Source organism: Taudactylus pleione, unplaced genomic scaffold (genome assembly GCF_031769625.1).
Source record: "Taudactylus pleione unplaced genomic scaffold, aTauple2 ptg000170l, whole genome shotgun sequence".
In the NCBI taxonomy this organism is placed as follows: Eukaryota; Metazoa; Chordata; class Amphibia; order Anura; family Myobatrachidae; genus Taudactylus; species Taudactylus pleione.
In genome coordinates, this window is record NW_028284572.1 from 8,587,335 (window position 1) to 8,659,423 (window position 72,089).

The window sequence follows — 72,089 nt, forward strand, 5'->3', positions numbered from 1 at the left end:
AAAATTGGGAGGCCGACTACCTCAGTCAACAAGACATTCACCTGGGAGAATGGATGCTCAATCCACAGGTCTTTCAACAACTGATTCAGCGTTGGGGTCTCCATTAGGTAGATCTCATGGCGTCGAGGTTGAACCATCAACTGCCACTTTACTGCTCATGGACAAGAGATCCACAGGTGGTGGCAGTGGATGCTCTAACTCCTCCTTGGCGGTTTCAGTTTGTTTACCTGTTTCCACCACTCCCACTTCTTCCTCATCTGCTTCAAAGAATCAAACGAGAAAGGGTAAAGGTTCTGTCGGTGGTTCCAGACTGGCCCAGATGGGTGTGGTATTCCAACCTATGTCTTCTACTGATAGATGACCCATGGCCTCTTCCTCTGCAAGAAGATCTACTGCAATAGGGTCCATTTATTTATCAGGACTTAAAGTGGCTTCGTTTGACGGAGTGGCTGTTGAAAGGGCTATCTTAAGAAGAAAGGGTATCCCTTCTAGGGTGATTCCTACTATGTTATGGGCTAGAAAGGAAGTTACCTCAAAGCACTATCATCGTATATGGAACTCGTATGTCTCTTGGTGTGAACGCAAGGGTGCGCCACCATCAGAATTCAACTTAGCCAGGCTGCTTCTTTTTCTATAGGCTAGTTTATCAGCAGGTCTTCGTCTGGGATCTTTGAAGGTTCAAATATTGGCTCTGTCAATTTTCTTTCAGAAGAAACTAGCATTATTGCCAGATGTCCAAACATTTCTACAAGGAGTTGTCAGGTTATAACCTTCATTTGTACCTTCAACGGCCCCATGGGATTTGGATTTGATCCTCTCTTTTCTCCAGTCTTCCCTATTTGAACCTTTACCTACTGTGGAATTAATATTTTTATCATGGAAAGTGGTTCTCCTTTTGGTGCTCGCCTCTGCTAGGCGTGTGTTGGAGCTAGGGGCGCTTTCTTGTTGTCCACCTTACCTAATTTTTCATGAGGATAGGGCTGAGTTACGTATGCAGTTATCTTTTTTGCCTAAGGTAGTGTCTGCGTTTCACATCAACCAACCGATTGTGGTTCCGGTGTTTAAAGAGGATTCTTCGGCTTCCAGATCCCTAGACGTTGTCCTCGCTCTTTGGATTTATGTTGATAGGACTGCATCCCTCCGGAAGTCGGATACGCTATTTGTTCGATATGATATGGCGCGTCCGGGCTGGCCGGCTTCTAAGGCAACTATTTCTAGATGGATTCATCTGACAATCAGACAAGCCTATATGGCTGCATCAAAACAACCTCCTACTTCAATCACAGCGCATTCTACGCGTTCGGTGGGTCCTTCGTGGGTGGCTGCCTGCGGTGTTTCCCTGACCCAGCTTTGTCGGGCGGCCACTTGGTCAGGCCAGCATACTTTTGCAAAGTTTTACCATTTTGACACGTTTGCGGCATCTGCTTCACAGTATGGCCGTGCTGTTTTGCAGGGTTCTCAGCACTCTCCAACCCGGGATGTGACCTCTGCGATGTCCCCACTGTACTGAGCCTCCAGTGTCCCCTAGTGGATGAAGTAGAAAACAGGATTTTGGTACTTACCGATAAATCCCTTTCTCCGATTCCACAGGGGACACTGGATACCCACCCGGCGCTGTTCCACCTGCATTGGTTATTGTTCTTCCTGATTTGGACAGTCATTTTTCTTCAAGGTCTGCTTGATTTGTTTGCATATTTGCTTGTTTGTTCATGTATGTTCTAGCTTCTCTTCTCCTCTATTATTCTATTTTCCAGCTATCCTCGGCCACAGTTTCTTAAGACTGATCTGTAGGGGGTATAGAGGGGGAGAAGCTAGCTACTAATCAGATTTATTAAAGTGCCAGTTCCCGATTATCCCACATCTATACCCCACTGTACTGAGACTCCAGTGTCCCCTGTGGAATCAGAGAAAGGGATTTATCGGTAAGTACCAAAATCCTGTTTTTATCAACAGAAGGGGGTTGTTGAGGTGTAGGCTCTGGTGAGGTGCGGTTCAGTTGCTGGTTGTTGTTTGTAACCACTTCTGTATTTTTATCCACAACCATGCCAGGATCTACTGTGATTAAGACGATGTCATGATCATCATCTTCCTCCTGACGATGGAGTTGGTGGATGTGGACGTGAAGGACCTAAAAAAAGGTAAGGATTATTTTTTTTTAATTGTTAAAGGGGGGGGGGTCTGGGGGTTGGTAGGGAAGGCTAGACAGTTTTATTGCTTCTGCATTGTTTGCAGATTGTGTCCACATGAGATTTTTCTAAAGTTATGTGTATTAAAATCTTAGGATAGTTTCCTCATTAAAGCTTTTGCTATTGTCCTATCTTGTCATTAAATGCTAATGTACATACTAATTTGTTGTGTTTCCAGTATTTCTATTTTAGCGCATACCTGCAGCATGATCTTCCACACGTGGACAAATCATTTTTGAAAAAGAATTCTTCCTCCCTGGAGCAACTGCAGAAAAATTCTCTGACATTATTTGCCCCATTACATGCAAAACTATATTGAGCAGTGTAAAAAGAAAAAAAAAATTTGAAAGAGTATATAGTGAAACTAAAATACTGGTTGTGGTTTCAAACATAACAGTGCAATGGGCCTTTCTGTGCTAGCTTATCTCACAAACATATTATTATTATTGTTGAAAAAAATTAAATAATGGACTTTATTAACATGGACTCTAAGGGGTAAATTTACTAAGATTCGTGTTGGTCCCAATTTGTCCCATTTTTCAACTCTGATAGGATTGATCAAAACTGGCAATTTTTTTTCACTTTAAAAATCGGGAATTTACCAAGCTCCCGGTTTTGACAGGATCATTTTGATTGATGGTGTATTTGGTCGATCCTGTCCATTTTGAAGTCCCGATTTCACCGCCCTGGAGACTCGGTAATAGGGTCTCCGGGCTGTGGCATTACAGCTCGGTCGGTTTGGGTCCGTTGCTGGTTTTAAATATAGGGGGACCCCTATGCATTTTTTTTCTCTATATTTAAAACCAGGACTGGCCCTGCAGCCTTGCGCTGGTTCTTAAATTATAGTGGAACCCTACTCATTTTGTTCCCCGTAAGTTTAGGAACCAGGACTGACTGACAAGTCCGGGGCTGGTTAGGCTTTTGGGGCGGCCCCTACATAATTTTTTGAAAAAAAATTAACCCTTACAACACACTTTCAATTCATAAACATACACAAATCACACTGATTTGTGTATGTTGGACTGCAACTTGCAGCTCTGGAGGTGGTGCATTTAAAACTTCTATTGAGTCCCCAATTTTAGTGCAAAACGGCCGAATTTAGCAAAACGAATAATGGTAAATTCCCGATTTAGGCAGAAATTACTAAAAGTACTTCCGATTTGAATTGATGGTGAATTCATTTCTAATTTTAAAAACGGCTGAATTTGCAGCATTGAATTGCCCGATTTTAACCCCAGAAGATGAACAAATCACCCGTCTTTAATGATAGTAAATTCTCAATTTGCAAAAAAGTTATATTATCACCCGAGAATGCAAATCGGGACCAACACGATTCTTAGTAAATTTGCCCACACACATGGCAATCTGCACACAATCAGCCGATTTGTGTACGATTTGTGTACGATTTCCCTTGAAACTCTCCCCAGCAGCTCAGCACACGATTTCCACACGATCTTCACACAATTTGGTATCCAATCTTCATACGATCTCTCCTGCAGTCAGACTTTCACAGTGCATCACTTCCTAGATTGTCAGATCTGCCCTACTGCACGATGCGATGTGCGACCAGTGGAGTCGCGCATCGCATCGTGATCATGAGTGCAGACTCACGATTTTCTCACGATTTGGCCATTTTTTACACGATCTGTCATTCCAATGTGTCGGAATCGGCCACATCGGGTAAAATATCGCTATGTGTGTGGCCACCAGTGCTGCAGCACAACACATCCCAGCATGCCCAAACATTGAAACTATTTTACTCTGTGCAATCTATGTCACAGCATACTTGTATGTGTAGTTCTACAGCAACAGCTTATTGTACAGTAATAGAGCAGTACTAACACCCAAGTAAATTATGCTAGTACAAATATGTAATATGAGTATTATTATGTTACTCACCAATAGGGACTGGGTTTGGAGATCTGTCTGTATCCTCAATCTGAGTTCCGGGTAGGATCTCTGGTGGAATTATCTATTTCAGCTCTTGTTCATAAGATGTGTAGTGTATGGGGATGTGACGCCCACCACCGTTCTTGCGAGACTGCTTAACTTCATCTGCCATTTTACCCTTTAACACACATTTAATATCATTGAAACGATTTTTAACATTAGAAACACCACGTCTGCAGCTACTGACAGCATTAACAGCTTCTGTGATGCCAACCAATATTTGTTTCTTTCTGGCCGGTGGGGTATAGTCTGCACGTTCTCTCAGGAGATGTGTGAACTCTGGTACAGTACCATCGCATGTACCAGTGCTGCATTTTCTTCATAGGTGAAGTGAATATTGTGTCCACAGCACATCTTCCCAGGCAAAGGATCATCAGCCTAAGCCTCCTCCTTCTCTTTATCCTCCCCCTCTTCATTTTCCACCTCCTTCACCTCCACCTGTGTGTCTTCATCCTCCTCCTGCGCTTCCTGGTCAGTCACTCAGCTCCTCACTCCCTATAGCAGCACAAAATGGTAGCTATGGGGTTTATATATAACATGTGTGATGTCATGGGACTTTGCCCTGCCAATGGGTGATTCTCTTTGTGTCAGTGTGCTTGCTGAAATGAATCTCGCATTCCGGTTGGTCTAAAATTTGCAGCTTCTCCTTGGAGTTTTCTCGCGAAACGTCACATGCGAACAGCGTATGTGGCTGAAATATCGCTGCCTATTACATACTCGATTTGAGAGTGATACTCGCAACTTTAAAACCTGTGATGAGGTGCGAATCCATATATGTATGTACATGTATGTAGGGAGACATTGGGGCTGATAGTGAAGAGGTTGTATTTGTCAGATTGCAGGGTATACAGTAATGTAATAAACAGTCATGTTCACAAAAATACTGTATATAAATTGTTTAAAAACATGCATTAGGCATTGTAAATCTCAAATTAGTTGTATTCAGGTCTTAACACAGTCTATCAGACTTGTATACAATAAGTAATGTGTGCACACATATAAAGTCAACAGGAAAGTGTTAACAATTTGCTTCAAATGTCCTGCATAGAGTGCAAATACTTACTCTTGGTAACATTTGTATCAGATGTAGAAGATGCTGTTTTCTTTTTATGGAGTAGGTACAGTATGTTGCAGCGGGTTCAAGAATTTTTGTGTGTGATTGTTAGTAAGTGGTACCCAGCAATGTGGGATTACAAGTCAAAATAATACTGTCATAAAGTCTCTTAATGGTAAGATAATTTTAAGGGGGGGGGGAAAGACTCACAGGTGAGTTCTGATTATGATGCTTCACTGGTGTTATCAGCAGGTACAGCTCAGGGCAGTGCAGCCTCTTGCTTCTCCTATTTTTGCCTGTTATTTTGCCCTACAGGGGGCACATGTTGCATGTAAGAAAAGACAACTATAAGCTGCAATTTTGCCCTGTATTTGGATGCTAAATGCAAATAAAGGCAGTATTTTCTCTGCAAACTAAGAAAAATAGCATTTTACCTCTCGTATTGCAACATTGCTTGATGGGGTAGAATTTGCTACAAACTCTATATGAGGCCAAAAAAAGTCCAACAAAGAAGTTCAACAAACAAAGGCTTCCTCAACTTTATATACCTATTAATTTATTTCTTGTAGGCAGGGCTGCTGAGGCAAACTGAGGGCCTGGCCATAACCAAATCTCGGGAGGCCCGGCCACGCTCCTTCATTAAAGAAACATGTTAAAAATACTATATGTGTTGCACCAACAAGAGCTGCAGAGGGGGACAATTCTCCTCCACCACAGCTCACTGGGGACCCCCTAGGCCACTCAGACAATGCTGGGCCTGGGTTATTAGTACCCACTCCTGCCTCTATCTCAGTGCTCCTGATTGTGGGAAAAGGTGAATAATCATCACCAATAAAAATGAAGAAATTAAGTACTTAGCTAATAATAATAATTTTTATACTCTAATAATTATTATTCTCTAATACACCTACTCAACAAAAGTAAACAAGTGTCTAATAAGAAGGCATCACTTAAGACACAATGTAGCTATAAAGTTGTTTACTGTATCTTAACTTAGAGAGCCTGATTGTGAGTAGGTCCACATTTAGGGATTTGTCACATACTGTGCATGCGTCCTGTGCTGCATGTGCATCTTTGAGAACATGTACATGCAGTTGCTGAGATACTATACCTCCCAACATGACCCTCTCCACGAGGGACACAATGCTCCTGTCCTGGACTTCCCTGGTCATTTAGGAGTGGTGGCGGCTCCAGAGGTGGGGCTGCAGCACAGCCCAAAATTCAAATAGGGGAGTCACACCAACTGCCAGTGAGTCCCAGCCAGTGATGTTTGGCAGTGTGTGAAATGGCAGTTGGTGTGGCTCCCCTATTTGATTTTTGAACTGCTCTGCAGCCCCACCTCTCAGCAGGGAAGTCCAGGACCAGAGCATTGTGTCCCTCCTGGAGAGGGTCATGTTGGGAGTTATGAGATACTGTACATATCTCGGCAACTGGACAGAAACAACGCACTAAGAGAACCATTTTGGGGGGGGTGCTGTGCACATGTAGCCAGAGTTACTCACAATTCTGAGTTGTACGCACGCATTCTGGGCACCACATTCAGAGGGATCGCCTACACCTAGCATGGGGTAGGTGTGATTACTTATGATAATGATGCTGGCTACTCTCATGTATGGAAAATGTGGGGCAGTGCAATGTGTGCATTTTGGGATGTGCATATAGTCATATTAGTAATCTGTTTGCACTCCATTCACATTCAGAATACGGCAGAATTCGGACCTGTGTGCGACTCTGGTCTGGAATTTGCAGTTCTAAATACACATGGTCCAACCCTTCAACCAGTGGCGTCTTTAGAGAGGAGGGGGTCTGTGTGCATTCCCCGTCACGGGCCCTCTCCTCTCACCCCGGTGTCAGGCAGCCGACTGGCGCGGCTGGCCAGCCACCTCAGAATCAGTAGACTCTGGGCACAAAGGCAATACTGAAATGTCTAATTTAATAAAAGGGATAGGAGGTTGGACTTTGCAGAGGTGTCTTATGAGCACAGATGAACTAAATTTCTTAAAATTCTTTACATATTGCCTTGTTCCGCATTTGGATGTATAATTGTGCATGTTTCTCCAACAGAATTTGACCATAAGTGTTGCCAGTCCTACCCTCATTGGGCTAGGTATGGGATGCCCGCTGTCAGGATCTCGGTGGTCAGAATCCCAACGCCGGCATCATGACACGGTTAGGGTACCGATACTTTTCAGTCAGACCCTCCTCCTCTGCTATTTTCCTGGTGACCTACGAATGCGCTATAGACTCTGGGCACACTGTCTTGCCCAGAATCTATCAGTGCGGCGCTAGCCGCGCTACGCTCAGTGTGCTGCTGGCCACCGGACTGAGAGGAGAGGGCCCATGATGGAGACTGCACATGGGCCCCCTCCTCTCTTGAAATGCCCTTGGTTGGTGGTACAGGACCAAATGAAATTAGCTATGATCAATGTGATAGACAAAATGTGATAGACAAAACCAGTGCTGGTGGGTGCCAATCATAAAATATGTGGACAAACACAAGCACAACCCTGTCTACCACTGCATAACTGAACCTAAAGATAACATACAGTATAAGCAAAATTTACTTCATTTAAGTATAAAATTAAAACGATCATTAGAGATAATTTAGAAGTAGGATCTTATATGGAAAATGGAAACTATGAGTTAGAAATGTATTTATACACATCCTAACAGTGATAGCAGGACCTTGCAGAATAAATCACATACTAATTGGTAATTCAAAACAACAAAGCTCATTTTAGATTTTTTTCTGTTAAAAACAGTAAAAATAACAGTAAAAATACAGATCTAATTACTGAGAAAATTAGATTACAAGATTGCATTATAAAGTGCTGCAGAATATTCTTGCACTATATCATTTTATTAATATTAATAATAACAATAATAATATCAGTTAGACCGATTACTTACAGACATGGCTTTGTGTAAAAAATGCAAATGCAGAGAACATGTGCAAATGAATATAAATGCTATTTATTTGCTCCTGCATGTAATATGTGGGACACATGTTGTAGACATGTGTTGGAACCATTTACGAATGTGTCTGGTTCAAGTGACACAGAGCTTTTTCCAAATAATTTCACAAACCTTTTCATTTCAGTGCTGTTTCAGTATGTAGAAAACCATTGAAATGAATGGGAGATGCTATATTATTATTATTATTGATTTTTAAAGTGTCATAGTGCTCCATAACTCTGTAGAGGGGGGAAACAGAGCATGCATACAATAATGATATACAAGGTAGACAAAATTCATGTAGATGTGAAACAAAGAGTAGAAAGCTCTGCTCATCTTGGAGCTTACAATCACTAGTAAATAAATAAATAATTAGAAAAAAAACAAACAGCCATTGTGGCCTCCAAAGTACCAGCACTTAGCAACCTAGGCTGGTTCACACCATAGGCATACGTGTGTGATAACACCCATGCGTAGACAAACCTGCTCCCCCTCCCAGGACATAGACTAGATATGGCCCCCACCCCCTCCAGGCATAGGATACTTACTTGTGGCTACTCCTGAGGATAAATTTACTAAGAATCGAGTCTGGTCGAGTTTGCCTTTTTTAACTCGATTAGCATCGCCGAAACTCAGGTGATTTGAGGCTCCTGAAACTCTCAAATTTACCAAGAAATGAGTTTACTGTAGCTAAGAGTGAGATGGTCGTTGGTGAAGCAGAACGAGATATCTCCCCCGAGTAGTACATTTTGCAGGAGATTACTCGCCCGAGATTGCAGTGTCTTCTCTCTGCAAAACTCTCCCGAACAAGCAGCCTGCATATATCAGTGAGATATGTGAAGGCTGCTTGTGTTGTAGCTGTAAAAAAAACGTGTTAAATGTTTGTAAAAAAAATAACATAGGGTCCTCTCCCCTAAAGCTTAACCAGCCCCACACTTGTCAGCCTGTCCTGGTACCTAAAATTACGTTGAACAAAACGAGTATGGTTCCACCGTAATTTAGGTACCAGCACCAGGCTGCAGGGCCAGTCCTGGTTTTGATTATAGGGGAAAAAAAATTGCATAGGGTCACCCTATAATTAAAACCAACACCGAACCCAAAATGGCCGGGCTGTAATGCCACAGGCCAGAGACTCTATTACCGTGGCTCCGTGGCCAAAGCATTATCAGCCCAAGCTGCTCAGACCAAGCCAGGGATCTCAGGGGAAGTGGGGACCCCCCCAAGAAGGGGTCCCCCCTCCCCAAAACCCCAGGCTTGGTCTGAAGCCCGAGGATCTTCCCCGCAACCCTGGGCTGTGGGTAATGGAGTAATAAAGTGATAAATATAAGTAAACTATTGTATTTTACAGTGGGACTACAGGAGCCAGCATGCCTGCCCTTTGGCACTTTGGCGGCCGGCACCCATACCCCCACTGTAAAATAAATAGTTTAACAAAGACAAAACACACACCGTGCCTAGTAAAACTTTATTTCATACCCCTACCCACTCCTGACAGTTCCCACATGCATTATCGGCCCACGTGGGAACTGTCAGGTGCAGGAGCCAATCAGCTCCCGTTCTACAGTTAGCGGCCGCTGATTGGTTAGTGGCTCCTGACTGTTCTCACTGTCCAGTCGGGAGCCGGTTACCGCTGTATGTGGTCACACACATATAGTGCTAACGTAAGTGTATGGAGCAGTGACGATGACTTCCCTGGATGTTGCGGAGAAAAGGTTCTCGAAATTAGCCAATGGTGAATTGGAGAGTGTTTGCTAACTCTCCAGTATTTTCCCGTAGCAAAGGAGATCTCTCTCCAGAGTTTAACATTACTAAATTTGCTATTGTAAAAAAATGCACAAACTCTCCAGAGATTGCAAACTCTCCCAAACTCGATTCTTAGTAAATTTACCCCCTGTAGTCTTCTCCCAGCAATACAGAAAACTTCCAGGGAAAAAGCAGTCTCATTTTGAATCCAAGATGACCAATGTGAAAGTGCTCTATTCAGATAAGCCACTTTCACATCAGCCATCTTCGGTTAGAAAAGAAACTGCCTCTTTCCTGTTACTCAGATGAGGTACAGGGAGGATTCGCTGTAGGTAGGGATCGGGGCTGCCTAATGGGTGTGAGGGCACATCCCTTGCACACCTGAGTTTGAAGTATAAATATGCCAGGAAAATCAATGGAAAAAAGACAGCAAAATGCTGTGTTAACCCAATAGTTATGCACTTAGCACATTACCATACCGAGGTCAAAGGACCTCAAGTAGGTTGATATGCTTTTGAAGCACTGAAATGTAGAAAGCTATGTCACCAAATCCTTACAAGAGCACAAACACATCCTATGCAAGTATGTAGGTAAATGGATATGGAAATGGGTAGGGGCTGATGCGGAGTGATTATTATGCCTGGTAGCATTTTGTAAAGCCTTGGAAAAAGATAAAGTGGATGGAGATAAAGTACCAACGATTCAGCTCCTGTCACTTTTCAAACAGAGGGGTCTATGTACGAAGCCTTGGAGAGGGATAACGTGGACAATATAAAGTACCAACCAATCAGCTGCTAACTGCCATTTTTCAAACACAGCCTGTAAAGAGACAGGAGCTGATTGGTTGGTACTTTATCTCCATCCACTTCATCTCTCTCCAAGGCTTAGTACATAGACCCCCTAAAGATTATTTTGAAGTAGGTTTATATCTGGAAAACATAAAATATATGCAGCGCAATGTGTATTTACAAATAAAGTGTGGGATCCATGGAATAATGAAGTAGCAATAGAATTATGAGACCGAAATGTTATACACACTGTGGGATATATTTACTAAAGTTCAGGTTTTTAGAAGTAGAGATGTTGCCCATAGCAGCCAATCAGATTCTACTTAATATTAATCTAGCACCTTCTGAAAAATGCTAAAATCTGTTTGGTTGCCATGGGCAACATCTCCACTTCTAAAAACCTGCACTTTAGTAAATATGCCCCTGTTAGTGCTATAATATGCTAAGATCTCACTCAAGAATACTGTAGGTGTCCACCTTGATGTGCAATAGGCATTAAAGTGAATGAGGCATTATGAAGTATTCAGCTATACATACTTGTCTACATTTCAACATTTCAGGGAGATTGTGAAAGCAGCACCTACAAGTGCGGCAGTAAAGTGGGCGTGTACTGTTACATCTGAAAGGCATGTCATAAAATGTACTTACATCCAGATGTGAACGAGCCCCAAAGCAGTTAGTATGATCTATTTGTTGATGAAAACACATTGATACTTATCAGAAAATGTATGTAACCATACAGATCATTGGGCCTGATTCAGAGCCGTTCGCTATTTGTGGTCGTTCGTTTAAAAACAAGGGGTGGCTATTCAAATGATCCGTACGCACATTGCAGTCTGTTCACACCTCTAAGTCTGAACGAGCGTGCAAAACATACGCTCGTTTATTTGTTAAAAACGCCCCCTGGCCGCTCGCACCATACGTCATGTCCGCTATTTATTAGATTAATCGAGTACATCGACCAGCGTATGAACTGCTCGCTATTCTTGTGGCTGGTGTTTGCTACCACAAATTTGCGAGCAGTTCTGGCTATAAAATAACCCAGTGACGTGGTCAATGACGCTGCTGTTTTAAATATGCACACCCATAAAACGCCCGTTTTGACCTTTAAGCACGCCTGCGTTCGGATCTCCACTCCCCATTTTCAAGCACCTTCCCCTGTTACCACCCACATACGCCTCATTCTGTCACTCAAAATAGCAGGCCCTCGCTATATTGCGTACCAACGATTTTCGGCCGCACTGACTGGTTCGCGCATGCGTACTAAAAACCGTACGCATGCGCAGATGTGCAAACATCGCTCGGAACGAGCGTACTGCCGCTAACGAGCGGCTCTGAATGAGGGCCATTGTGCCTTATAACCAATACAGGGTAAAAATACTGATGATCCCATTTGAATGTATATATTTCTGTATTTTTTATATATAACAGCTTCATAATGAGGGTGAGGTGTAATCAGGGAGATTGCTAGACTCTTCAGGGAGACAGGGAGATTGCTACTATTTCAGGGAGTCTCCCTGACAATCAGGGATAGTTGGTAAGAATGCTCTGCAGCTGACCACTGTCAACAACCAGCATTAAAACGTGTATTCTGTTATTAACTCTGTATCAGTATCCTGTATTTACAGTGTGTGCTGCTTCGTACTAGTTTCCAGCTGCCTGTATTAGCAGTATTCTCTGCATCTGCTTCAGTCCACATCCCACCAACAGGGCTGCCCTGCATTGCTCCTATATCAGCTGGCATCCTACCTACAGTACACCTGTGTCTACTATCTGTTCCTGGTGGTACACAGTATTCTATGTGCCTACACCTTCTACTGGCTGCCACAAGTACTACAGGCATTTTGTTACATATATTACCACTCAGGGACCTGCACTAATTAAAGACTGTATAAATCGTGCTTCTGGCACTCCATTCAGTACATCTACTGACTATACATGTGCTTGGTCTCTACCCTGGGTATCACTATATCCATATCTGTTTATTTGCTATATTCCACGCATACCATTGTACTGTGGCGTTGGTCCCTATATGTAAGAACTTAATCAAGGCCTCAAGCTTTGTGTACTCTCCTAAAAAGTTAACTCCGAGGGTCCCAATCTGAATCTAAAAAACCCCAGTAATGTGATATGCTTATAAATAAATGGTATTAGGGGATAAATATTGCAGATGGGTTTTGGTGCCTGCGAAGGATGTGTACTCTCATCTCCATTATTAATTTTGGCATTGGATTCACTTCTTCAAGTGTTTTAGAGTTAGTCCTTCCTTCAAGGAATATGCAAAGGACAATAACGGTATTTGCAGATGACCTTCTCTATATTAATAATCTGAATCCTCCCTATTACAAATCCTGACAAATTTTATAGTTAAAGCCAAATATCTGGATTTCATAGAAATGAATGAAAATCTATGGCTGTATGTTGGTTAATTCTCAATTAGCTCATCCCACTTGGGGATAGTTCAGGTCAGTGCTCGAAGTGAGAATATTGAAGTGGGGGTATGGTAGTTTCAGTTGAAATCGCCCCATTCCCCCATCACATCCTTCCCTCCACCCATCCCCTGCACATCACACTAAATACTTCCCTCTCTTACCCTCTGTACCTGTGCCATGTCCGGAGTCAGCGCTGACAATCTGGCTTCTCCTCCTGTCCCCCGACTGGCAGTAGAGCTCCGCGGCAGACCAGCATCCTCCTTCCAGGTTAGACTTGGTGCCGGCTGTAAACCAATCATGGCAAGGACCAGCAGCCAATCAGATGCAGCCGCGTGGCTGCTTCTGATTGGCTGCCGGTTCACAAGCCATGATTGGCTAGTGGCCAGCACCAAGCTAAAATGACCACGAGATGATTCTCGAGTCCTTAATTGGCCGCCGGTATGCGATTGGTTCACGACCGGTGATGTGTTTGTAGTACTGTGGCCGCTTCTTTCATGGTACCGGGATCCTCACCTCATGCTTGGTCAGGCCAGCGCTGTTTGGAGATGTGTCCCCAGCGGGATACATCTACACATTATGCTGCAGCTGCTCTTTAGCTCCCAGCTACAAGAATAAATTGGGACACTGGCTGAAGTAGCTGTATGGCATACCGCTCACTTCGAGCCTTGGTTCAGGTGCAATAGGCTCGGTAATGTATATGGGTTTCCAGCTCCCCCAGAAGATGGCAAATCTGTATGTTTAAATGGCAATTAAACGATTATCTGAGGAACTTCATGGTTAGAAACATCATCATCCCTAATCCTACTGTATTTATAGTAAGCCAAATGGATTAAGTTGATTTATTTTCCACGCCTGCTTCATATGGTACACACCTTAGTAATTATATGAACACATAAAGATGACCAAACAATCTTATCACAGATTCTACAATTCTGTGGGCAGGTGGCAGACCAAGAATAGCCATTTGGAAGTTATGGGCTGCACAGATGGTGTAATGTTTAGCATTACTGCCTCACAGCACTGAGGTTGTTGGTTCGATTCCCACTACGGCCCTAACTGTGTGGGGCTTGTATATACTCCCTGTGCTTGCGTGGGTTTCCTCTGGGTCCTCTGGTTTCCTCCCACACTCCAAAAATATACTGGTAGGTTAATTGGCCCACAACAAAAATTAACCCTAGTGTGTACAGTATGTGTGCATGTGGTAGGGAATATAGATTGTAAGATGCACTGGTGCAGGGACTGATGTGAATGGCCAAATATTCTCTGTAAAGCGCTGCGGAATATGTGTGCGCTATATAAATAACTGGTAATAAATAAATAATAAGTTATACAAACCTAAAAATAATGGTGGCATAAATGTTCCTACTATACTATAGCCAGATACAATCTTGCAGCAATATTTCAGTATCTTAGAGATTGGCTCCACAACCAGGATCACTAAGCCAGCCATTTTATAGGGCATACAGTAGTTTCCCTCCCAATTTGGATTTAATATATTCCCTCTACAACATAATCAGAAGATTTAAAATGAGGTGAAGGATAATCCTATATTGTGGTCCACAAGGAAAAGTTTTCATCTCTGTCATAAGCAAGGAATAAACCCCTCTAAATTTATACATTTACCATTCATACGTAACTTGGAGTTTCAAGATGACATGGCTTCTCATCCCTTTACTCTTTGGAGCTTAAAGGTTTCCTGTTAAACATTTGCAGAATTTATGTATTAGGAAATCACTCACATTCTCAGAGTCTGTTTAACTGTATCTAAACATATTATTATTATTATTATTATTATTATTATTATTATTATTATTATTATTATTATTATTATTTAGGTCAATGCTTACCATATTTTCCATCACATAGCCTGACAGAATCCTTTACTTTCAATCAATGCTGTCATCTCGTTAATGCTAGTACCTATACGGGGATTAATCCTAAATATCTTGGATCAGTCATATTTATCACCACATAGGAAGTTCTAGATGGAACAATTGCCACCTTCTGCATTTCCCAAGTGTTCCCAATTGGATGCAACTATTTTCCCCTGCCTCTGGGAGTGTCCCATTGTCAAGAGTTTTTGTTTATGAGTTCAAAAGCATGCTGAACAACATCCAATGAACTATGTAGCTGATTCAGACCCACTCGCTCGTAGCTGGCCGATATTTGCAATCTGCGAATGCATCTCGATGTGCATGTGCGATACACTGCTAAATATCGGTGCAGCACTTGCTCGCCCAACATAGACAGCCCAGCTGAATGAGTGACAGGAGAGGCCGTTTGTAGGTGGTGACAGGGGCAGGCCACTAGAAACGGGGGAGTGAAGTTGCGAACGCAGGTGTGTCTGAGTGTTTGAACGCCGTTTCAGAGGCGTGCATAACAAAGAGGCAGCGTCATAGTACACATCACTTGGTTGAATTTCACACTGAAGAGATCGCAGTGCTTGTGGCAGGGTATAGTCTACCTCAAGCGCTGCGAGCACATCCGATGATGCTCGATGTACAGTACCAATGGTTTCATGCACTTCCAGGAGATGACGTGCGCAAGTGGGCGTCTTATGAATGGCTGGTGGGTGTCTTCATACATAAAGAGATCGGTCGCCAAGACATGGGGCCTGTGGGCCTGCTAATGCTTTGCTGTGCGATCGCCTGCCTTGCTGGGCATTCGCTGGATTTGCATACCTTGGGAGCGAGCGAACGCATCTAGCGAGCGATCTGAATGAGCTCCTATGCCCCACTTACTCTGGAATGGGCAATCTTTGGGTTAACATAGTGTGGGCAAGTTATTTCCAAGGGCTGCCCTAAACATCTCCTAGCCATGACTTTTCATAAGTTTATGTACTACCTACTCATACTCCACTCATATTTGGGTTATACATGCATAAATCTGCCACGTGTTTGGCATGATTTCGGTGGACATTATGTTTTAAACCAAAAGAAAAAACTGGATCATTTATGAGACATTGGAAAGTTACATTATTATAATCCTTAAAATCTTGCTAACTGAAATTTATCAATGTCTGAGACATACCACTTGGTATGGGTTATATAAGTTGGATAGAGATCCCCAGATTCAATTGTGAGAGAACAGTTGCTCTCAATATCTAAATATATATTACTATTGTACTTACAATGCAATGTATTATAGATGAAATTTTATATTATCTTGGAGCATTTTAAATATTTTGAGTTTATATGCGAGCACTCTAACTATTGATTGTATGTCCAGGCCCATTTACTTAGTGCCATACCGGTCTCAGCCTGGCTACCTAGTGCCATATAGGTCCCAGCCAATTTACCTATTGCCATACCGGTCGTAGCCTGGTTACCTAGAGCCATACCGGTCGCAGCCTGGTTACCTATTGCCATACTGGTCCCAGCCCAGTTACTGTACCTAGTGCCATACTGGTACCTGCCAGGTTATTTAGTGCCATATCAGTTACAGTCTGGTTACCTAGTGCCATACCAGTCACAGCCTGGTTACCAGTACCTGTTGCTATACTGGTTTCAGCCCAGATATCATTACCTGTTGCTATACCGGTCCTAGTCTGGATACCTGTTCCTGTTGCTATACCGGTCCTAGCTCGGTTGCCAGTTCCTGTTGCTATACCAGTCCCATTCTGGTTACCAGATGTCATACCAGTCCCAGTCTGGTTACTCTTGTCTTAGGCCCATTTAGTGTATCTTCTGGGATACTCTCTCCTCATCTCAGTCCGTTCTCCATGCAAAGGAACTTAATCAAGCCACCTAGTTTTCTACACATAACCTCCAGATCAGCTATTACTGTAACCAGGGCCTGCTCCAGGGGTCAGAGCACCCTGTGCCGGCCCATCACATGGCGCCATCTCATCGCGCGTCGAAGCCACGCGCGACCGAATTTGTGGGCGTGGCCTAATTACCATAGGCCACACCCCCTATGTGACATTATTTGGAGGTGTGCCCACATGGCACGCCTCCAAATAACGTCAGGCTGGGGGTAAAGCCCTGCAATCCGTCACTGGCTGGGCTTCCCCCAGCCCTCTTCCATCAGTAAATGGATGCCGCGCATGCGCGCGGCATCCATTCACACTCCTTGGGTCCGTCACCGCTGCACAGCTGCGGCGGTGGGGGTCCCCAACCTCCCAATTAGACCATCCGCGGGCCACTTCGGCCCGCGGATGGAGCAGCGGGACAGTACTGTCCCGCTGAAATCGGGATGCTGGGGAAGGGTGCCGCCCTCTAGGGGTGGCGCCCTTGTGCGACCGCACTGGTCGAACACCCCTAGAGCCGGCCCTGACTGTAACCTCCAGTTCAGGTACAGAAGAATCCTTAGTTCTGCCAGTAGAGAAAACCCCAGTCCTGACAAATACTAAACTGGATCCAGTTAATAATCTCAAGGTCAGGACAGTCAGTGGGCAAGGCAAAGTTCAAATAAAAAAGAGAGGTAAAAGTGACCCCAAAACAGAGGTAATGATAGAGACAGTGTTATTTTTGCTTTTATAATCTTTTTTTTTTTCTCTGTACTGAGGTTGCTAGGCAACTGCTTTTCATCCTGCAGTTCTTTATTATTATTATTATTATTATTATTATTATTATTATTATTATTATTATTATTATTATCCTATATTTTTACTGCTTAGCAGTTCTTAGTTACCTGGCCAGATTAGCCATTTAACTAGCGAATATATTTTTAAATAAATGTCTAAAGGTGCATACACACACAACGATTTTTTGAATGATTATAATTAACGATATCGTTTATCGTTCAATCGTTGAAAAAATCGTTCACTTTCTAAGTTAAAACGATGAACGATTATCGTTCATGCGCGTTCACGTTTGTAGTTTGTAGTTCAGTCAGACTGACCAACTCAACGATTTTCATTAAGGGAATATGAAAAAATCGTTTGTAGTTACAAAAAAATCGTTCATTACATTTAGTAAATGAATGATTTTAGTAAACGATTTTCGTAAATTTTTCCCGAAAATCGTTTACTAAAATCATTCCTTTACAAAATCGTTGTGTGTGTATGCAGCTATAGAAATTGTCAGGTTTTGTAAATGATGTAATTAGGTAAATAATATTTATTTAAAAGCATATTTAATAATATTTTTTAAATAAATACCCCAAGTGTGTGTCTGGCACAACCTGATGTGCATGTCTAGAAGGCCTGGTTATAGAATTCTTATTAACAATGACACTCCTATAGCATCCTCACCCCTCCCACTGTAATGTTGATACCCCCAGATATTATCTCCCCATCCATGGGGCATATTCTTGTTCTCCCCAATAGTATAACACACACTGCAAAGAGCAGTGCAGGAAGCAACACTCAGAGTGGCTGACAATCACACAGCAGCCTTCTCTGAGTGCCTTCAGCGATCCAGTGTTTAGAGAAGGGAAGTTCCCCGCTACACTCTTTTACAGTGCTGGGAACTCTGGACCTGATTCAGAGCCGGACGCTCTGACCAGAGCGCTCGCTCTGAATCAGGGCCCTCCTACATGAAAATGGAGCGGCCTTATGGACGCTCGCATAGCTGTGAGTTTCCACCCACAGCTATAGCGAGCGTCCATGATGATGGTCGCGATGGTCAAGACCATCGCGACCATCAGGCTTGCGATGGAGACCCTGCGGTAGGGTCTCGCTGCCGCAAGCCCTGGAGTGATTTTGGCTCTATCAGAGCCAAAATCACTCCCACTGACATCACTAGTGATGTCAGTGGGGCCGGCTTCAGACGGTAGGCGTTCCCATGGGAACGCCTCCATCTGGCAGCCACGCCCCCGGCACGCCCACCAAAGGGGGCGTGCTGTCAATCAACATCGACAGCATGCCCCCTTTGGTGCGAGACCCGGAGCGACGGAGAGCCCGTCGCTAGCCGGGTCTCGCGCATGCGCAGTGGGGCAACATCGACCCGCTTGAGAGCGTCCTGCGCTCGCGAGCGGGTCTGAATGACCCCCTCTGCCTCCAGAATGCAGATTGCAAGGCATTCTATTCCAGAGCACAGAAACTACATGTGATGTTGGCAGTCAGACCATTGACATCACAGTCCGACCTCTCACTGGAAAGGAAAGGATTTCCTCTCATACACAGTAGGAAATCAGGTGCCGGCCAGGAGCATAAATACAGTAGGCCAGCAGGGCCTGCGGTTGCATGGGATCCGACTGTGGCAAGGAAAGTCCACCTGTTTGTAGTCACATCCCATGCGATCATTCCAGGCAAGTGGTTAAACTCCTCTCAGAGCTGGTTCCAATCTTCTGAGGAATTCCAGCCCTGGGCTGACCTGTTTGGGGCTGGTTGCTATTATGTCAGTGGAACCCCACCAGGGCCATCTCTTCCATTAGGCTTGTTGGGCAGTTGCCCAAGGTCCCGAAGCTGATCTAACCCCCCCAAGGGTGACGAGTACTAACCTCAGTCCCAGTTTCACTTCATCCGCTGGCTTTAGACCAGTCAGACAGAGTCTCTCTGCATGTGTTGGAGGTCATGCAAGAGGGTTTAATTTTATTGACCATTTAAATTTTTTTTCCATGAATGGGTGGGTAGGGGCCCCAGTGCATTGCTTTGCCCAGGACCCACACTGCTGTTAAGACAACCCTGAACACCACCCTATGTGTCCTCCTCCTAGCTCCAGCCTCCCGTATGGGTCAGCCTGGTGCTGGTTATAGGAAAATAGGGGGAATCCCACACCATATTTTCCCCCTATTTCCTATACCAGCCCACACTGAGAGGTCCGGGCTGGTCAAGGATTTGAAGGGGACCCTATGCATTTTTTTTATATTTGAACTCTTTCTAACCTTTTAAACCTAGCAAAGTCTGGACAGTTCATAGTGATTTGTGCAGTTCTTCTCCCAAAAACGCCTGCTATAGGGAAGCCCTTTGTTTGGGAGGGTTTCCCTTTATTTTTCAGTCATTTTTAAGTCTATTTGCTGTCAGTTTTAATCAGAAAGGTCAAAACTGACAGAATTTAGATGGACTTCGACGTCGAGTGGACTCGTCAGAATCCCAGCACTGGCACCTAGACCACCGGAATCCCGAAGGTAAGTAGCAGGGTTAGGGGGAGGGTTAGCGTTAGGGTTAGGTACTAGGGGGAGGGTTAGGGTTGGGCACAAAGGGTGAGTGTTAGGTTTATGGTGCGGGGAGGCGGAGGTTAGGTTCAGGAACTAGGGGGGAGGTTATGTTCAGGCACTGGGAGGGGAGGGTTAGAGTAGGGAGAGGGGGAGGGTTAGGTTACCTTCCGACATCCTAACCTTGTCGGGATGCCAGAGTCGGGATTCTGACCTCCGGGATTGTGAGCGCCGACATCCCATACCCATCCCCTGTTCTACTGCTGCTCCACCAAAAATTTTAATGTATTGCTTGCTGGTACTTTGGAGCAAATTATAGCTCACCGCTAGATGACAATTGGAAGGTTCTTGTCTTAACCCAGAGGTTCCCAAATGCGGTCCTCAAGGCTCCCCAACACTTCAGGTTTTAGAGATATCCATGGTTGAGCACCTGTGGAGCCTGTGTATAGTCACTTCCTTGTGAACTCCCCAGAGGACTCCCCCCAACTGCACGGTACCACTTGCATGTGGATTACTTCGGATGCACTAGTTGCAATACTGGCAGCCGAATATTGCTCTGCATAGCGGCACCACAAGGAGGTGACTACACAAGTACATTCAGCGGGTCAGCAGACCCCAAGGGAGACATAACGATTGCTGATGCAATGTCAGCCCAGCTCTGATACCAGCTTACCTTAACTGGGGAAGCCGTCTTCAATCACACACCGCAGCGCTGCACAGCCTAATATCGGCTATGGACAGGTATACCATATTTACAGTGGCACGCAATATCGATATAAACTGTTCATGTAATTCCTATGAAGTAAGCATTCAAGTGGTTTTTCTAGTGTAGACATTAATGCACAATCGAGTTTTACTGTTTCAATGTATTTAATTTTTTGTCAATTGAGTGATAATAATTTGATACAGCTTGATATTTAATTATCTATATAATAAAGAATAGTATATATTTTTAATAGTTTGGAGCCATGACTGGTTTATGCATGCATGTGAATTCTGCTGTCTCACATAAAAATCTATATTAGCACAGTCTGAGATCAACTCATTTTTTACAAATCATAGTAGGCCTTTTGTGGGTCTCCAGACAGGAAGGGTGCCACAAGACATGCCCTATGTTTGATGGACCAACTCTCCCTTTCTGCAGTTCTCTCAAAGGCCGTAAGATACGCTCCCACATCATCACTATCGGTCATCTTTTGCAGAAAGTGACTAGCCCGTATGGAGCGAGTGTTGTTTGGAAGTCCAGCGGAAGCATCTCCAGACCAGACTACTAGCTGTTGTACCACGTCTTTTAAGGCCTGGCGGGTTTCCCCTATGGCGACTTGCTGAGTCCTGTTTATTTCCTGCTGAGCTTTGATAGCTTCTTGCAGAGTTTTTTTAGATTGGAGCAAGGCCTTAACAATGTCCTCCATGTTGTCTTTAGGTGTAGGTTTGTAGCAACACCTGGCTTCTCTAAGCATCTGTCGATGCCACCTTCATGGACTTCACAGAACACAAGTTGATATCCTACACAACAAGTTGGTGTCTGTCACTTTAAATTTTAAATGTAGAACTTTTCCTCTTGCTGCAATTTCCAGTGTGCATTGCCCTCATTCTCCACCAATTGTGATATGATCGGGGTAGGGTTCCCTCTCCTGGGGTAGACGGATGCCTCCTTACACACAGCAGCCAGAAAACAGCAATAGTCGTGGGTTTTAGTGCAAGTTGGTCGGCACCAGTTTTTATTGTGTGACACCAATAATCAAACAAATAAAACATAAAAATAAACCCTAGCCCATCTGGGCTCTAACTAGACAGGTAACTCCCTCTCTACATGTGGCAGGGCCTACTGCCTTACCACAAACTTAGTACATACCAATGTCTCAGTGTCTCAGAACAAAACCTCAATGTCTGTTCTCCCCAGGGTGTGTGAGACACTGCATCAAAACTCTACACAGCTCTTATGAGCCACTTCCAGGTGTAATCATTAATTAGCCTGGTTTCAGGCTGAAAAGTCCAACACCTGAAGCGGCCCTGTGGATGAAGCCCTCCCTTGTCTCTCACACTCACACCCCCAGGACCCATTATCCGGCTTATACTAAAATCCGACACTCAAATCTGCTTGGTAAAACAGACTTTTCCTGGGGGTTTAAAATACATATGACAGGAATCTGGGACATACATATATGCCATCCCTAACTTCTCCAGTGCTTCTATCACAATATATATATATATATATATATATATATATACAGATCTGCTGCATCAATGAAGGGTGATGATAATCAATCGCAGGCCTCATACTGCAGCTATGTTGGCCTCCTGCTACAGCCGCAGTCTCAGTGTGCCCGTGATGGCACGCTGGTTGCACTGCACACAGTATGGGGGGAGTGAATGACAGGGGAGGTAGGAGGGCGCAGGGCTGTGCTGTATTACACATATAGGGCCTGATTGATGGTCAGACGTAGATGAGGGATACCATGCAGTTTTCCAATTACCGGAAAACTGCACGTGTGCAGGACAGAATCTGCGATATCGCTCTCAGATCCTCCAAGCCGCAGCATGATTGACATGCTGCGGTGGGTGGAGCGTGGGAATGCCTGGGCAGCGTTGCCGGAAATGGTGGTGTGTCGTCCCTGTTTTCCAGGAGTACTGAGGCCATGGTCTGTGCCTGTGGATGCAGATTTTCTGGCCTCGCAGGCTGCCAGCCTGAATAAACTGGAGCTCACTTAGTCACTTAGTCTGGCCGGTGCTGCCACCATCGAGACCGATAGTCGCAATGGGGATCCGAGGCAGCGTTTTACAGACACTGCACTCGGATCGCTCATGCTGTCAGGAGACGTCTGCTTCCTATAGATACCTACTGCAGTATATAAATATTTGCTATACAGTAGGGGTGTGCACTGGCCACTTTTCATGTTTTGGTTTTGGATTTGGATCTTTCTTCGTGTTTTGGATCTGGATTGGTTTTGCCAAAACCACCCTTCCGTGTTTTGGGTTCTGGGTTTTGTGTTTTGGATCTGTATTTTTTTTTTAAAAAGTATAAAAACAGCTAAAATCACAGAATATGTTGGTTTTTCTGCTCCTATGCTATTATTAACCTCAATAACCTTAATTTCCACTAATTTCCAGTCTATTCTGAACACCTCACAATAGTGTTTTTATGTCCAAAAGGTTGCACCGAGGTAGCTGGATGACTATGCTAAGCGACACGAATGGGCGGCACAAACACGTGGCCCATCTAGGAGGCAGACAGGATGGCAGTTTGAAAAACTAGGCCCCAAACAGTACATAATGCAAAGAAAAAAAAGAGGTGCAAGATGGAATTGTCCTTGGACCCTCCCACCCACCCTTATGTTGTATAAACAGGACATGCACACTTTAACAAACCAATCATTTCAGCGCCAGGGTCTGCCACATGACTGTGGCTGAAATGATTGGTTGGTTTGGGCCCCCACAAAACAAGCTGGCAATTAATCTGTCCCTGCACAAACTGGCTCTACGGAGGCAAGATGTCATCCTCATCCTCCTCATCCACCGATTCCTCACCCTCTTCAGTGTTGTGTACATCCTCACGGAGTATTAATTCGTCCCCACTGGAATCCATCACCACAGGTCCCTCTGTACGTTCTGGAGGTTGGTCTCCCTGGAAGAGTTGATAATTCATTTTTATGAACATCATCTTCTCCACATTTTGTGGAAGCAACCTCCTACACCTTTCGCTGACAAGGTTCCCGGCTGCACTAAACACTCTTTCGGAGTACACACTGGAAGGGGGGCAACTCAGGTAAAATAGAGCCAGTTTGTACAGGGGACTCCAAATTGCCTCTTTTTCCTGCCAGTACAGGTACGACTGTCTGACATGCCTACTTGGATGCTGTCACCGATGTAATCCTTTAACAGACAGACGCACGCTTGTCGCTGCTGCTTTGAGGATGCAGGTGCAGCTACAGCCCACACAATTCACAAAGAGAAAAAAAAAGAAGAATTTTTTATTTTTTGTGGAGCGCACTTTGAGGGTTACAGCACCCTTTAACGGACAAGCCAGCCGGCCCTTTTCTTATGGGATACAGGCGTATGCTTGGCGCTGCTCCTTTGTTGATGCACATGCAGCCACAGTGCACACAATTCACAAACACAGAAAATATTTTTTTATTTGGTTTGGAGTGCACTTTGGGGGTTACAGCACCCTTTAATGGTCAAGCCAGCTGGCCTTTTACTTATGACACAGGCGCATGCTTGGCGCTACTTTGTTGATGCACGTGCGGCTACGGCGCACACAATTCACAAACACAAAAAAATATATTTTTTTATTTTTTTTGGAGTGCATTTTGGGGGTTATAGCACCCTTTAACGGACAAGCCAGCTGGCCCTTTACTTATGGCCCACAGGCGCACGCTTGGCGCTGCTCCTTTGTTGATGCACGTGCAGCCACAGTGCACACAATTTACAAACACAGAAAATATATTTTTATTTTGTTTGGAGTGCACTTTGGGGGTTACAGCACCCTTTAACGGTCAAGCCAGCCGGCCCTTTACTTATGACACAGGCGCATGCTTGGCGCTACTTTGTTGATGCACGTGCGGCTACTGCGCACACAGTTCTCAAACACAGGAAAAATTATTTTTTTTTGCACTTAGGGGGAGCACCCCTGATGGACAGAGCACCCCCTGGACAACACTACAGCACCCCTTTAGGACTGGGACACTGCACAGGACTTTGGAGTGGACACAGCCCCTATGGACAACTGACTGCACAACACAGTCCCGCCAGCCCCTATGGACTTTGGAGGAGTGGGTACAGCACCTATGGACAACAGCAGCACAGCACAACACAGCCAGCCTCTATGGACTTTGGAGGAGTGGACAGCCCCTATGGACAACAGCAGCACAGCACAACACAGCCAGCCCCTATGGACTTTGGAGGAGTGGACACAGCCCCTATGGACAACAGCAGCACAGCACAACACAGCCATCCCCTATGGACTTTGGAGGAGTGGACACAGCCCCTATGGACAACAGCAGCACAGCGCAGCACAGCACAACACTGCACTACACTACACAGCCCAGCCAGCCCTAACTCCCACCCTCCCTCTTCACTGTCCACAGCCAAGTGAGAAAATTGCGCCGACACGGGTACCTTATATAGAATCCAAAACCCGCGAGACCTGGAAGGCGGGATGATGACGTTTTGCCTCAATTTCAGATCCGAGTCAGGCGGGAAAAGTCGAGCCTGACTCGGATCGGCCTCGGATCGGGGGGGGTTCGGATTTCAGAAATCCGAACCCGCTCACCCCTACTATACAGTATTGCACAGCCGCTTCCTTGCAGGTGCCCATTACCGTCTGACCATGATCAGGCCCATACATCTGCCAGCAGCTTGCTATCTAATTTATCCCATTTCAGAGGCCATAGTCTGTGGGTGTGATGTCCCCTGTATTTTGCGGTGGTCTTTGGAGTTCTCTGTAGTATATGGCACTATTTGCAGTGTTCTTTTTTAGTGTATGGTGGCCACTTGGATGCTTAGTGTATTATACTGTATGGTGGGCACTGATGATCTATATGATGGTCTGTATTATACGGCACTCACTACGATGCTCCCTGTATTATACGGCACTCACTGCGATGCTCTCTGTATTATACGGCACTCACTGCGATGCTTTCTGTATTATACAGCACTCACTGCAATGCTCTCTGTATTATACGGCACTCACTGCAATGCTCTCTGTATTGTACGGCACTCACTGCGATGCTCTCTGTATTATATGGCATGCCCTCTGTATATTATTGCAGTGTATTGCACTCTATAATATATGGAAGTCCCTGTGATGCTCTCTCTATCTCTCTCTCTCTCTCTCTCTCTTTTCTAATAAATAGATTACATAACTGGTACTGCATGATAGAAAATTTGTATTTTCCAACCCCTTCCGGCAGGAGATATTTTTATGGACCACCACATCACCATTATTTTGACTGCTTCTGTAACAAGGTAATAACCACAAATCTACCAAGTTGTTACCTTGCTACAGGCGCGGAAAAAGTTAACCATTGCTGCCATGGTCCAGCATTGCCATTATTATTTTTAAAACAGCAGCAAAAAAAAAATATTTATTAATTTACTGCAGTGGTTAGGGATGTGGGATGGACACTAATAGAAATATGCCAAAATCAATTTTGGATTGTTTTCCTTATGAACTATTTTGGATTGTTTTTGTAAAGGAAAGGCAAACCATAGAGTTCTCACGCATAGGGCGGAATTCAATTGTTTTCAGCCCCCTTCGCACCCGACGGAGCTATTCAATTGTTGCTCCTGTTGGGCGCGATCAGCTGCCAGCGCTCCATTTCAGCTCACAGCCCCAGTGGGCTGCGAACTGATATGGGCAAAAAGTAGTAACAATTGAATAGCGGCCCGTGATCTCCCGTAACTTTAGACTTGAGATCCAGACCGTGAAAACAACTAAATACCACCCATATTTTTTTCTTGTTATAACTCCACTATAAAGTGGTTGAAGGTAGATGTCACATATGCCCTCCATGGAGATAGCCACACATTCTGTGTAGACCACACCCACACACTAGGCATGCCTTTATGTCACGAGTCACATCACCACATCAAACTCCCCTGCGGTGGCACATGATAGGCCCTTAATAAATTTCAGCTCCAGGCCCATGTGGACCTTAATCTGGCACTGGTAGCCTCAGTAGGGCAGTAGGGTGTACTGTGGTGGCTTTACCTGGGTACACCAAGATGGCTGCCTTTTGCGGGCATTATCGGCGGGGCAACCCTGCAATGGCAGCGGGCGTAAGCAGTGGCGGTAACCCGGCGGCGGTGCAGTAGTTACTTACCGAGGACCCGGAGGCGGTGGATCTGGGTGTCAGCGGCGGCAGTGGAGTGTGTGGAGGCAGCATTGGTACGGGCTACAGCGGTGGTGGTGCGGGCTGCGAGACCCGGAGGAAGTGGGACCCGCTGTATCTGGGGATGTTGGTGGCGGGCCCTGCCAGCCATTCTGCCGAGTTCAGCAGTGGAGCCCATTTAAAAAATTGTGCCTCATCGCAATTATTAAAATTCAAAGATGGCTGCTGCGAGCCAATCACGGCTCACGATGTCATCGTCCCACCCCCTCAGCTTACTTATATAAGCTAACTTGAGGCGGCATGGTAGTCCGGCGGTGGAGAGGGAGCGGTCAAGAGGTCCTGAAGTAAAAAGACCCCGGAAATCCTAGTGGATGGCAGCCATGAAAAAGAGCTTACACAGGCTGCTGCCCACTAGGTGAAGAGGACACCAGAAGCCCTAGGGAGGTGGCAGCCATGCAAAAGAGCTAATTGGCTGCCACCCTCTAGGTGAAGTTGCCAAAACCCTCGTGGGTTGGTGTCCGCTAGGCATAGACGCCAAAGCCCTGGTGGGTTGGTGCCCACCAGGCGAAGACAAATCCCTGGTGGGTTGGCGCCCACCAGGCAAAGGCGACAAAATCCTGGGGTGGCGGCGGTCATGTAAAAGAGCTTAAAGGGCAACGTCCCCCAGGCAAATGATGCCAAAGATCTGGTGGGATGGTGCCTGCTATGCAAAGACACCGAAGCCCTGGTGGGTTTGGTCGCCCGCCAGGCAAAGATGACAAAGTCCTGGGGTGGCAGCATCCACATAAAAGAGCTTAAAGGCCGCCACGCCCAGGCAAAAATGATGAAGCCCTGGTGGGTTGGCGCCCACCAGTCACAGACGACGAAGTTCTGGGGTGGCGATGGCCCAAAAAAAAAGCTTAAAGGCCGCCGGCTCCCAAATGAAGGTGCAGAGTAAATAAATAATTTTTAAAAAATTGGTGTAGTCTGTTTTTTTTTATATTTTTTTTACAGATACCAGTGGGCCCTAAATACCATTGCTGCTACTTGTGGTTCTCCAAGTACCAGCATGCAGGGGAGGCTTGCTGGGACCTATAGTTTACCCGCAAAAGACAATATTCTTTCAAATGCACCACATTACACAATCAACCTGGCACCCACCGCCCAGGGTTGCCGGGAATAGCCCCTTTATTGTAAGGGTCCCCAGCTCCCCAGGGATCCCCGACCTGGGCTGACTAGCGGTCAGCATTGATGTTTTGGCTGGGAGACCTGGTGAAAGGGTTCCCCTGGCTATGGCATTAGCCCCCCACTAGAAAAAGTCTGGAACTGGTTCTGGATAATACAGGGGGACCCTACACATTTTTTCCCCTGTATTTCCAGAACCAGGACCATTTCAGAGCCCAGTGCTGGTTGCACTGAATATAAGCGACCCCTATGTCGTTTGTAGCTTGTATTTTGGCAACCAGGACTGGTTCTGAATAGACTGTGCTGGTTGTATTAAATACAGGGGACTGCTATGTATTTGTCCCCTGTATTTTCACAACCAGGACTGGCAGGGAAGGTCCCAGGGCTGGTTGTGCTTTAGGGGGAGGGGTCACTTTACACAATCAACCTGGCACCCACCGCCCAGGGGTGCAAGGGTTAGCCCCAGGCCAAGGCTTGGGGTGCTCTGGAGTGGGACCCCTTTTTTGGAGGGGTCTTCTGTTCCCCAGGGATCCCCAGCCTGGGCTGACTAGCGGTCAGGGTTAATGCTTCAGCCAGGGGACCCAGTGAAAGGGTTTCCATGGCTGAGGTATTATCCCCCTGCTAGAAAGAGCTTGGTGCTGGTTATGGAAAATACAGGGGACCCCCATGCTTTTTGTTCCCTGTATCTCCAAAATCAGGATCGGCTCGGCTGAGCCCAGTGTTGGTTGTGCTAAATACAGGGGACCCCTATGTCTTTTGTCCCCTGTATTTTGACAACCAGGATTGGCTCTAAAAAGCCCTGTGCTGGTTGTGCTAAATGCAGGGGACCTCTATGCTTTTTGTCCCCTGTATTTTCACAACCAGGACTGGCAGTGAAAGCCTGTCTGTGCTTTGGGTGGGGGAAGGTAGGCTATGTCCTTTCTTAAAATTATTTTACACATATTCAATTTTTAACATAGATGCATATATGGATCTCACTGATACATCCATGCATCTGTGTCTTATTGATTTTATTTTTTCAGATACATGGCCAGCGCCAGTGAGCCCCTGTCACCTGCACTGCCCCACTGCTGCCACTGTTCCGCATCCTGCTGCCCCGCACTCCAGCAGCCTGCCCCCACAGCTGTCTCTCCCTGTGCACCCCCAAAACACCTCCTGTGTGTCGGCCTTCTTCCACCTACACTAATGTACTTTTTTATTGCCCTTCTCCCTTGCAGGTGGACTCGTTTGCTAATACATTTAAAAAGCAATAAATTCCATTTGACAAAATACCTTACATGGCATTCACATGTTCCATTAACACTTCTTAGAATTGATCTAAAATTTCATAAAACCTATTGAATTTCTGCCACTCAAACTTAAAAAAGCAATGATCATTAAGTCTGATGCCTTAATGGATGTGTTCCTTGCACATTACAGATATGCCATCACACCCTGTGGTTAACTGCAGATTCAGCATTCAGATTGCTGTCACTCACAAAATGGTGGAGCTGCTAATTCACAGAATTGTTTGCTCATTGGAATACATACATGCAGTCTATGCAACTGAAGTCTGAGCAGAACATAGAGATGCTCAGATGGGATAAGAGTGGGGTGGATGGGGGGATGAGACAGATCGGTGTGGATGGGGCAGACAGAAAGGCTTGGAGAGGGGAGAAGTTTAAGCAGCACAGATGGGGAGAGCCAAAGTGATGCAGATGGGTGGAAAACAGTGGTACAGATGGGGGCGAGACAGAGTGGCATGGTTTGAGGGGACAGAGCGACATGAATGGGGGATACAGAGTGGCATGGACGCAGGAAGACAGTGCAGTGCAGATGGGTAAAGACAGATTGGTGTGGATGAGGAATACAGACTAGCACAATGGGAAAACACAACAATTGGGGAAGACAAATTGTTGTGGATTGGTGGGAAGACAGAGTGGTGTGGGTGGGAGGGGAAGACAGAGTGGCACAGTTAGGGTGGACATAGTGGTGCAGATGGAGGAAGAAAGAGTGGCACAGATGATGGGAAGACAGAGTGGCATGGATGGGGAGAATGCAGTGGTACAGATGGAAGGAAACAGAATGGCACGGATGCAGGAGGACAGGGCGTGCAGATGGGGAAAGACATATTGGTGTGGATGAGGGCATGCAGACTAGCAGAGTTGGCAGACCACACAGCAGTAGGATTGGGAAATATATAACAGCATGAAGGCGTATAGGGGAAATAAGTGTACATGCATAGACAGAATATGATAGTTTTAGCAATTAGGGAGCTGAATGTATATTTTGAATAAGATTGATGTATTGAGTGAGAAGGATGTTAGAACCCAATGGGATTGTTGTGGTGACTGAATGGGAAGATTATAGGCATTGAGTGGGATGTGTGTGCCACTGCCCAGACCTCAGTTGCATAGACTGCATGTGTGTATTCCAATGAGCACACAATTTTGTGAATTAGCAGCTCCACCATTTTGTGAGTGACAGCACTCTCACTCTGTGAGAGTGCTGAATCTGCAGTTAACCACAGGGTGCGATGACCATACCATATCTGTATTGTGCAAGGACCACGTCCATTAAGGTGTCAGCCTTAATGATCGGAAATTCATTGCTTTTTTAAGTTTGAGTGGCAGAAATTCAATAGGTTTTGTGAAATTTCAGATCATGTCTAAGAAGCCTTAATGGGACATGTGAAACCGTAAGGTTTTTTGTCTATAGAATATTGATGTTAGGTAGTTTTCTTTTTCTTTTCCATTAAGCAGTATGCCCATTCTGCACTGTGTCTGACGTAGGACTGAGAACACCTAAGGTAAACTTATGCTAGTGAAATTTGCACACTTTCACAAATATAAAAAGAGGTTAACATTTGTGGAACAATATAAAAATTTTACATGAACTTGCATTTAGACAGATGTTACAAGCAAGTCATTGAATGAATGCATTGTATTACATAGCCTAAGCAATCTGTACAATCCATGGATTGTTTTTAGTCAAAGTATCAAATAGACTTGTATGTAAAAATGTATGAAATTTGTAATCACTGTATCATACACCATGTGTACGCTCCCAAACTCCCCCTCCACTGTATCCTAAGTAGACAGACAAAGTTCTCCCAAATGAAGATGTTTGTAATTAAAAATCAAATTGTTTAATAAAGTCATTAGGGTTAGAGTTATCATTAGGGCTTTACTAAGAACCCAAAACAAAACCCCTACCCTAACTTTACCATAATCTTATGCCTCAACCCCAAACCAACTCCTGTCTAAACAAAGTCCAAGATAAAAGCCTTATATCTTTGCCTGGCCTAACCTCAAGCCACTGTGTAACAAACTTCTTTTTACCAGAATATGTATATATTTCATAGTTTCCCTTCAACAATCCAAGAAGTGCCAGACTGTAAACTGTGCAACATGACCTAAAATTATTGTCCACCTAATCTTGCATGTTACTGGTATTTTAGATTGAGATAGCAAATCTCCATGAAATTACTAATATATTATCAGGTGGATTCAGTGTACTGTATTACGTCAACATTGACCATGTCAACGTTCATATTGTTGAAATTCACAAAGTCGACACTGATTAAATATCAACATGACCTTAATGTTGACAATCCATTTTTAAGGTATGCCAAACCCTAATGCTAACCACTAACCCTATTCTTAACTCTAACCCTAACCCCTAATATCGACATTTGCACATGGCATATGTCAACATGTTGCCTATGTCTACATTTTCCAGTTGACATGTTAGATGTTGACATTTTAACCATATTGACATCTTAATTGTAGACATTCTGGTGTCGACATTTTGAATGTTGATATAGTTATTGTTGACATACTAACTGCATACCCGTCAGGTAGTTGTAGTTACTTAGTTGTGCTTTGCAATAGACGTGAAAAGGAATTCAAAGCTGATTAACATTCAGAAATTTGATTAACATTCTCATAAGAAATAGTAGAGACAAGAATGGCTTTCAGCTGTAAATCTATACAATCATCATAGAGACTTTATTAAATAAATAAACAAACAAAAAATTAAGGATCTTTTTATCGAATATGGTCTCAGGAAATAACTTATGCAGAAACCACAAAAGTCTCCAAAAAAGCCATTTAGTGCCATTTGTGGGTGGTAACAGGGGAAGGTGCTTGTGAACGGGGGAGTGGTGCTGCAAACGCAAGCGTGTCTGGCCATCAAAAACAGCGTCTTATGGGTGTGCATAATTAGCAAAGTAGCGACATTGTACACATCACTTGGTTGTATTTCAGCCTGCAGTGATCGCAGTTCTTGCGGCAGGGTAAGGTCAACCTCATGCGTGCAGCTCCGATGGCTCTCGATGGTTCCGATTAATCATACACTTCCTGGAGATGACGTGTGTTAAGTGAGAAAAGTGGGTGTCTTTATACCGGCGTGCGTTCGCTCTGCCATCACTCTCTAAGACATAGAGGGCATCCTTACAACAGACAGTGATATTGCATAATTTGCATACCCCACCCCTTTTAGCTGCGAGAGAGCGCAGCTTAGCGACCGGGTCTGAATGAGCTCCCAAGTTCCGGAATGCTTCGCAGTCCAGTCTCTTGGTAAATCTGACAGCATCGCATCCCCATAGAAACCTATGTAGGTTGCGGTGCTGGCAGATATGGAAGGACCGCAGCAGATATCGGAAATATTTGTTGCGATCCCTCCATAATACATTCAGGGGATAATATAGTTTTGCAGTTATCCCCCGAAAACGGGTGTTATACGGGAATAAGCAGCAAATATTTAATGACAAATGGTCCCCAAAGCCTTGTTGATTTCTTTATTTCTTTAGTATGCATTCTTTTTTTTAAATGAAGCAATCCTTACATTCATAATATTTAAGGAAAAAATATGTTTTTTATTGTCGTCGGTGCTCAAAAGATCTTTTTCAGTGTGACATGTTGGATTATTGATTATTTAAGGCTTTGCTGACCAGCTACAATTTATAGTTCTATCGTGTTTCACTCCATTAACTTTCCAAATATCGAAATCACTAAGATGAGCAGTGACTAATGTTGTGCTCCAGGCAGAAATACATTTTTAATATTTAACAGCTTAAATCTAGCATTGAAGCAATGTCTATTTATTTCAAACATAATAATTATTAATAGAAATGTGGAATTTGGAACTTCAGCATAACTTTTATGGAATACATGGATTGGTTTAATACAATTAAGATAGATTTTAGCCATGCATAATACAGTTTACAAGTTTGATTAATTTTAGGTCAAATTGCAATGGTAAATTGTTAACACAGGCTCTCTCATAATGAAGTCTGGCTGTACTAATGTTTTATATGTACATATCTCACAGATCTCTTATCGCAGAAAAAGGACATTGCATTGGTGTTACCTGGTCTGAAGTTATCCCGGGCAACATTGACACATTGAACTACAACACTAAAGGTACTAGCGGGACGCTGCACTTTACCTACGACAGACTATTGAAAAAAATCAGCATTCTAACCCACAGGTTGGATAGCAAGGAAACTACCAGCACTGATAGGAAGTGTTACACTTTCATCCACATCAGTCCCTCTTAGGGAAAACAATCAGAGACACTATCTCAACCATCCAATATGCATGTTTTTATTCCATGTTTTTATTTCATGGTTCAACTACCTGTCACTCACTCATTCTTATTCAGGGATTGTGCGCTGAGTTAATTTTGTGTTTATACTATATTGATACCAAGGAAGGTCTGACACCCTCCATACCCAGCAGCACGTCCCACCACAAAAGTGAAGCCCCAGTGCGCAGTGTCAACCTTGTATCATATTTGTTGTTACACATGTTTTGCAAATATTATAATTCAAGATATAACAATATATACAGCACAACATTCTCATTCCCTCTTCATTGAGAATAATTTATTATTTCCCATAATGGAATGCAAATGCTAATTAACACAGTTATTTCAAGTACATAATTGCTTTTCAGATGCTAATGTCAAGTAAATAGGATTGTGATTTGCATCTGTTTAATCATATTAGTGTGTGCGTGCGTGTTGTGTGCATGTGTGTGTGTTTGTGTGCATGTGTGTGTGTTTTGGTTTGAGAAAATGAGTAACAGTACAAATGTAAATCACAGTAAACAGATTTTACAAATAAATAATTAGATTACTAATTACCTGCCTAATTCCCAACATGTTATCCTTATTACCAATAATAAAAGGGAGGCTGCATTCCCATGTACAATTTGTCCGGGGACAAATTGCCCCTAACCAGAGCCATATTAAGACTCCATGGGGCCCTAGGCAAGCTATTACTTTGAGAGCTATGTTTCCTCAGCACAGTTCCTGCAAAATCCCATTATGATACAAACTGGCAGCCCCCTTGAAACTACTTAAGAAATGTGCTGGGCATTCCCCCAACATGATGAGAAAGGGGGTGAATGAGCTCAACTACGCTCCCAACGTTACGCGCAATTACTAATTCCAATAGTTGGGAGGTATGTATTATTTTCATCACACACATATTTGCCTGCTCGCATCTCTTCTCATATACACCTTTCCTGATACCTACACATTCACATCTCTGCCACAGATCTCTGCTCTATTCACATACAATTCTACTGTCCCATACATCTGTAAGCTGACCTCTACCCTTCCTTTATGCAAAAAGATGCCTCTGCTTCTCCAAACACATTGTACCTCTCATTGTACCCTCTTTGCATCATCCTACACACGCAGGGCAGGAGGGAAGTAGGAGTAGAAAGGGAGAACAGAAGACAGAAAGGAAGAAGCGGCTTGGAAAATATAACAGCTAATTAGTAGCTGTACCCAGAGGAGGGGGAAGGTAAGGTCTCCTGTCCGGACCCCTCCCCTGGGCTCAGCCACCAATCAGCTGGTTCTTTTCCAGGAGAGGCCACTGGGAATCACACTAATGACAAGGCTGACCCCTTTAGATACCCGGTTACAGCAGGAACCTCTCAGGCCAGGGCCCTGGGTCACAGAAATCCAAATCTGATGCCCCACTCAGTGAAGTTCTCAAGAAGATATTAAAAAACAAAAACATACAGGTCTCAGTTGGCAGCCAGATGGGCCACCAAGCTCTAGGAGGATGCCCATATCAGCTAACAAGTGATCCAGCCCTACCTTTAACTTACATTAGAGTTTGGTAAATTCAGAAAAATGCACTCACAGTACCCAAATACAATACAATTTGGACATAAAGTTTGATTGCATTTTTTCTAAAATATCATATGTATAATATATGCAAACAAATCTAATTAATAGTATATACTCAGATTGGATTTTCATGCAAATACTGTTGCTATTGTACAGTTCATCCCAGCATTGCACTTCTTATATGTGTGAGGAATCTTGCATTCAATGATTTAATTTATGATGAGATCTCTTAAAAATTCTACAATCAAACATTATGGGTATATTTACTAAAGTGAGCGTTTTTAGAAGTGGAGATGTTGCCCATAGCAACCAATCAGATTCTAGCTATTATCGTGTAGAATGTGCTAGATAAATGTCGAGTAGAATCATATTGGTTGCTATGGGCAACATCTCCACTTCTAAAAACCTGAACTTTAGTAAATATACCCCAATGACTTGCTTGTTAAAAACTGCACTATGTGTGTGGTCAGGGCTAACATGAATCATTGACATGGGGAAAATGAGATGTAGTCAGCGAGCCAACGAGCGAAATACCAGTGCCAAAATCCAGACAGCGTTGGGTTTCAGGCACCAGAATCCCAACCACCAGCATCCCAAAGGTAAGTAAGTTAGGGGGAGGGTTAGGGTGCGGGTTAAGGCATTAGGAGGAGGGTTAGGTGTGAGGGTTAGGTTTAGGGAGCGGGTAGGGGGAGGTTAGGTTTAGGCACCGGGGAGGGAGTGTTAGGTTTACATTGCGTGGAGGGGAAGGTTAGGTTTAGGCACTAGGGGGGGAGGTTAGGTTTAGGCACTAGTGGGGAGATTAGGTTTAGGCACCGGGGAGGGAGTGTTAGGTTTAGGGTGCGGGGAGGAGGAGGTTAGAGTTAGGCACTAGAGGGGGAGGTTAGGGTTAAGCACCGGGGATGGAGGGGTAGGGGTAAGGGTTAGTCTTACCTTTTTTCCTTATGGGTGTTGGGGTTCTGGGTGTCAGGATTCTGACTGTCGGTATTCTGACCAGTGGCATCCCGACCGCTGGGATCTCATACCCAACCCGGGCAAACCATAGGCACAGCTCTTCATGCAAACTCTGTGCTCACAATCCCTTGATCGACAGCTACATCTTATTAGAAATTAATGTAAGTATAAAAGCTCTGATGCTTTGATGAACTAATGTCAGTTTGCTAAACCTTAGTTGTAGAATTTTGAATGTACACATAGGGCACAGAAGAATAGGTGCCTATGCAGATTTGTGCTTATTATTTGGCAATTGCATATCATTACTATTGGAAAAGACTTGAGGTAGGGAATGCAAGTGTAGGCCAAGTAAAGTATAGGCATGTTCATGCAAATGTGGCTAATGCATACCTGCACAGACACGTGTATGCCCCTGTCAGTAGGTGGATCTTTTGCATCTGCCACAGAGTAGGTGCAAATACACGCTGATGAAGATGACTTGGCATAAACCAGGTACATATTATGATGTGATACTCTGCAATCACAAGGTATCACTTTCTTTTGTCCGGGAGCCGAACTGCTGCTGAAGACTACTGCCCCCACAATCTTCTGGGGTGCATAAAAACAAACATTTGGGGGTATATTGACTAAGTGCAGGTTTTAAGAAGTGGAGATATTGCCAATGGCAACCAATCAGATTCTACTTATCATTTATCTAGTACCTTTTAGAAGATAATAGATAGAATTTATTGGTTGCTATGGGCAACATTTCCACTTTTAAAAACCTGCACTTTAGTAAATATACCCCTCGGAGAGAGGACAGATGGGTGGCAGTAGCTGTCAGTAGGCCTAGGAGAAGCTCTCTGATACTGAAATGGCAGTTGCCTGAAGCAGCAGTTAAAACCAGATGAGCGTTAGGACTGTTGGAGCTGCAGTGCCATCTTGTAAAGAGCAGAGGTGTGGATTGAAAAGCAGCACTTGAGTGAGTGACATCTTGAGGACTAGTGCAGAGAATAAACACTCTGCTAGTGGTGAACATTTTAACTGTTGCTCAGAAGGGTTGTTAAACGTTGCATGTTATTTGCAAATTGTAATTAACTGTTGGACATTATTATGTTAACATTAAATTGGTATACGTTAGAGAACGTTATACTAGTTAGCTCTCACCTGTCCCACTGGTTAAAATGTATATGTCTATGCACATTTGTCATGCAAACATATATGTTCTGGTGCTATACTAATGATGTAATGCATACCGCTTATCCAGCGACAGCTTTGGAACATACTTGCCAACTCTCCCTCATTGTCAGGAAGACTCCCTGAAATAGTAGCAATCTCCCTGTCTCCCTATAGAGTCTGTCAATCTCCCTGATTGTGCCTTACCCCCATTATGAAGCTGTTACATAAATAAAAACACAGATATATACATTCAAATGGGATCATTAGTATCACTTCCCTGCATTGGTTAAGTATAAGGCACAATGGTCCCTATGGCTACATGCATTTTCGGAAAAGTATTAGTGTGTTTTCATTAACAAATATATTTTATTAACTGCTTTTGGGCTTGTTTACATTTGGATATAAGTAAAATTTATGACACGACTCTCAGATGTAGCAGTGCACGTTCGCTGTAATGCACGCTCATAGGTGTTGCTTTCATAATCTCCCTTAAATGCTTTTTCAAAAGTAGGCAAGCAGGCTTTGGAATGCATTAAATATTATAAATAAGTAACCATGCTATATACATATATAAAAATACATGCCTCCATCCATGGCCAGATTGTCCATCTGGCACTTCTGGCAAATGCCAGAAGGGGTGAAGGCTAGATGGGCCGGTCCGGTGTTAAACTCTAGCCGAGCAACTCCGCCTCCCGGTACTCTGCATGGCTGGGATACGGAAAGATGGGGGCGTACCGTGAGGCCAGGCCCACATAACTTGCGGAACGCCCCGTGTGGCATAACCACACCCCTTTGTGATGAGGCAAGGCCCCTTTTGTGGACCTGCTAGGGTTGATCACCAGCCCAGTCCATCCCTGCATGCCTCTATTGCAATAACATAGCCAGGTAAATTAATAATATAAAAAACTGTATATGCGATGAACACAAAGCAGTATTTATTAAAATGCAAAATGTATGTTACACATTAATTGTAGCTCAGCTGTGTTAAAAAAATCTCAACAAGACGGGGAGGGATGGACACAGAGGGGAAAGAGATGCAACATTCAGAGGTCAGGGTCAGGAATCAGGATAGTAGCAGTGTCTCAAATAATTCCTTCCCTTTGTCTTGCTGTCCTATTAAAAGTACCAGTTATGAAAGTCAATGACTCACGGCTCTGCAGTAGCCGTGGTGAATTCTGAGGCTAATTACTACTCCTGCTCGGGTCCTGCTCTTGAACCCCGCTGATGATAGATACAGGTCTTGTGTTTTTTATATATACATATAGCACGACATGGTTACTTACAGTATTTCAATTATTTCATGCATTCCAAGGCGGTCACTGGATAAGTGGTATGCTTTACATCATTAGTATAGCACCAGAACATATATGTGTGCATGACAGATGTGCATAGACATATACATTGAACCAGTGGAGCAGATGAGCGCTAACTACTGTAGTATAACGTTTTCTAACATATACCAATATAATTCAACTGGAGGAGTTTGGTTACCGCACTAATTTAGCAGCTCACATCCTTCAAGATCTGCACCTGATTAAGCGCGCCTTACATATAAGATTACTTTAACATTATATTATTGAATGTCAGTTTGTCCTCTTAACCTATTTATTTATTGAATCCACCTTGCACCTTTATATTAGACAGCACTGCTATTTTTAAGCTGTATTCTTACACTTATGCTAGCCAATCTTTACTCTGCACCAACCATTCACAATGTGCACTTTTATGTTCTATAGGGGGGAGACTATTATTCAGGCATAAATATTGTTTATTTGCTATTTTTGTGTAGGATTTTATTGCAATTTAGTTGATCTTGTTTTCCTGTATAGTGTGAGCTGCAGTACTTGCAGAGTTTTGAGAAAGCTTGGAAATCACAGTAGTGTGTGCTGTAATCTGCTGCTTCAAAAAACAATAATATAGATTTACTTAGTGCAGTATCTTTAAATGTACAAGTGTATTACTTTGTTATAGATATGGTCAAAATGTATATTGTGTATATTTGAGAAACTAGACCTTGTTGAAACAAAGGGTCAAATGTAATAGGGTGAGAGATTAGAAAATGTGAGAGATTAGCAGTAAACTCTCACACTGGGCCAATGTAATAGAGTCCGAGAACATACAAAACTCACATGTTTTTAGACTAAAAAAACTCTCACGAATTAAACTCTCATCCAGATGTTTTCCCATTTTGAAGATAAAGCTTGACTAATGTGAGAGTTTACTGCTAAACTCTCACATTTTCTAAACTCTCTCGCACTTGGCCTAATATTTTAAGTGTAAGATATGTGAGTAAATATTTTATTTTTATGTGCACTTTTGTTAGTCATTTGCGTCCATTTTGCAAACAAAAGTCTATAAACTTCGCTTAATGGCCTCTGTGCTTGCTCATAAAGATCAATAACATCTGGCCACTAAGGACCCTGTGTATTAACAGTACCTAAGTGAAAAAGACCATTATTTCCGGCAGGGGTGTATGAACGCTAGAGGTATTCAGGAAGATTGCACATGCGCACAAGAGAGCAAGAGGCTGTAGCACAGAGTCTTTGCTTTCACTGCGTGGCGCCATCTTCCCAAAGATGTCACTGAGAAGATGGCTCTTTTTGGAGGAGGAGGAACCCGTTTGCCGGCACAAGGTAAGTATACTATGGTACAAGGTGTGCGGTGCGGTGCCTTCCTGGACCCAGGGGCTAGTGTGCACACACCCTACACCCATTATAAATATGCTTGTAGTTTCAGTGTGTATATTATTCCAAAACTCTATGTAGCACGAGGACCACAGTTAGCATAATGTGCCCCATGTACACATCATCAGTGTCAGACTGGGACATGAAGAGCCTACTGGGGGAATGTAGTGGTAGGGGCTCATGCTAAAGGGGTGTGACCAGTCACCACGAGGGGGTGTGGCCTGCCACCACAGGGGCTTGGCTAACCATTAGAGAGTGCAAGGTGAGGGCCCATTTATAAATATATATAGTGGTAAATACTGATTTGTGATAAAGTACAAGATTGATAACAACGATGCATTCTAGTAAATACACCATGATCCTGGGAATGAAGTATAATGTAACATATGCACAGACTGGAACCTGAACCCTAGAGAAGGGGGTGGTACCCTCGGGCAGTGGGCCCACCAAGGATTTCCCCTGTACCCCTGTGGGCCAGTCCGACCCTGTACATCATGCCACTATTTAGTGCCATAGACAAACTTTGTTCAATAGATGGTTGCTAAAGTATGCAACATATCTGACATGTATGATCTTACAGAGAAACAAACTGATCTACAATTTGAAAACACACATGGGAAACATGTCAGAAATAATATTGCCAGTCCACAATGCTGTCAATCAAGGGCAGCAAATACTGTTTGTCACGCAGCATAGGGTAAGACAAAAAAGGCAAATGCTAACAACAGTTCTAATAAATCAATGAATACAAACTACAAAAGCACCAATGTCAGTGGTGCATATGGCAAACTTTGTGTACGTGTACACAGAAGATACATGCTTTGCAGAACGCACATGCAAACAAGGCATTTGCTTTGTAAATGTCACAATTTACTTAAAGTGCAATAGGGCCAAATTATGTTTTTATTATTTCAAACATAAACATGTAACTATATATACAAATGTATATAGAAAGAATATAAGCCAAACTCTTTCCAGATATAGTGGGAATTAATACAATGTGTCAGTGCAAAACAATATTATACAATCCTTACTTGTCACATTTACCATCCAAAAGCCAGGAGAATTCAAAGCAAGCAATTGTGACATACAGTACATCATTCATTGTGCTCAAACAACAAAGCAACAGATTTAAAGTTATCGTTCTTTCAAACAAAAGGCTTAGCATGATCTGGGATTGTATGCCTGCTATTTTAAAGGATTTCCATTAAGAGAATGATATCACATAACATGCTACTGTATTTTAAGACTGTCCATGAAGGGTATGAAGAACAGTCTGCAAAGATCTCTATGGTATGCGAGACACTTCAGTGTCTCTTCCAACTTATTTGCCTTCATTATGACTGTAACCTTGGTTATCACTATTCAGGAAAAGGACAATGAGTAAATACTTAATATCATATGCTGAAGACTTGCATTAAATCCTTATACCACTTTTATCTTCTACATTGATCAGACGGCCTTGTGAACTACACAAACGTCTCTTGTTAGAGATCATGATCTTTACATACAGTTTACTTCCATTTCTTCCATCTTCTTCTGTTAAATTCAAAATTGGAATGCGAGTAAGTATCCCCGTGTGTACACATCTTTCAATGGAAATAATGTGAAATAGCCATGTCACATCGAAGGGTCATACAGATTTGTATTTGCTCTGTGATGTCTGCTATTTAATATGGCCTTTGTTCACTTATTTTTTTCGGGATTACAGTGCATGACTATTTGTTTTAAACTATTTAGTATGAAATGTTTTTTATGTTACTGTGAAGCCAAATGCAATATTTTCTGGATGAATCTCTAGAACAAGGCTAGTCTTCACATATGGTAGTAGCCCCCTTTCCCTTAGAGCTGAATGTGCCCATCAATATTTGGTAGTCCCCAGGTCTTTGTACGTGTAGTAATAGAGGTTTATATTGTGATTGGCACTAACAATAAAAAAAAGCAGACTATACACTTAAGAGACTTACAGAAACCACTTCTAAAGTTTTTGGAAGACTTTGATTCTTTGAGCAGTCAATTTTAGTATTTTATTAAGCACTATACATGTTTTTATATGTTGACTTTTTATGTAACAATCAATCTATATGAAACATAATGTGCAGTAAAATGATGTACTTTCCCCATAGACTTAAAATTGTAGCAAAACCTTGTATGTCATATTTCTGAGCATCAATTCCCTCTATGACACTTTTATTAGCAGATCCACATTCAGAAGACTTCACATTATTACAAGTTTTCCTTTATATATCCAGAAAGATTGTTTTTATACAACTCTATAATAATTCACACCAAGTTGTAACCTGAAAACAAGGGAAAGCAGGAGGAAAAATAAAATCTAACAAAAATAAATGGATTATTTATATACTTTTTCCTTTAGGGCAGCTGGAAGCGTGCATAAATACACAGAAACTCTGTCACCCATAAAGAACAATAGAAGCTCTCCAAGGTGCTGTTTCCAAAGCAGTGGACACAATGCAAGTTACTGCTACCCTTTACGTTTGCTCATAAAGAAAATAAACAGTATAAAGACATACACCTAAAGCTGCAAACACAAGTACATAAAAAGAAATTACATGTCTGACAAAAATCCCATGTACAATATATATTCATCACCATTCAGAGTATCAGAAATTAAATATATAATGTAGAAAATAACACACAACTACAAAAGATATAAAGAAATGAGATTACAAGATCATTTGTGTGTGTGTGTGTCTGTGTGCTTGTATGTACACACATGTATGTGTATTGCATATAGGGCCTGATTCAGTGCCGTTATTTACGCAGCTCAGTAATGTTTTGCTACTGCGCATGTGCTAAAAGTCTCAACCAACCTTACTGCACACGCGTGAACCAATGTGAGAGATACCGTTCGCAGGTGCATATGGAATCGCTAACACTTAAGAAGGGGTACGCTATCCCTGGACGTTTCAGGGTGGAGACTGGGAGGTGACCTAACTTGATTGCAAAAAGGAGCCGTTTCATATGTGTTAAATGGAAGTGTCACAGGCCTGTCTGAGAACGTAGCTGTGTTCCCAATGGCAAATACAATGCTTTAGAGACCATGTTTAGTTGGCTTAAAGGACAGTAGCTAGGGATGCGGTCAATATCCGAACACTTGTCAGAATCCTGGCGACGGCATCCCGACCGCCGGAATCCCGAAGGTAAGTAGCAGGGTTGGGGGGAGGGTTAGGGTTAGGGGTTAGGCACTAGGGGGAGGGTTAGTGTTAGGGTTAGGGGTTAGGCACTAGGGGGAGGGTTAGCATTAGGGTTAGGCACTAGGGGGAGAGTTATGGTTAGTCTCTAAGAGGGGAGGGTTAGGTTTAGGGTGCAGTGAGTGGGAGGTTAGATTTAGGCACCGGGAAGGGAGGGTTAGGGTAGGGAGAGGGGGGGTTAAAATACTGGCCAACATGTGTCGGTATTCTGACCCTGTCAGGATGCCGGCATCAGGATTCTGACCACTGGGATCCCGAGCTCCAGCATCCCGTATCCATCCTGAGTAACTAGAGTAGACTCTAGGCTGCTGCAAAAGTCGATGGTGTGACTGATGTTTATGGTGTGTATACAATCTCGTTTGCAAATGCAAATACCACACAGCCTGAAAGTAGGCGTCTCACCTCTCGTACACTCCATCGCACCATCCTCCATAACAGGAAAGATGAGTTTAGCATTTGCTATTCCCACAACTGCTATTGCGAGAATGGCTGAGACAGCGGCTGCATTACCAACCATCTCTAAATCAGCCTATAGTTAATAATATTAGTGTATTAGTGTATGTTATAAAGCATTAACTTAATGGTGTACTCATTTGCAGTACACCACACCACAGCAAGCTTATTACATTTACAGTCATTAAATAATTTCACCTTTTAAGATATCTGTCCAATATGATGTTTATAGAAGGAATGGAGTAAGAGCACAAATATTTCTTCCCTGTAAGAATGCTGCTAAGTAGCTGTCTAGTTATGTCAGCTTTATGTCTATCACACACTTCTGGAATAATCACTTGGGAATATTAATAGAAGGGTTATTAACAAAGCAATCAGGTTGCTGTGCATAAAGTCATTAGTTTTTGCTTTGTGAGGACTCATACTGTACAGTGGGCCTGATTCAGCTTTCTGAATAGAGTAAATAAAAGCAAGTAACTATGGGCCTGATTCAGACCTGCTTGCGAGCGCTGAGCACTCGCAAGCAGGTCGATGTTGGCCCAGTGCGCATGCGTACGACGGACCCGGCTCCGTCGTGCGCATGCGTGAGACCAGCATAGCGACGGGCAAGCCGTTACTATGGGTCTCGCTACAAAGGGGGCGTGCTGTCGATGGTGAGTGACAGCACGCCCCTTTTGGTGGGCGTGCCAGGGGCGTGGCTGGCCAGATGGAGGCGTTCCCATGGCTACGCCTACCGTCTGGGTCCGGCCCTGCTGACATCATAAGTGATGTCAGTGGGAGTGCTTTCGGCTCTGATAGAGGCAATGAGGGCTTGCGGCAATGAGACCCTACCACAAGGGTCTCGTCGCAAGCACGATGGTGGCTGCTCGCTATAGCTGTGGGTGGTCACCAGGAGGCCGCTCTAAAAATTCAGAAGGACAGTCCTGATTCAGAGCGAGCACTCTGTCAGAGCGTCCGGCTTTGAATCAGGGCCTATGTACCTGGACAAACCATGTTGCAATGCAAGGGGTGCAGATACATAAAAAAAATTGCATGTAGGGTAAATCATAGTTGCCTACCTTTGGCTTGTAGTTGGGCTATGATGGGGCGGGGCCTGAGGGTTTGCGCCATGCAACCCTGAGAATCGCATCATTAAGCCCCGCCCCCTACACAGAGACCCGCAATCGACGCGGAAATTCTCCCCATTCTGCCCACTTCACTAGGAAGTGGGCAGAATGCGAGATAAGTGCCTACCCTTCTGGGGGTGCAGGAGCCTCCCACGATAACCGGGAAGGTAGGCATGTATGGGGTAAATACTGGCTGCTTTTGCATGTAGCCCACAAATACTGGACAGCTTTATTATCACACTGCAATTTATATGTCAGTTTGGACACACCCCTCCCAAATCTAAATCTCTCTGCACATTTTAAATCTGCCCCACCTGCAGCACAGCATGGTTTTACCAAGATGCTCAGTTACTTGCTATTTCTTACTCTATTCTCAGAGCTGAATCAGGTCCAGTATACAGTACTGTACAGATCACTGTGGCAATTGAGCTCAGACACCACTGAGTGCATAGATTTTATCATCATGATGGATGAAGCTGGTCAGACATGGGCCACTTGATCAAGGTTCATTTTCTTTAGTGCAAATCTGCATATTTTCAAAAGGATCAAACAGTTGCAGTGATTGATTTAATTTAATTTATTTGATTTGTTTATGCATTTGGTGAGGAAATATTATTTTTCTGGCAGCTTTGATTTGTCTCTGGATCAGCACACATCTAAATTTACCAAAAAGTTTAACTTGATGGATTTGTGTGCTTTCCAAGCCTTCTAAGTATGTAACGATGATTGTTCTTCATTGCAGATGTTCACCTTAAGACGATATTCATGAAAGCTTGGAGAGAGATACAATTGTGAGAGATAAAAGTACCAACCATTCTGCTCGTAACTGTCACTTTACAGGCTGTGTTTGAAAAATGACAGGAGCAGATTGGTTGGTACTTTATCTCACTCAAAGCTTTCATGTAAACCACCTTAAATCCTAATTACCACCTAATATATGTTCATTTGGTAATGGGTATATTTTTGTTGACATTCATAATACTGACATAAAAATGTCGAGAAGGTAGTAATGTCAACATGCAGTATATCGACATGCCAAGCATGTTACACTGATGAAATGTGTACATGATTAGAATGTCGACAAAACGTTCTTGTTTACCAGTGATCACTTAACTTGTTCAGCGGGCTCGGCAGCTCTAGCTGTGTGACAGTGAGTACCGGCTGATTGACAGTACCAGCTATTCCTAACCCTAACCCTCCCCATGCAGCCTAACATTCTTTCCCGCAACCTAACTCTATCCAACCCTCCCACAGCCTAACCCTAACTGTTGGCATTGTGAGAATGTTGGCACTTCACATGTCAACATTTCAAATGTCGACATTTCACATGACAACATTTCGGGTGTCAACATGTGAAGTGATATCGTCATTGTAAACATGTTGATGTTATGCAGATGTCAGCTTGTTCCATGTTGACATTTCAACAATATCGAAATCATAACTGTTGACATTGGGCCTGATTCAGACCCACTCGCAAGCGGCTGTCCGCTCGCAAGTGGGTCGATGTTGTGCACTGCGCATGCGCACGACGGCGGGAGCTCCGTCGTGCGCATGCACCAGACGCGACGAGCGAAGGACTTTCCTTCGCTCGTTGTGTCTGATCAAAGGGGGCGTGCTGTCGATGTTGATTGACAGCACGCGTGCCTCCCAGACGGGGGCGTTCCCAAGGGAACGCCTACCGTCAGAAGCCGGTCCACTGACATCACTAGTGATGTCAGTGGGAGTGATTTTGGCTCTGATAGAGCCAAAATCACTCGGGCCTTGCGGTTGAAAAACTCAACCGCAGGCTCCGGCTCGCAGTGGCGATGGTCGCGATGGTCAAGACCATCGCGGCCATCAAACTGCACGCTCGTATAGGCTGTTGGTTGGTGACCTACAGCTATACGAGTTATGGAGGGCGGCCCTCATTCAGAGCATGCGCTCTGCTCAGAGCGTACGGCTCTGAATGAGGGCCATTGTGTTGTACACATTATGATTGCCGACATTGTAAATGTTGACATGGTGACTGCATCCGGTCCATTTGACACTATGAAATGGCTGTTAGGAGGCGAGTTGCTGTATCAAAAGCAGCAATTTCTATGAATGAGGCTACTGATTGGTCCTACTGCTCGCACCCCTTTTCATAGCATGACACAGTGCTAGTTATTGTGCAGGGCAGAGAGAATAACCAACCTTGGCCCAGGGGCTGCTTCCTTCACCTGTTTTCCCAGGGCTCCACAGGGGAGAAGGACTAGATGAGTCGTAGGCGGTATGGCAGCTTTTGTCAATGTTAGAATCAAGTTGAATTAATTGATCAGTGGTACAAATGTTAGTGTATGTCTAAAAGGAGGCATGTAGGCAGAACTTACAGATGGCTGCACTTTAGGTCAGGTCTGTTCTCTACCTCCATGTAATCATCTTGACATAAATGAAAAGTAGCTAAGAAAGTTGTAAAGACAGTGGGAAATTGGGGGCGTGGCCTGGACGGGCATGGTGTTGGAGGCTAACTACACGGAAGAGTATAAAACCTGGAAGTGATGTGAGTGAGGGCGAAAGTGGAGGTTTCTGCCAACACTTTCCAGGAAAACAAGAAATTCGGCCCCTTGTGGGCTCACTTCGCTCGCCACGCTGCGGGCACGGTGGCTCACTTGCTTGCCTCAAGTATATATTCCCCCTCTATGCCCACTTGGATGGTAGGGAATGATGTTGGATACTGGCTGATGACCTCATCATACAGAAACAGAACTGGATCTCATTCCCTAACTGCACAGCTCTCTGGCCCATATATCCATTTTCTGCCATCCTGTGTCATTTGCCCGAATACTGGAACCGGTATTTTGCTCTGTACTTACCTCTCCCCACTCTGGACCTCATCCAGACCCACTCGCAAGCGCTGAACGCTCACAAGCGGGTCGATGTTTAGGCCCTGCACACTCGCAGCGGCCGGGGCTCGCTACAAAAGGGGCGGCTGTTGATCGACAGCTCGACCTGTTTTGTAGGCTTTTCACAAATGGAGGCGTTCCTTAAGGGCGGCCGCACTGACATCAGCAGTAATGTCAGTGGGGAGCTTCCTGCTTGATCAGAGCAGGAAGCTCCCTGGGGCTTGCGGTTGTCGAGACCCAACCTCAAGGGTCTCATCGCAAACACCCCGATGGTCACGGTGGTCTTGACCATCGCGACCATTAACCTGGTTGCTTGCTAAAGCTTAGCTAGTGACCAGGAGGCCGCACTTCAAAAGACAAGCGGCCGCCCTCATTCAGAGCAAGCACTTGCCTGAATGAGGGCCTCTGGGCCTGATTCAGACCCGCTCGCGAGCGCTGAACGCTCGCAAGTGGGTCGATGTTGGCCCAGTGCGCATGCACATGATAGAGCCGGCTCCATCATGCGCGTGCGCGAGACCCGGATAGCGACGCGACCATCAACCTGGTTGCTCACTAAAGCTTAGCTAGTGACCAGGAGGCCGCACTTCAAAAGACAAGTGGCCATCCTCATTCAGAGCGAGCACTCGCCTGAATGAGGGCCTCTGGGCCTGATTCAGACTCACTCGTGAGCGCTGAACGCTCACAAGTGGGTCGATGTTGGCCCAGTGTGCATGCTCACGACGGAGCCGGCTCCATCATGCGCATGCGCGAGACCTGGATAGCGATGGCCAAACCCATGGGAACGCCTACCGTCTGGGGCCGGCCCCACTGACATCACAAGTGATGTCAGTGGGAGTGCTTTCGGCTCTGTTTGAGCCGAAAGCACTCTTGGGCTTGCGGCAACGAGACCCTACCACAAGGGTCAAGACCATCGCGACCATCTTCCTGGCTGCTCACTATAGCTGTGGGTGGTCACCCACTACTATACGAGTGGCCAGGAAGCCGCTCTAAAAATCAGGAAGGAATCTGGGCCTGATTCAGAGTCAGACGCTCTAACAGAGCACTCACTCTGAATCAGGGCCGGCCCTCTGGGTTTTTTAGCGGCCTCCTGGCCGCTCGCATAGGTGTGGATGACCATCCACAGCTATTGCGAGCGACCAGGAAGATGCTCGTGATGGTCAAGACCATCGCGACCATCGGGCTTGCGACGAGACCCTTGTGATAGAGTCTCGTTGCCGCAAGCCCTAGAGTGCTTTCGGCTCTATCAGAGTCGAAAGCACTCCCACAGACATCACATGTGATGTCAGTGGGGCCGGCCCCAGATGGTAGGCGTTCCCATGGGAACGCCTCCATCTGGCCAGCCACGCCCAGCACGCCCCCTTTGGTATGAGACCCGGAGCGACGGCTTGCATGTTGCTATCCGGGTCTCGCGCATGCGCACGACAGAGCCAGCTCCGTCATGCGCACTGGGCCAACATCGACCCGCTTGCGAGTGCTCAGCGCTCGCGAGCAGGTCTGAATCAGGCCCTCTGTCTCCATTGGCTGTGGTGTTGCTGCTGCTGATTGTTACTGCTGCTGCATCACAGAGTCGTGGAAGCCTTCTTGTATTTCAGCCTCGGCTTCTATTACAGCTCCAGGCTCCAGTGTTTGCTCCCTGCATCTTCCACTGTGTACACTGCCTCTGTGGGGTGCTGGATGACCCTGTCGTCAATCAAAAACAGCATCCACAGACCCGCAATTCACAGAACCAGCCTCCATCTTGGTTTTACAGCTTTGATGCTGTGAGAGCTCCTGCACTTAGGGACTTGTTTCCAGATGCCCTTCAGCATTTCCTGATGTGAAAGAAAAGTGAGGGGGCTGTGTCTGCATATAATACAGTTGGCATCCTCTCCACGACTCCTACTCACTGTACCACTCTCTGCACCTTAGAATCCCTGCAGTTTTTTACTTTCCATGCCTGCTGTGTGTCCTGCTAGATCAGCGGTTTTCAACCGCTTTGCTGTGGCACACTAGTGTGCTGCGAGCGGTTGTGAAGTGTGCCGCCTGACCGCTGGACACATTATACAAGAGCGTGGCCCAGGCTGCCTCTGAGCTCCTCTGGGAGCCTCAGTCGTGCCCGGGCCATGAACTGCCTAGACACGGCGGCGTGATATCACATGTCACGCATGCCGCGTTGCCCGCCCGTTCTGCCAGTGATCCAGCCAGCTCTGCCCGCCCCGCCAGTGGCCCAGCCAGTTCTGCCTGCCCCGCCAGTGGCCCAGCAGTTACCCAGCCAGCTCTTCCCGAGGGCCAGTGACCCAGCCAGCCCATCCTTCTCGCAGCCAGCCAGCCGTGTGGGGTAAGCCAATCTGCTTTTTATTTTTCTTTCTGTGGAGAGCAATGTTTTTTTTCTCTGTGGGGACCAATGTGTTTTTTCTTTGTGGAGAGCAATGTGGGTTTTTTATGTGGGTGCCAATGTGATGGTTTTTTTGTTTTTTTCTGTGAGGCCAGTAAATCTGATTTGTTTTATACCTCTGGGGCCAATGTAGTGTGGTTTGTTCCTGCAGTGGCCAATGTAGTGTGTTTTGTTCCTGCAGGGGCCAATGTAGTGTGTTTTGTTCCTGCAGGTTTTTGTTCTTTCATAGGTCGTGCACCCCGCATCGCTGGATGGCGTGCCTTGGCAATCTTAAAATTTTGCATAGTGAACCTCGACTTGAAAAAGGTTGAAAATCACTGAGCTAGACTGTGGTACAGGTGTTTGTCTGGGATCTCCCTATCTTTGTCTTTTGTAGCCTTTGTCCACCACAGAATACCCTGTTGACATCTCCTGTAACTGACAATTGCTTAATCCTTACACTATCTGCATTGTGAGAGGTGATAGTGGGTGCAGTAGGACCTCCCTAACTCTCCTATGACTTGCTGCTTCCTACCTCTTGACCTAGTCTTGGGGTTGACTCTCCTAACATTCAAAGATTTATTGGTGGTCTCTGCAATTTTTGCTGACCTTTGGACATTCCTTCATCTACTGTACCATCCACTGTGGATGCTGAGCCTTAGTGGTTACTTCCCTGGAAACAGTGCTGTGAGAAAAAACCCCACATAGTGATCGGTACACTTTCAGTGGAAGAATTGCCTTCTTCATTGTGTTGCACACTGTCCTATCACTCCATCCTTCCACTTGCAACCATTCCAACCCACCCACTCCCTTGTGGACCTGATTGCGGAGGGGGCCAGGTTCTTTTCTCTACATGAAGACACCTTGCTATTGAATGTTATCTTTGTCGCCTAATTTAGACCTGCTATTTCTACCGTAATGCCTAAATCCCACAAGTCTGCTCATCCTGCAGATTTATTTTATCTTTAAAATGCAACCCCTATCTCCAACACAGGCTTCTAACTCCCATGCAGCTACAGTCTCAGATGCAGAGGAGATTTAGACCTCAGGTGATTCAATAAAAGATAGCATATTCTTTCCAAAATTAAATCTCTCAAGAAAGCATTCCACTCTGAAATTCAAAAGGCGGTGTCAGGGCTAAAGGTGGAGGTGTCGGAGTTGGGGTCCTGCACAGATGAAGTTGAACATAAGATGGATGAGGTTATCCAATTTCAGCAGGATTTGGAACACTCCCTCTCGGCTATACAGGCTGATATTCACCTTCTTCTAGAAGAGCTGGAGAAAATAACCCAGTGTAATAATCTCCGCATTAAGAACATCCCTGAATCTATTGAGCTGGTGCAATTAGAAGCTTCCTGATTCGTTTCTTCCAGCATCTCCTTCCTAACACTCCACCAGAGTTGCTGGTCTTGGATAAGGCACACTGGGCCTGATTTAGACCCGCTCGCGAGTGCACAGCGCTCGCAAGTGGGTTGATGGACTCCCACTGTGCATGCGCACGCCAGAGCCGGCTCCATCATGCGCATGCGCGAGACCCGGCCAGCGACGAGCGCTCCGTCGCTACAGGTCTCGCACCAAAACAGGGCAGCTGTCAATTATGATTGACAGCTCGCCCAGTTTTGGAGCCGGGCACGGGGGTTGGCTACACAAACGGAGGCATTCCCGAAGGAACACCTGCCGTTTGTGGGAGGCACCACTGACATCACCAGCAATGTCAGTGGTGAGCTTCCGGCTCTATTTAGAGCCGGAAGCTCACTGGGGCTTGCGGGAATGAGACCCTACCACAAGGGTCTCATTGCAAGCCCCGATGGTCACGATGGTCGCGACCATCACCTGGCCACTCGCAAAAGCTGTGGGTGGAAACAAACAAACAAAAAAAATGCCCTGATTCAGAGCGAGCGCTCTTCAAGAGCATACAGCTCTGAATCAAGCCCACTGTACATTGAGACCCAAACCTTCATCTATGTCCCCCCTCAAAATGTGGTGCTGAGGTGTCACTACTTCAAGTCTAAATAAAAAATCCTTGCAGCCTCACGAGGTAAGGACAACTGTCTCTTTGAAGCTCACCACTTTGTTGGTTTTCCAAGACCTTTCCCCTACTACGCTCAAGAACCATTTTGATCTTAGGGACTGTACCCAGATTCTTCAGGACAACCACATTAGATACAGATGGCGGTTTCCTTTCTTTCTCATCATCACATCAGAGGGGAGACAGCTGTGAGCTAAGTAGAAGGAAGAGGCATAGCGTTTATTATCAAAGCTTAATTTTACTGTTCCTAAAGAAGTAGTGACTTGGAAATCCTCTCCAAATCCCTCTGGAATTGGCACTCTGGCTATCGGCTACCGCAAACGGCGCCTAGACGGCTTTGGTCAACAGTTCCATCTAAGTCATCTGCTCAACGTGCTCCTTCAGTGGTATATCAGACCTGTTTAAAGTAGCTAAATGTGTCTTTATTTAGTTAGTCATTATAACATTCTCATCTCATGTCTCCATTGCTGATAAATGTTTAGGCTTATGGTTTTGGTCCTTAGGTCTTACTATGTTGTTGTATCTTCCTATATTTTCTGTTCCATGAGTGAGGGCCTCTCAGGTTTGATTTTGTCAAACTGAGGTTAGTATCTCACCCTACCAGGTCCTTTGGACCTCCCCTGAGCTAGGCTGGGGTTTTTTCCTCTTTCTCTTTATGGGTTCTCAGTATTGTAGACTCATGCCATTAGGGATAGGAATCTTTGGCTCCATCTTTCTTCTTTTTCTTTCCTGTTTATCCCTCTTTCCCTCTTTCCTTCCTTCCCTTGTCTTGCTGTTCTCCTTTGTGGCCCACCCTGTATTGCTATAGGTGGCCTATTGGTACCTAACTGAATGACAATGTGTATAGTAATGTATAATGCTAAGGGTCTAAATAGCGGACCAAGTTGCTCTTTTTTTGCAACAGGTTGCTTGGGATATTGTATTTCTCTAGGAGATGGATTTTCGCCGGTCTTTGCATTCGGAACTGCTCTGTAGGAGGTTCCCTGTAGCCCTCCATGCATGTGACTGTAAGCAGAAGAAATGAGGGGTTTTGATCCTAGTCACCACCCATTTACAAATGGAAATGGAGACCGTTGCAAAAGATAAAAAGGACAGATTTCTTATAGTGGTGGGCTTGTTAAATAAAGTCCCTGTCACTCTGGTAAATGAATATGCTCACAATGTTAATCAAGACTCTTTCTTTGCTGCACTGGATGCTGTATCACAAAGGAGATGTTATTTTGGCTGGGGATTATAATACGGTTCTCCACCACAGTGTGCAGGTCTCCCAGATTTTTCTCTATCAATCAGACTTCACGAATGGGGGACATGATGTTATGGGAGTCCCACAAAGCGGTCTTGAAAGGCCATTTTATTCAAAGTGCTTCAAGAAATACAGCACTCAAGATATTATAGATCTGACCGACCACTTACACCGTTTAGTGGCCATAGATAAATCTTCTCTCAATCTGACTGATTTAGAATGGCTCATTAAGTTCCAGGTGAGATTAATATCTGGTTTTCACATAAGACTAAACAATGTCTTAGATGCCTTAATCAGCTGTATTACGAAAAGGGTGACAAAGCTGACAAACCTTTGGTAAGGAAGTTGAGTGCCAAAATATCCCCCACACATATTTTGTTCATCAAAGCTAAAAAGGGAGACTTGGTTTACGACACTGATAGAATTGTTAAGGAATTTGACGAATTTTATAACATGTTATTCAATGCCAAAACCAATTCTACCTCACCTAACCCATTACTTACACCTTCCTTGCAAAATGTCGTCTTCGTAAATTAAGTTGCTCTAAGGTTCTTCGATTGGGATCAGAGATTACCCTCAAGGAATTGGAGGCTATCCTGAAACTGCAAAAGATGGCCTTTCTTTAGCCTATTATAAAAAGTTCCAATCCATTTTGTTACCCCACCTTTGTAGAATTTTTAACGGCTTTCTTAAAGGCGAATTACTGTCTCCACACACATTAGAAGCAAATGATTCTGATCCACAAGTCTGGTAAGGACTCTGCTCTAGTTATAGGGCTTTTTCTCTCAAGAATAATGATAATAAACTATTTTAAAAAATTCTGGCAGAGAGATTAAATGGGGTCCTTCATCTTAAACATGCAGAGCAGGTGGGCCTTATTCCAGGCCGGCAGGTGAGATATAATAGGAGGACAACAATTAGTCTCTTTCATGTTATTGATAAGCATAAGACGCCCTCTCTACTTCTCTCGTTAGACGCTGAGAACGTTCAATAGGATTCTATGGCATTTCATGTTTCATACTCTTCATGGATTTGGCCAGGAAGAAAGCCTTCTAACTGGGATCCAAGCTTTGTATTCCAATCCAATGGCTCGGGTGTGAGTGAATGGTAGGGACTCCGACAGCTTCAAATTTAGTAATGCCACCATGCAGGGGTGTTCCCAGTCACCCTTAATTTTTGCATTCATTATAGAGCCCCTGGTAAGTCTAATTCATTCAAATCAAGATATCAAAGGGATTCTAGTTGGGGACAAGGAATATAAATTATCATTATTTGCGGACAATGTCCTGCTTACTCTTTCCTCCCCACACATTTCTACCCCCAATCTCTTTCAGGTCTTATCTTTTTTAATCTTCCCTTTCTGGCTACAAAATAAATATTTTTAAGTCAGCAGATACTATATCTAAGTTGGCACAAAATTTTAATTTCACTTGGTGCACTAAAAAAATTAAGTACTGTGCATTTTTATCACAGACTCATATCTGTCTTAATATTAGAATTCCTTTATCTTTTTGCTATGATAGCATCTGACCTTTGAGTTTGGTGGAAGCAAATAATCTTACGGTTCTGACCTACAGTGGAGGTGAAAATGTATGTGTTACCTAGAGTCCTTTATTATGTGCAAACCATCCCTGTACATATCCCTGCTGAGGCTCTGTGGCGGGTACAGAAGGAAATAACCAATTATATCTGGCTGGATAAACCTCCTAGACTAAATGCCTCCATTTTATCCAGAAGTCCACTGGGTGGGGGTATAGGCCTGTCTGACTTAAGGAAATATTACTATCCAACCCATTTGAGCCAGGCACTCACCTGCATTTATCCGATTATTGGTTTACCTTTAGTCTAGACTGAAACGGCAGACCATGAGTTATCCTCGCTGATACCATTCCTCCTACGGTCTTATTTGGGAGATGGGGCTCAAGAGTTTAATCTTGCTACTAATTAACTCATTCTATCTGGCTTCTCTGCACCTGATGTTTTGTCCTCTGCTTCCATCATTCCATGCTTACTCTTCTTTAACCCAAACTTCCCTCCGGGCTCCTTGTTCTTTCGGCCACACTTCTGGTTTCAGCTAACTTTCCCTCCTATATTGTTTTTGACCTTATTAAAGGTATGTCCTGGTGTTCCTTAGACTCCTTATCTCATAAATATCATATATCCCGACCTATACATTTTGAGTATTTACAATTACGTTCCTACTTAAATTCATTGCCAAAAACATCAATCTTTAGATGCTTAACACCTTTTGAGAGATTATGTTACTTTTCCCATATTAGACAAGGTATTGTTTCCATTTTACATAATAGACTTTGTTCCTCTTGTCCAGACCCTATTCTCCCACATGAAAGTAGCTGTGAGAGGGATCTGCCCCCCCCCCCCCAACCGGGAGAGGATGCACAGCAGATCATAAGACAAAATGTAGCACAGTCTTCTATCTCTTACTTGATTAAGAAACTCTCTTGCAAAATATATACCAGGTGGTATGTGGTTCCCTTCAGATTGCACAACATCTACCATTCATCCTTTAATTTATGTTGGTGGGGTTGTAGTCAAGAGGGTGACTTTTTCCACATTAGGTGGAAGTGCCCTAAAATTCACCAATATTTGGTCTGTTTTAAGGGGTCTATTTATCAAGCAGTGAAAAGTGTAGAGAAGTGAACCAGTGGAGAAGTTGCCCATAGCAACCAATCAGCTTTGAAGTAGCATTTATCAAGTACAGTCTATAAAATAATAGGTAGGAGCTGATTGGTTGCTATGGACAACTTCTCCACTGGTCCGTTTCTCCACACTTTTCACTGCTTGATAAATAGACCCCTAAGTCTTTTCTGAGGGATATTTTTTAAACTCTGGTTCCTTGGACTGCCTTGTTAGGGCTACCAGTCCCCAGATTTAGTTCCTTATCAAATAAACTCATCTTTTATGTACTTCATGCCAGAGGTGCATTTGGCTAAATGCTGTAAACAGCCCTCTCTTCCTGTATGCATATGGTATTGTCCAAGATCTGGTTTATTGCAAATATGGAAAGTACCACCTATGCCCTGCAAGATACATTGGATAAATTTGATCCTATTTGTGATCATTGGTTCATTTATACTACAATCTCTTTACCCAGGATTTGAGGTGTTGTGGCAGAGAATTCAGTCTAGTTTCAACTTTAATTTAAATTTATATTATGCTCATATGTGTGTGTGGTGCCCTTTTCTTAGTTTCAAGGCTAGTTTCTGTTTCATTAAGTTTATATATTTATGACCTCTAGGTCCAAATGATGGTTGTGGGCTCATAGTCTAATAGTATGCACTGCTGTATATACATTTACTATAGTCTAATTTTGGTAGCCCTTCTTTCCCCCTTCTCTTTCCTCTGGCCTTCTCCTCTTCCTCTTTTCATTCCCTTTATAAAGTTTTCTGGTTAATATATACAAATGTATTGAATACAGCTTGTTTGCTTCCTTTGCCGTAATATGCCACTTGGTCCTTATGTTAACTTTATTTGGATGCTTTTGAAATATGTACCTTTTTTCTATATGGCTGTATTCGATTTCTTCCAATAAAACTCCCATTTTAGAAAATCTGAATCTCTTGTACTGTAAGTAGGACACATTTCTCAAAATAGCACAGAGACAATAGGAACATTTAAATTAAATAAAGTACCCTAAGCCACAAAAACATTTTTTTCAACAAGTAAACGCTACTTCCTCTATCTCCATTTCTTGCAGGTCACCTCACTTGTTAATGGAATGATACAATAAAAATCATTCACATTATGTGCAGTGATATATTATTACCATAAAACTTATATAATGAAAATAGATTTCTCAAACCTTCTATATTATCATTAATGGGGTTATTAATACTGTAAATGAATGGTTATCTTTATATAAAGCTACATTTTTTATTTATTTTTTTATTGTAAAATATATAATTTGTGGAGAATATTTGTTTTTCTTTAATATTTAAACTATTTAAATTCTGAAAGCTGTAATCAAAATTAGAAAGAAGTTCATTTATTAGTCTGTTACTATTGTTTATTTCAACATACAGTATATTCTTAGAATTGCAGCATTATAAACTTGCAGACAGTTATTGACTACATTTTATGTGTTTGCTAAAAGTTATCTTTTTCACTGAACTGAAAAATATTGATTTTCTGCAGGTCTTCCTTTTTAGCCTCTATTTGTCCTTCATTTTCTTCATTTGATTTTCAAATGATTTTATTTCTGTAAGCAAAAATATGCTCCTACAAAATAAATGAATATTGATTAAACAAAGAGATTTTTTTTATCTCTTTTAAGCTGATTCAACACCACAAGGATTCATATAAAAATTACACGTTGTATTTTTTTTACATTTTCCTTTTAGTTTCCCATGTAGTATTTATGGGCCTGATTCAGTAGCAGATCCAAATGCAATCACAACTCCAATCGCCTGCGGATCGCAGTTGCTAAGATATGCTAATGCCTGCCAAACCACAGCCAACATAAAGACACCCACTGCAGCCTTCTCATATCCATCCAATGTCACTCTTCTGCAAAAAACATTGGTACAATCAACGTACATTGGGCAGTCACGCACACACAGGGCGGCTTATACGAATGAGCGATGGCGAACAATCACACTATCTGCGCGCATAACACCATTGCATCCACTGCTGAATCAGGCCCTATTTGCACAAAATATAAAAAAAATATTCTAGAGAACTCAGACATTTATGACCTGACTTCCAAATACTGTAAGTTAATTGATTGACTATGAGAGGTAAAACACGAACAGTCATTGAGAGTGGTTTTCCCATGTGTCAGCCAGTCAGAAACCTTATGGAAGCCTCCTTTTCATTCATATACCTTGCGGCTTGCTGGAAGTAAGCTAAGGCTATTTGTTTTTTGTTCACTTCAGGATGGAAGAAAAATGATTATATTTAGATTATTAGTAATAAGGATACAAGATTTAGGTGAGTATTTCAAATAAAAGATTCAAATATTTGGTGTATTGTATATTTTTTATATTATTATATTTTTCTTATTGTTATTATTACTATTAGATACATTTGTGAAACTTAGCCATGGAGTGCTGCTAGCGAGTACTGGATGTATCTTTATGACCAGGGTAGTGTTGTGTATAAGCAAGGACGCATAGATTGAAAAAATGGAAAAATAATAGGAATGTAAGTGGTGTAAACTGTTTTGGGGTAGAAGAAAATATACATTTGGTGGTAGAAAATGGTAAATATTAAAAATAGGAGATACAGTATGTAAATGACAGGTGAATATAATGAACTAATGGACAACTAAGTGATTGAGGGCAAGTGTTTAGATAGCTATAGGAATATGGTGAAAGTGATGAGTGTGCTATTGAGAGATTGAGTGAGGTGGGTAGGTGTTCAGTAAGTGATGACGGAAGTAAACGAAGGAGTGAGGAGGAGAAACCAGGAGGAAGTTATGAGGAATAGGAGGCAGAGTGGATGAAGGTGAGAAAAAAAAATTAATGGTTGAAAAGTGTTTATAAAAGTATTACAGAGAGTAATACAGTATAGAGTGAAGTAGATCAAATATGTCTGTAAAATACACATGGATCTGTTAGAATATTGGAGAGGAATAGAGTGAATTTTGAGCGATGATGGCAAGAGATTTATATCTGGTCCAAGGGTGTGGTACATCTTGTCAACATCCATCATGTTAATATTCATAATGTCGACATGAGAATCTTAAGACACTTAAAAGGATCATCTTTCTTGAAGTTGGAAGTTACCAAGTCTAGAAATTCTACGCTGAAATAATCCTGTAATGCCGATTGGGGAACAGATGAGGATGATCGTTATTCTTATACAGGATGTGTGTTTCTACTGGCTGGTGCAGCGGTAAGCTGGTCAACTAGGAAACAACCCACTGTGTCCCTACTGTATCTACCACTGAGGCAAAATATATGGCACTAACAGCTAAGGAAGAATTACATCTTAAAGAGACTTTTTGTGAGCTAAGGGCCGATTCAGACCTGCTCACTCTGCTGCATTCACACGCAGCCAGCCGATTTTTGCAATTTCTTTCGGAGCCATCTCTACTTTATTAGTGATAAGTTTACTAGAATGTTAAGTTTCATGCGTTAGGCGGTTTACACTGTATCACACCTCTTAAATAATGTTTATTGAAGTTATACTTCAATAAACATTATTTAAATCTTGCAGATTTAAAAGCTGAACTAGAGGGTAATAAACCATTATGAACTTTATTGATAGCTTTGATAGCGTGAACTCATCAGAATTTTAAAATATCTAATGATGGGTTAAAAGGATGACAATTTTCTATAGTTTCAAATTTTCCAATTTAGCTCTTTATTTTACAGATCAATAAAAAATATGCAAAGCAGTAAAGTAGCAAATTAATTGGTAACCAATTCACAGGGGATTCTTTTTTCTTAAAACTAAATCATTAGTCACTGTTAAGCTCTGGCAATGGCTTCATTTGAAATGTTTTTAATTACAGAATGCAGGGTTAGGGAAAAACACAGATAAAAAAAATTGTATACGTTTTATTTTGGTTTAAACCAGTTTTTTTTTTTTACATTAATATTTTAATGGAAAAAAATTAATCCTGCATATTATATTAATACTGTGCAACATTGCTATGTATTAGAAACCTTGATCAACCATGCTTTAATGCTTTCTAACCAGTGTTGGAAAAAAATATGGGTTTTTTTTTTTTGTTTGTTTTGTTGTTGTTTTTAACCCAACCCTGACAGCTGAGTTAAAACTGTAAAATGAGTACCTTTCTTTGTGGTATTAAGCACAATCTACCGATTCCTCATTTGGGGTGGAACTAGCCATTAATTATTTATACGAGATCTTACAATTTAATCACCATGAATTACAATGGTGATTAATTACATTCTTTAAAATAAATTTTTTAATGTACAGAAAGTATGCAGATGTATGTATCTTTTATAAATCATGGACTAACTATAGTTTCTCACTTAATCAGGTTTATCGTATCAATTATAATTACATTTCAGTTTTACATTCCATTGACTATGCATAATTTGTGACATTAGTTGAACACTAGGACAATATCATTATCGTGTTACTATTGAAAACCCATAATAAGTGACATTTACAAGGAATAAAGACAATGTTAGTGTATATACATAGAAAGTCTAGGCAAGATAATTTAATATAATATTACAGAATTTCCTGCTCATGACAAAATCAGCAGCATATACTACTACAACTGTTTTAATTACAGTTTATTTGTAACATTTGCAGTGCTTTGTTGAAACAAATATTGTACTTAATACCATAACTAAAATAATTAATGTCAAGATGCTTCACAGTCCCAAGCTGACATTAAAGTTGATATTAAATATAAGTAAAACCACGCATAGGATGTTTGGGATGTTATGTAGATATTGGCGAATATCTGTAGGCATTTGGTTCAGATTAGGGCACACTGAACCAGTTTAGAATACTGTGGAGTCACATTGTCACTTTCTATATGTCATGATCCATACAGTTGGTTCCTCAGGCGAGGACAAAAGCCAGGGGGTTAGGGTGGCCAGGGAACCCTAGGTGAGTTTCTTAAACTAGGTTTCCCTTGTTAAAGACTTAGGGTTAGTCTTGGTTAGACCTGGTGTAAACAGCCTTGAGGGCCGATTTGCATGAATTGGTGGTAGTCAAAAGCCTAGAAGTGAGAGCCAACCTTTGGGGTGTTGGAGCAGACTTGAGGTGTTTCCAAAAATGTCTCCAAAATTATTAGCTATTTAAACCTGATTCAGTATATTTTTTTACAAATACTGTATGCAGATTTGTTGATTTGTTAATAAAACTATACTGAACCAAGTTTATATAGCTATTATATATCTAATTTGATCATTTAAAAAAATCAACAATTTTGGGGGCATATATTGAAAAAAATGTTTATACTTTACAGTTAAAAAATACTTTTTTCAATGTTTACAAATAATGCAGGGTCCTTATTACAGCATGTCATTGCTAAGGGATAGAGCTTCCTGGAGCTGTTTTTACATATAGCTGATAGTTTCCAGTTGCTCATAGCATCACAAGGAAATCTGTACAAACAGTTTCCAGTCTGACACTCTGAACAAATCAGCTATGGAAGAGCAAATAGCAAAAAGCAGAGTGAGGCAGATTGTAAGCACATCATAAGAAAAGGAGAAGAGTGTGACTACATCTCCTTACACCAGAGATTAGAGGTCTCTGGAGCACTGCTCACCAGATTCTAGAATCCTGCTATGTACTGGCCACCTGAGATTAGAGGTTTGCTATGGCATAACCATAATGAATTGTTAGCCTAATAAACACTAACCACCACAGATTGGAGGTATAATATACACTAGCTATCAGACATAGACATGCCTAACACATTTCGTTATGGTCTGCTCCCAGGGTGTCACGACCCTGTCTAGTTATCATCTTTTTGCCTTGAGACTTACCCCTGTCAGCTCCCCCATGGATCTGTGTGTGTAATTTGCCTGGAGGATTTGCTCTGATTATTGCACCTGGCCTCTCCTCTGTCTGTGAGCACTGCTAGCCCTGATTGGAATCACAGGTGTGGTTCTGATTCTCAGAGCTGCAGAGATGAATACTCCCTCTGCATGTTGTGCCTTCCACCACTCAGAATGCTACTACCAGACCACCTGTCCGTATCCACCAATTGCTGCCAGACCCAGGGTATATATATCCTCTCCTGATAGCATTCTGGGCCTGAACATCTTGTCTTCCCGTGGTGTATGGTTCATGCTGTTCCTGCATTCAAGTATATCCCTGAAACCTGCTACAGCAATCCCTGGCGCTATCCAGAAAACCTGTTTCAGCTGTACCTGGCAATCCAGTAAATCTGCTGGCAGCAACCCCCGGTGCTTCCAGAAAACCTGTTACAGCCAAACCTGGCAATCCAGTAAGCCTGCTGACAGCAACCCCTGGTGCATCCCGAAAACCTGCTACAGTAATACCTGGCATCCAGACGTCCTGTTACAGCAATACCTGGCCTGTGCTCTGCTGCTAGTCCTACTCCTGGTTGGTCCCTGGCACTCTGTAAACCTGCATCATGTTACCCTGCCTTGCTTCCTGCTGTGGATCAACTCCTGCCCCTGTTACCTACCTATTCCCTCCCTGAACCTAAAATTCCCAAACCTACCCATTCCTTCCTGAAACCTGTTATTTCCAATTATCCTGTCCAGCCTGCAAATTCCCAAACCTACCCATTCCTTCCTGAAACCTGTTATTTCCAATTATCCTGTCCAGCCTGCAAATTCCCAAACCTACCCATTCCTTCCTGAAACCTGTTATTCATTATTATCCAATCCAGCCTGCACCTGAGTTCTAGCCTTTGTCATAGTAATTCCAGATTACCCTGTTTAGCCCTCGTCTCAGCATTACCTGACTACCCTTCAGCCATTGTCACATTCCAGTCCTGAGTTAAGTTCCAAGCTCATCAGTTCAGTCCACGTTGTTCCAGTCCAGAGTCAAGTTCCAAGCTCATCAGTTCAGTCCACGTGGCTCCAGTCCAGAGTCAAGTTCCAAGCTCATCATTTCAGTCCACGTTGTTCCAGTCCAGAGTCAAGTTCTCAGTTCATCAGTTCAATTCTACAAGTCTTCCTGCCGGTCCCTCCAGTTCCTGTCATTTATCATCAAAGGCAGTTTTCACTGCTACCCAAGTCTTGTAAATAGAGCTATTTACATTATCTGTGATTCCAGTCATGCCGGCCTCCGTTGAAACCCGATCACCACCTGAGACAGGTAACTCGCAGACACCAATCATGACACAGGGGTGCTCTGCGGCTTGCTGCCAGAGGGGCATGTCTGGAGGAGGCTAGCACCATCCAGGGAACATGTCCACCACTATTTTTATGCCACTAATCCTCTCAAATCAGCATGTCCCCTTCTCCTTTTATGCCATCCCCCAATTTCCCCTCTATATCATTATAACCCCCATCAATCCTCCCAACTTTCCCACCTTCCTTATCTTTGACCTGTCCTCCAGCTCCATCTCTTTTTTCCTGTTCATGCATCTGGTGTGCCCATCCTGCAACTTACGTCTCAATTTGGCTATATTATGCCACACAGTAGTGCCCCCAATACAGATTATGTCACAGATCTGACCCCAATTCATATGATGTCATACAGAAGTGCCCCAATTAATATTACCACAGGAGGGTGCATAATATATTTAGTACATAGGCAAATGCAGGGGGGTTTCCATCTGCCTGGAAACCCCCCTCCCTAGCCCACACCATAACGACAATAGAAATAGTAATATAATGGAAATTTACTAGCGCTGCATGTTCTTCTCAGTATCCTAAATTAAATAAATAGCACCACCTGTGGATCTTTTAACATGTATCAGCCATTAATAAATACACATGTGCACCAATTAGGGGATTTGGAAAACATACACTGTTAGGGATGCACTGCTATAGAGCCCAATATTTACATATATATCCAGGGCAGTGCTAGATTCTTCTGCTGCTCCCCCAGACTCCCAGACTTGCTCCAATGCTCTGGAATGGAGCCCACATCTAAAATAAAAACATTCAGCTCAGGCAGGATGGCCCTACTGCCACATCTAATGGCTTACTGTGATTGCTGGTCCTGTATATGCTGGAATTATGACACACAATACACTTTGTATGACACATATAATGGCTTATTGTGATCGCTGACCCTGTATATGGTGGAATCATGACACACAGTACACTTTGTATGACGGATATTAAAGCTGGAAAAGTGGTAATTATGCTCTCTTCATGGACTGGCCACACTCCCTCTAAAATCAAGCATTTGGAAACCCCTCTCTAGAAATCCTGCATTTGCCACCGTAGTAGACATAAACTGGCTGTGCTCTGCTATCCTTAGCTCCTCCAGGGGCAGGGATAATTAGGACATGAAGTGAAGGGAAGGGTGCCAATGTGATGCTACAGCTTGTCAGTCACTGAGTGACTCACTAACATTGTCAGCTCATAGGAATGCCAGCAGGACTGATGTTTTTGCTGACAAGCACAGAGATGACGTCCAACAGTATTATATGCCTGGGCACACACTTGCCACACAATGGTTTGGGTACAAGTCCAATGGTGGCTGGACTGCACATGCGCCGGGGTAGCAGTGAGCAAAACTGTGATGCCACTGCAATCCCGGTCACAGTGTGTCCTGCATGCCAAAGCCTGATTGACAGGCTGCGTCTGTTTGAGGGTAAGGAGTGGGTGGTGATGGGGAACGTTCCCCAAAATGGTGGCGTGGCACCTCTGTTTTGCAGGAATGCCAAGGCAGGGGTCTGCGTCTTCCAACGCAGATTTCCTGGTCCCAACAGAGGAGTTCCATTGCCCATTCTGAGTAAGTTCAAACTTACTAAGATGTGCTATGGTTGCCATGGTGATCTGATGTTGTGTCCTCGGATGCAACACTCGGATCTGCGATGCCGACAGAAGGCATCTTTTTTCTTCAGACGCTTCCTGCGGCATTAGCATATTTTCGCAACACTACTGCATCCACAGAAGAAGCAACAATGCTATTAGCATACAACTCTGGATCAGGCCAATGTGCACATTCCTATTCCACTAGATTGGAGATGAGATTTACATACGTCAAATTGCTGTCTGCTTCATCCACGAAAATGGCCTTGCATAGTACAACTGCCACTATAATGGACCTGCTTTATATTGGAGCCAGCAGAATTGTCTCAGATATAGCTGCCACTAGAATGAGTTTTGTTTTATATTAGCTACTAGAGAGGGCTTTGCATTGTAGTCACTGAATAAGGAGTCAGACTGGGGTGTTGTTTCTCAGATTGTGGGGTGTCTCTAGATTTCAGATGGGATTTAAATACAACATTGAGATGTAGTTCTTGGTTAGATCAATGTTACATTTTATGAACAAAATCATTTCTAGAACACAATTCTTTTCAATACACAAGAAATTATAAAAACCTCAACTGGGGTTAGAATGTGAAAATGATTGAAAACATAAGACTTGCCTGACAATGAAAAGGTATTTGTAATGCTCCTTATTTAAAGGGCAACGTTTACTTCAATGCCTCTACTTTGTGTTTAACTTCAGTCATTTTCCTTGTAATATATCTCAGTAATAATCATTAACTTGATATCGCACTGTCATTATCATAGTTATTTTCAAGATTTCTTAAAATGTTTTAGTCCTTTTATTTAGCCCAGCACTAATTCATCAGTCATGCTGAGCTTCTGTTTGTGTTTCATGATAAAAAAACAATGTCTCCAGACTGTTATGTGTAATGTATTAAAAAGTTATTTTCTCTGTAGCTCTGTGTGAAGTTTAACATAATATGTGGGAAGCAAGACCAAGGTTTCCTACTGGAAATAACAGTTCCAATTTGTACTTGAATATCTCATATTAAAGATAATTAATATACAATTGGAATAGAACATTATAAGCAGTATACACTACAGTATATTTCTCTCTGTTCCTTTCGCCCATACCTCCCAATGTTGGAAAGTTCAGCATTGGGACTGCCGTGCACCCGAAATGGTTGGCGAACAGGCATGGTCTTGCAACACGCCCCCTTTTCATCACTTTTGGGGCGAGACCAGCATCCAGGGCTCTCCCCGAACAGTGAAGAGATACCCTACACATGCGCAAGCATCTATTCATTCGCTGCTCTACTATTCAGAGCAGCGGTGAGATTGATTTCCCCCAACTTCCCCCCACCGTGAAACACTGTGGCCCGCGGGTGGGATAGCTGGACAGTACCCGAATAGCGGTATGTTCTCAATTTATCTGTGTTATAGAGAATTCCCCAAATAAGGGGTAGATTTACTAAAACTTCTAACACAGACAAGTGGAGGTGTGTCCCATAGCAACCAATCAGATATTGTCTATAACTTTCTAGGATGCATAAGAGAAATTATAGATAGGATCTGATTGGTTGGTATGGGCTACACCTCCGCTTTTCACTTTCTGAAGCTTTAGTAAATCTATCCCTACATATTTAAGGGAATAGCCAGCAGGGGATATGTTAGGTTTCTACATGTGACATAAGAATCTCCATCTGAACATGTCCGCCTGCGTCAGCGTAACATCGTCTTTATACACGCCCACAATGCACCCACAAATTGTCTGTCCGTGCTACAATCAGCAGAGAGCAGCTTCCAGTGGAAGCCGCTGCTGTGCCTTTTGGGCAACCCTACATGGATTCTCGGGGGGCAACCAATGCAACCCCGAGAAGCTGGTGTTAAGCACATGCGCGGCGCCACCGCCACTTATGCGCATGCACCACTCATGGCACCTGCCAGATTCATTGAGCAGGTGCCGGGTCCCAGGCCAGCAGCAGCCCCCCTCAGGTAAAAGGGCAGGAGCTGCTGATTAGAGGCACTGCAGAACCCATTGGGTCGGAGAAGCACAGGCAACATTTTTAGAATTAACATTATCACAGCCAATTTTTACTCAAAAATGAAGTTTTTACCTTTGCATTGAATTATACTATAAGCTTCGTTTTCATGTTAGTTAGGCAAATTCATGGCTTGGGACTGTGGGCCTGATTCAGACCCGGACGCTATTTGCGGACGGTCATTCCAAAAAAGGGTCCATCTATTTAAATTGAGCGCTCGCTCTTTGTGGTTTTTTTGACGCCTCTATGTCTGAGCGAGCGAACGAAAAATGCGCTCGCTATTTTGTAAAGACGCCTCTTTGCCATTCGCATCACACGTCATCTTCGGTATTTATTAGATTAATCGGGTACATCGAAAGGCATCTGAACTGCTCGCAGTGGTTGTGGTAGGATTTTCTTACCGCTATAACTGCAAGCAGTTCAGGCTAAAAGACAACCAAGTGACGTGGTCGATGATGCTCCTTTACTAATTATGCACTCCCATTAAACGCCCTTTTGACCGTTAGGCACGCCTGCGTTCAGATCTCCACTCCCCCGTTTTCAAGCACCTTCCCCTGTTACCACCCACAAACGGTACATTCTGTCAATCAAATTAGCAGCCCCTCGCTGTTTTGCGAGTGCACGATTTCCGACCACAATGACTGGTTGGCGCATGCGCATTACGAGTATGACCCATACGCATGCGCAGTTGTAGGAACATCGCTCAGAGCGAACGAGCGGCTCTGAAACAGGCCCTGTATTTTTTGCTTGGCTTGTTCACTGTTGATTCTGATAAATATAGAGGAATAAATAGCAAAAAAAAGAAAACTAAAGCTGTGAATGTAATTTTTCTGTAGGCAATAGTTGGTCTGCTATTAATCCTAATATTTTATCTACAGTATGTTTAGCATTTGTAATAAAATTAGGTTGTCACATGCAGCGACAGTAGTTAAACATAATTTTACTAGAAACTCTACACATAGGTACACTTTATTATGGTTAAATCCACCTCAACTATTGCATACAGAAAATATAATTAATTTCCTTAATTTAGTTCTTATGGAGAGAAACACTTACACACTCAGACTCGCTCGTTAGGATGCGTTCACACGTAGTCTACCGATTTTTGCAATCTGTGCATGAGTATAAGATGCAGTACGGGTGCGTGAACCAATCACTGCGATCGTGAAGCGATCACCCCTTGTACACAGATGTCTCTCTAGAATGAGTGACAAAACAAGCCGTTTGTGGGTGGTGACGGGATGGTCGATGGAAAGGTGAGTGTGGAAGTGCAAACGCAGGCATGTCTGTGCGTCTGAATGTCGTGTCAGGGGCATACATAATTAAGACACAGCATCAGTGTACACGTCACATGGCTGAATTACACAGAGCAGCACTCGCAGTGCTTCCGGTAGGGTATGGTCAGCCACAAGTGCTGCGTATGGGTCCGATATTACTCGATGAAACCGATTGTTTCAAACACTTCCTGGAGATGACGTGTGTTACTAAGGGAAAGTGGACGTCTTGTGACAGGCTGGTAAGCATCTAAATACATAACGCGATAGCAAGGCAAGACATAGTGGGCGTGCTAATGTCTTGCCGTGCGATCGCGGGATTTGCATACTTTGTCAGCTGACGGCTGCATGCGAACGCATCTAGTGAGCAGGTCTGAATAAGGCCCTCAGTGCCAGCAGTTATATTATTACACACTCACAACATAACTAGGACTAGCATAAAAGCAATTCAAATATTTTTCTTCACAAATAAATGCAACAAAAAGATTTAAATATTTTAGCGTTCTGTTTATTAACCCTATTACCCCTGAAAATTATGTAGAAAGCAGTTTCCCCATGATTTATTTATTCCTACTATTTACCAAATGAAAACACATGAGATATCACATATATCTCTTTCATTCAGTTAAGTAACACAGGATGGGAAGCAGTCGTGAAGCCAACGACGAAATCCTGACTGCCGGCTTCCCGACTGTCTAATCCCAGCAAGTGTCTAATGACAGGCATCCAAATCCTGATGGGCACTGTTGTCTTCTCCAATTTATCAGGTTGATTTTTGAAACTTGATCTTGAGATGACATTAGCCATTGCATTATTTTCCACAGAGTGTGTAAGTGGGTGGGTGTCTGAGAGATTTCCTTATTTAGTAAAGAAACAGAAAAAGTACTTTGCAGTGGGGCAAACTAAGGTATAATTAGCTCAAATTAAATTCTTTATTGTTTGAATAAACTCACAAAGACAAAACAATTTAGATTCAACATGTGGAATTCTGGATAAATAATCCTGCTTTTGCTTTATTTAACCAAACAATGAATATAAGGATCAGAAGGTCCTGATGTCCCCGTACCATATTAAAAAACATGTACACTAGACATGGGTAGGGAAAAAAAGGCAGGTGAAAATATGTTTCGGTAATAAAGTGGAAAATTGGAAAATGAACAATTATTAAAATAACACCACAGCCACAATGTTACAATTAAAGTGGAAGTAGTCCACTAATAATTCATCACAAGATCTTTTCCATCAAGATATAGGAATACTAACAACTAATCTCTCTTCTAGTGCAAGCAACCGGTATAGCATTAAATATGAGGAAAACATTTTCTGGGATTCATGATGGAAAAAACAGGATTTTGGTACTCACCGATAAATTTGTTTCTTCGAAGCCATAGGAGACACTGGATCTTAGTACTGTGGGGTATAGACGGGGTGTAGAGAGGAGCCGGCACTTTAAGAAATGAACAAGTATGATAGGCAACTCCCCCTCTATGCCCCCCTCAACCCCAGTTAAGAACTGAGCCAAGAGGAAATGGAGAGAACAGCTGTAGGAAAGGAGGCGGAACAGCATATGGAAACAGGAACAGCAAAGGACAGAATGGAACCTGACAGTCACACCAGAACCAACCAGAGAGAAGCACAGGAGTGCGTCCAGTGTCCCCTGTAGCTTTGAAGAAACAGATTTATTGGTGAGTACCAAAATCCTGTTTTCCTCTGCAGCCACAGGGGACAATGGAGCTTAGTACTGTGGGGACGTCCCAAAGCTACCCTCCCGGGTGGGAGAGCACTGTGACACCTGAAGAACAGCACAGCCAAATTGAGAGTCCGAATCCGCAAAAGGTATCGAACCTATAAAAACAAATGAAAGTGTCAGCCCCGTCTAAGTGGCCATCCGGCACAGCTGAGATACAGAGAAATTTTAAATTGAATTTGGATTTTGTCTAGAATAATATTTTGTATTGACTATTAATTCTTTAGTATCTACATATGGATAGGAATAGTAAGAATTATTCTCCTTTTTATAGAATAATATTATAGGGAGTAAACAAATGTATTAACTATATAACATAGCCCTTATAATACATAGATTACATTATACCTTATTAGATTCCCAGGTACTAGGATACCGGAGTTGACGTCACGAGGAACAGACTTGAGGATTGGACAACTGAGTGTATGATGTGGAAATTGAGGATTGGGTAGTTTAAAACCACCCAGGATAAAAGCCGGTACTTGCTAAACATTCACGTTGCCTTGAAAAAGCTAACTCAACTGCGTTGGCTCATACGGACTACACGGAGCTCTGCTGAGACCCATGTTTATAAAAAGATAATATGTTAAATAGATAACGCCTTTACCATTATTGGGACCTGAACACTATGGGCCTGATTCTGAGCCGGTCGCTCTGACAGAGCGCTCGCTCTGAATCAGGGCTGGTCTTTTTTTTTTTTTGAACGGCCTCCTGGCCGCTCGCATAGCTTTGGGTGATGATGATGGTCGCGATGATCAAGACCATCGCGACCATCGGGCTTGCAACTAACCCCTTGTGGTAGGGTCTCGTTGCCGCAAGCCCCAGAGAGCTTTCGGCTCAAACAGAGCCGAAAGCTCTCCCACTGACATCACTTGTGATGTCAGTGAGGCCGCCCACAGACGGTAGGCATTCTCATGGGAATGCCTCCGTCTGGGCAGCCACCCTCCCGGCCTGCCCACCAAAGGGGGTGTTCTGTCACTCAACATCGACAGCATGCCCCCTTTGGTGCGAGACCCGGAGCGATGGATTGCCCATCACTATCCAGCTCTCGCGCATGCGCACGACGGAGCCGGCTCCGTCGTGCGCATGCGCTCTGGGCCACCATCGACCCGGTTGCGAGCGCTCAGCGCTTCCGACCGGGTCTGAATCAGGCCCTATGTCAGCGGTACAATGAGGGATTGAGATACAGAAACACTTTTGTGATCAGTAGCGCGATTAGTTTGATCGGGGAACAGTCAGACACAGACTGCCCCTTTTGAACAGTGCTTCCTGCATATTAACAGTGTATAGTGAGGAAGAGAGATCGGGACATAAAAATCCCTCTAAGGGAATTGAGATATAAGAATCCCCTCTCTGACTAACACTGTGACCCTGATTCAGAGCCGGACGCTCTGACAGAGCGCTCGCTCTGAATCAGGGCCGTCCCTCTGAATTTAAAAGCGGCCCTCCTGGCCGCTCGCATAGCTGTGGGTGGCCACATACAGCTATAGTGAATGGCCAAAATGATGGTCGCGATGGTGAAGACCATCGCGACCATCGGGCTTGCGACGAGACCCTTGCGGTAGGGTCTCATTGCCGCAAGCCCTGGAGTGCTTTTGGCTCTATCAGAGCTGAAAGCACTCCCACTGACATCACCTCCGTCTGGGCAGCCACGCCCTGGCACGCCCACCGAAGGGGCGTGCTGTCAATCACCATCGACAGCATGCCCCCTTTGGTGCGAGACCCATAACGACGGCTTGGCCGTCATTATTCGGGTTTCGCGCATGCGCACGACGGAGCTACCTCTGCCGTGCGCATGCGCACTTGGCCAACATCAGCGCTCACGAGCGGGTCTGAATTAGGCCCTGTGATCACATTATATGGAGAAATAGCTTAAGATGGACGATCTCCCCTGTCTGATTTATAATACAGCGTACTGATACTATATGGGGAAGTGGTCAAGCACAGACTATTCCACTCAAGAACCTCTATTTTTTAGCCGCATATTAAAGAATATTTCTTGGACTGCATAATACTATACAATTTATACGTTAGGAGGAACAAGGGACAGAGAAAGGATAAAGATTAAATCTCCTGTAAATAGCATCATGTCCGCACTACAGAATAATAGCTAGATGTATATATATATCTGCCCTATATGTATTGTAATATTGTCTTTTGTTATGTTTGGAGCTTAGTATTACAGGATGTCCGTCCTGAATATGGAACACTTGCATTAACTAAAGGTGCTTACTTATTAAGTACATATATATCTAGAATAGATAAATGTGTGATTTCCTTGAAGGAAGCATCTGACCGTAATTTAGAGACTACTTTAAAGTCCATTTTTATGGTTGCAGGGATTCTTCTCCATCCTGCTTTAGTAGGATATTGGGTCA

General features: G+C 43.6%; 1 pseudogene; it reads left to right on the top strand.

Annotated features, from left to right (window-relative positions):
- The first annotated feature begins 364 nt into the window (after positions 1 to 364).
- LOC148521321 (uncharacterized) lies at positions 365 to 51,411 on the top strand (annotated as a pseudogene).
- The last annotated feature ends 20,678 nt before the right edge of the window (positions 51,412 to 72,089 follow it).